At 42.1% G+C, this 72,089-nt stretch overlaps 1 protein-coding gene, 1 long non-coding RNA gene and 2 pseudogenes across 2 annotated transcripts in view; 1 reads left to right on the top strand and 3 right to left on the bottom strand.

Annotated features, from left to right (window-relative positions):
- SERPINE2 (serpin family E member 2) overlaps window positions 1-8,289 on the bottom strand; it is a 55,840-nt gene extending 47,551 nt beyond the window's left edge. The window contains exon 1 of the mRNA XM_039855702.1: window positions 8,166-8,289. The gene's annotated coding sequence lies outside the window, so the exon portion shown is untranslated. The remainder of the gene's footprint in view (window positions 1-8,165) is intronic.
- A 15,345-nt stretch (window positions 8,290-23,634) lies between these two features.
- LOC120597385 (uncharacterized) lies at window positions 23,635-23,750 on the bottom strand (annotated as a pseudogene).
- Window positions 23,751-32,027: 8,277 nt separating this feature from the next.
- On the bottom strand, window positions 32,028-33,610 carry LOC120597110 (AP-3 complex subunit sigma-1-like; annotated as a pseudogene).
- A 2,688-nt stretch (window positions 33,611-36,298) lies between these two features.
- On the top strand, window positions 36,299-42,438 carry LOC120597028 (uncharacterized). Its single transcript, XR_005651311.1, has 3 exons — window positions 36,299-36,458; window positions 39,836-39,987; window positions 42,170-42,438. It is a non-coding gene; the product is annotated as an uncharacterized LOC120597028 (long non-coding RNA).
- Window positions 42,439-72,089: the final 29,651 nt, after the last annotated feature.

Here is a 72,089-nt window from a genome sequence, read left to right as displayed (position 1 = left end):
CGCAAAGACTGAAATGTTGTTTCCTATCCATAGACATTTATTCATTCTTCATAACTAACATAAGAAAGAAAAAGAACCCAGCCTGACATGTGCCCCTAGAAAGACCTCCTGGTAACCCTGCTGTTTACATTTCCTCATACAGCTGGAGAAAGAGGGAGTTTGTTTCACGCATGGGCCATCTTTTGCTCCACAGCCAGTCCTGGAAGAGCTGGAAGCCTGCAGGAAGGACAGATGACCGGCTGATCAACAGGAGGACTGCCAACACAGAATTATAGGAAAGGGGTCTGGAAACAAAGCATGTGAACACACAGAGAAAGTCACTCATTCACCAGGTCAAAGACACAGTGAAAATGAGTCCTGGAGGAGTTAAAAGCTCGCCTGGACTACTGTGACGAATAGAACACCGTCACCACCTCGTGCCCTGGAAGTCAGCTCCATTCTAGCTAGCCCTGTGCTCAGCACCTACAGTAGACTCTCCGCTTCATCCTCACAAGACTTAAGACATGGTTACCTTCATATCCAACTCACAGGTGAAATAATTCAGGCTTGGAAAAGTTTAGCATATTGTCTATGGTCTCCTGGCCCCCAGATAGTAAGTGATAGAATCTAGATTCAGACCGAAGCACGCTGGCCTCCAAACCTTCTGTCTCCCTAATACTACACTATACTAAGGAAGGGGATGTGAAGGAGGGAGAGGAGAACATATACTATTTAGATGTGACATTTTGAAATAAAGGTAACTATTTAAAAAAAAAAAAGAACTATAAAAACTATAAAAAGAAAAGTTAAATCTTAATATTCTAAGCTAAGTCTCCATACATTTGTGTTCAATTAAGCATCTTTTCTTGTCACACCTTTGGTCATGTTGAGTTTTATCCAGCTCACTCTAAGTTATTCCTACCTTTTCAATCAAAAGGTCAGTACTTATTTTAGAGTTTGAGTCTCAGGAAAAAAAAGTATCTAAGGGACAGACTGGGGGAGAAGGGGTCAAAGGTATAAAAACATTCAAATATAACAAAAGTATTATCCTCTTTCCATCTCATGCGATTTGGCTGTGTTATTGAAGGATATCAATGCAGCAAAATGAGATGATGGTCTTTTGAAAGGAGGCATATTATTCGACAGGAATTTCTTTTTGAGAAGTTATGAATTTATATCGATGGGACGTAAATCCTTGAAAATTCGTGGTATCAGCTCACAGTTCACACGTTTACAGACCTGGGTTCAGGCTCTAGCATTGACACACATGTATGAATGTGGCTGTATGTATGACTGTGGACACTTCGGCTGCTTTACACTCTTCTTCCCCAACTGTACAAGTGAGAATGACATTAGTATCTGTCCCACAGGAAGGCCTAAGGCTGGAGGAGATAAGACAGAGCCTCTGTCTACTGAAAAGAAATATTAATGGCAGTTGGGGTAACTTGCCTGTCCAGCCAGCAATGCTCCCTCCCTTCCTGACTACAGGCTTGAACATGTGACTCAGGCTCTGACCAATCATAATATCCTGTTCTGCTGGCCACAGCCATTGGTCCAGGGAAAGGCACATGACCCAAACTGAGCCAATCGGAGTACCTCCCTAGGATTTTTTCCAGGTGGAACTGGCAGGAAGCCCCTTTTTCCCCTTTGATCATGAAGCTACAGGAAGGTAAGCTTGAATCTCCCTAGAGTCATGGTCCTTGAATAACAACAACCTTCAGAGACAAGCAACATCAAGAAAGAAGAGAACCCCAAGGCCTCGAGTCTCTGGTTCCAGTCACCTCCAGGGCCAGAGGCATCTCCACAGGGCCGCGATGTAAACAAACAGCTCCCCCCTTGCATGCCATGTTTTTGTGTCAGTTATTTTGATTTGGGTTTTTGTACTTGTAACCAAAAGAAAATGCAGTAGTTAATAGCTCGTATAATCCAAACAGCAATCAAATCCTCAAAAATAATTTCTTCCTAAGTGGATTCCTTGTTTTAAAAGTGAAAAAAATATATATTAGTAAAGAAAATACTGCCATTATTTACATAACATTTTCTTAAAAGAAAAAAAGAAAAATCTATTTTCATTTACGATCAGCTTACTCATTTTGAGTGGGCTTAGTATTTGCTGTTAAACCAACCTCTCACATACCCACACCCACTTTCAAGATTTGGTTCATAAAAACTTAGGCTAAAAACAAGTGGTTATTTTTTCTATAGCTATATTAGTTGGCAATCAATGGAGAGGAAAGTGCTGATGCTATTTTTGGTATGTTCTTAAGAGAAATTCCCCAGGTTACTAGAGTTCTCACTGTAGGGGGATGGGGGAAAAATACAAAAATAAAGTATATTTACCAAGACCTGCAGTCACTACAAGAAATACTTTCTGCCTTTTCAAAGGATTTTCTTTTTTCCCTTTACACTAAAATCCTTTCCACATTATCTTTCTCCCAAGAATTAACTGATAGAAATAGAAAGGCACAGTAGATTTCAATTCTGGACTCACCTTCTGAAACAAAGGGCAAAGTCTGAGGTCAAACTGAAACAAGAACATGGGGTGTTCCTGCTCTGACCTTGAACGAGGGCGCATCCACCTCAACCTCTGAAGGAATTCAAGGATGAAATAGGGGACATGTTTGTCAAAATGCATGAATGGAATTACAAACAGAGCATCACTTAGGCTCAGTGGCCATCCACATGCACAAAAAGCCCCAGAAGGAACGCCAACTTCTCTGGACTGGGCTTACGTCCAGACCTAGAAATCTAACATCGAAATAACGGAAGAATCATTGACTGTGTAAATAGACTTGGCCTGTTGGGGGAAAGGTGGCATTTCTCAAAAGAGAAAGAAAATCATACTAACCTTTCAGTGTTCTTAGACAAATTGTGAACTTACGGATAACAAATAACTTAAAAATGTGGTTCATTGCATTTGACTCCAGTCCACACGTGAGGGTACCTTTTTTTTAAACCCAACAATGATTTTTCAGATCAGACAGGTAATCTATTCACGAGGAAAGGTAGTTTTAGAAAGAAGAGATGGCACATTTATGGAGATAATGACTTACAAAGAACAACCAAGTATATGGGACACAATTTATTTAATATTTTTTAAGTCTCTCCAAATGGGAATATAAACTTAATCTTTATGTTGGCCTTCAATGCTATTTCTGAGCACTGAAGAGCCAAGCTGAATGGTTTCATAGGTTTCAAAGAAAAGGAGAGAGAGAGAATTCACCTACATAAATGTAAAACAATACATTTTTAAAAATTTTCCTCTAGATCTGATTTGAGAAAGCTGGATCAGAAAGGTAAATAAGTCAAGAAGTTACAGATTTGTTTTCAATAAGGCACCTTTGGGAATCGTGATTTCAACAAACTCACTGTGTAGACAAGAAAATCAAGTTCTAGATAGTCAACTACACAAATCAGTGCAAGCACAGCCCAGACCTTCTCCCAACACAGGCCTCTTTCCACCAAACTTGGCTGAAGACATCAGCCAAAACCTACCACGGTGAAAAAAAAGTCAGCAAGAGAGCATGCATCGCCATCACTCAGATGGTTAATGGAAATAACCCAGAAAGCATTCTCCCACCTTGTACAAACCAAGAAATACAGAGCCCAGCTCAGCCCGTGGACCTCAAAGAAGACAGAACCAAGCCAGAAAGGTTCAGATGAGGATAACCAAAGTGAGCACAGGCACAGAGCACTTCTGTATTAGACTTCTGCCTTTTCCTAAGTAATGTTCTACCTCCGAAGACATGGTTGATCAAATATAGATACATTTTTTAATATGAAGATATATATTAAATGCATAAGTACTAGAACCAGGGGTGGCAGTCTGGGGAGAGAGGTCCCCTGAAAACAAGCATTTTTTTTAGAAAGTGTGCAGTAAACATAAAAAAAAAATAGGAATATGGTTTAGTTCAAACAGGCATTAACTGCCCTGGGTCATGCACCACTGCTGGTGCAAATGACACTAAAACCCAGGCACGTCTGCACGACACTTAAGAATCTGGTGGGTAAAGCATGTTGCTGTGACACAGTAACTGCCATCAGAGGCACCCACAGGGTAGGGCGGATGTATGTGGGCACACGCCACACATGTGCCACAGAGGGTTGGGGGCAGTGATTTTCAAGGAGGAGCAGGCAGCACCACGGTGTGCGAAGTCTGCAGGAAGTTCAGTTTTGCAAGAAAATAAAGTGTGGGGCAGCGCACAAGGCAGGGAGGTGGGAAGAGGCGGAAGAAAGCTAAGATGCCGTCAGGTCACGGCAGATGGCCAGCAGCCTGGGGAGTCGCTGAGGAAGACAGCGGAGCACCGTGGAATGTGGAATGTTCCCTGGCTGAGTGATGATGAGTTCTGGGCAAGGACTGTCTAAAGGCAGCCCAGTGCCTTTGGGAACACACTGTCTGGCTTTGAGCACCATGTGTTAAATGGGGCCTGCCACGTTTCAAGGGCCAAGGGCTGGTGGGGCAGCCTACTGTACCTCCATACGTACAGCCTCCTCTCTGCTGCTTGGGACGTTTCTTCTCAGGGAGGGTGTGAGGATGTGGGAAAGTGGTGAGGTCTATGGACGTGGTTTGAAAACGGCAGAGACTGCATCTCGACACAGGTGAGGCAACATCAGATTCACCTATTAACCACCCTCCTTACAGAAGTTCAAAAGCCTTTTGAGAAACTTGGGTACAACACTAGATAAAGACAAGAGAGAGCTCCCCTTTCGGTCCGAGATCCCTAACCTGTGACACAACACAACCACTCCTTCAGAGTCAGGGTTTGTCCCAAAGGCAAGAGGGAGGCACTGGGTTTTTATCAGGAGAGATACAAGCAGATTTGGATTTGAGGGGCAGGAGGAGGGTCACCCAGCAATAACGTGGACGATGGTTGAAAGGGGTACAAACCGAGGTGCAAGAAATGGGGACAAACCGCGGCCTCCTGCCTGGTGGTGAGCCACTAGGGAATCACAGGCATCACGGAATCCTAGCCAACGGTCTCCCAGCCTACGGTCGCTCGCTCAGAGCCCACGGGAGCCAGAAAGCTACTGTACATGAGGAACACAGATCCAGGGGGAGCCAGAAAGCGAGCAACCTCCAGCGTAGCTGGGTATTGGAAAGTCTGTGCCAGCGAAATGTTGCCACATGGGAATGCAGGCTTCATGTTCCAGAGAAGCTATAAATCCAAGTGACATCTTAATGTTTCTAAATATAACTCGATTTTTGTGTACTTTGTCCAGGCCAACAACACATCTGCCAGCTGGAAATGACACACTGGCCATCATTTTGCCAGCTCTGGACTCTAAAGCATGGCAGGGCCAGTGTGACTCCAGCAGAGGTTTCCAGGATTTCACAGCACGGAGCAACAATAGGACTTGGCAACTGTCTAGATGTGGGCAGTGCTGGAAGAGCCTAGCATTACTGTGGGGTTCCAGCTTTAGCACTTGGTGAATGGTAGAGTCACCAAAAAAAAAGGGGGACAAATTTTGGCTAAGTGTGAAACGAGTATGGGGTGGATGATGAGAACTAAAACCAGTTTTGGACTTATTGTGGGGGTTCTGCCTAAAGGGCATAGATAAGCCCGCCAGACTGTAGGTAATCAGCTGGAGACATCAATCTGGGACTCACGTGGTACTTGGTGATAGTTGGAGTGGTGGGCACATGGGCACCCAGAGACTATATAAAGCAGAAGAGGTATAAGGACAGAGCCCTAGGCCACGCCAGGAGGTTGTGGAGATGCCAGGGAGGCAGAAGGAAAAGCAGGAGGGAAGGAAATAAGTACCAGAAAGGAGGGAAGGGTCCACATCCGGTGCTGAAGAGGCCTAGAGCACATCCACAGGGTCACTCGTTCAGGAATTGTGGGGTCTTCTACTTTGGGGAGACTCTGGCCAGCTCGCAGAGAGCTCAGAAGGAAGAGGAGACAGGGGAAGCGTTAACTCATTTAAGAAGCCCAGAGAGACACAGTGGACACAGTGGTTGCTGGAGACGAGGTGGGGATGCCGAGATAAGGGTGGGTGATAGTGCTTTAAAAATGCTCTTGAGAAAGAAAAGAGTTCACAGAGAGATGTTAGGCGCCGCCACAGGGAGGCCTCTCTGACCTTCTCTGAGTTCCTCGCCCCCAACTTGATTTTTCTCCTCCTATTCTACCCGACCCATGTTTTATCATCATACATTTTATCATAGCATAATTAGGTTTGCTTTTGGTCTGTTTCCTCCCACAAAAGCAACTGTTCCGAGAGAGCAGGGACCTGCTGTATTGACCATACGTTAGGGTCTGGACACAGTAGATGCGGATGGATGACTGGATACATTCGCAATAGTCTGTAGGAGGGGGGTGGTGCAGGACATAGAGAATTTCAATCCAGCGGCCTCTCCTTACTGCGCAGAGTGGGCCATGAAGTCACCTGCCAAACTGGAGGGAGAAAGAGATCTCTTGTGTTGAAGAAGAGCTGCAGTGGGAATACCAGGCTGCGTCCTGGAAGGAAGGAGCTTATGGTTCAGAGACACTGAAATGCTAAAGCTTCTTATTTCAAAAGTTGAGCATTTCTGGCCGAAGGCAAGACTTAGATGTCAAGACTCAGTAGCCAGAGTGGGTAGAGGTCACTGGATTTGAGATGGGCAAGGATGAAAAGCATCCCCCACGTGGACGCTGGGACTAGAGAGAAAGCCCAGGAGCCGAAGTCTGCCATGCCCTGGACAACGACTGGCTGGCAGAGGAAGGCCACATGGAGGTACAGCTGGGACCTAGCTAAGTCATCATCTCCTTTCCAAACTCTGCCACCTCAAACGATGTGACTAGTATTTAATCCCCTATGTCTGGAACTGAAAATTAGTGTCCTTTTCAGACTGAATCAGTTTTGTCCTTTTAAAATTGCACTAATGTGTGAAGTTCATGGAAGGCAGAAATTTTCCGTATTCATTTTTTTAAAGAATAAAGGACAGATGACACCTCCACGACCTTCAATAATAGCCCTGCACTGTATGATATTTTCAAACATTGTTTTAATGAAGAATCAAACTTATGGGTTAAAAGAAACCTTAGATCATTTAGGCTAACACCTTCATTTGCATAGCTGAAGAATTTCTGCCAAAATACTGCAAGCAGCACATAATTACTGATTTAGACATGCAAGTAGTGTTGAAAGTATCTTTGATTTCAGAAGTGCACTTTAGATAGACAGATTAGTAATGCTTACATTTCTTCCACTTATCTGTGTTCAGCTTTTGATATAAAATCTCCAAAGTACGAAATTATCACGTAAATTGTTCCTGAACAGTACAGAGAAGCAAACTGCTTCCTGGCTTGAAAGAGGAAGTCAAACCTTCAGACACCTTTTTATGTCCATGCCAAATATGAAAACGTTCTCGGCAGAGTAGTCAAAGCAAGACACAGCAGCATTTGAGATTTCTCAAAAGAGACACACATGAAGATTATTTTTCGTTCACTAAAACACAAAAACCGTCAATAGCATCTTCCTTAATACCTGAAGGTAGAGTGCTGTCTTATGTAATAGGAGCCTTCCGTCCTCACTCAGTTTGTAGGCAAAATACCCAATTATGCCCAGAATTTGAGTACTTTCACTTTACCTGTAGCCACTCATCGGCACTGCAATTTCCATTCCTACAGAAGGTGAAAATAGCAAAGACCTGCTCCATACAGTTACATCGGTTGCCAGAGGCCAATTTAAAGGCTCTCACCCAAACCACCGGTCACTCCCACCCCGCTCAGGCAGTGGGAACAACAAGTAAGAGTCCGTCTTTCTCTGTAGGGCGGCGCACACGCAAAATACCGCGTAGGGGACGACCGCGAGTACCTGGGTACCTCAGGTTCAGGGCCAAGGGCGCCAGCTAGGTTGGACCGGCTGCCACGCCGGCCCCGGGATCGCAGCTGCCGGCACACCTGGACGCTCCAGCCGGCCCGGCCCCTCCTCGCCCTGCCCGGGTCCCGCCCGCGTTCCCGGGCACAGCAGCCGGGCGCGCACGCAGCCTCGGCCGCCGCAGCCCGAGGGCGGCTGAGAAAGTTCCTGCGCCCCGACGTCGGCGCCCCCGGGCCCCGCTCGCCCCGCAGCCTCCGGCCCAGGCGAGAGGTCGCGGCGGGGAGCGGGCGGCGCGCGGAGGGACGGTCCCCGGCGCGGGGGCAGCGCCAGCCGCGCCCCTCCCACTCCCGGGCGCCCGGGATCGGCCGGGGCGCGCAGCCGGTACTCACCGCCCCTCGCTTCGGATCCCCTGTTGGCGGCCGCGGAGGGCAGCGCGGCCCGAGCCGAAGCCGGGTGGCGGCGGGGCGCGGAGTCGCGGGGGGAGGGAGCGCGGCGGCGGCGGCGGCTGGAGGGTCGGAGAGGCGCGAGACGGCGGCGTCCGCAGACTCAGCACAGCCCGAGCAGCCCGTCCGCCCACGAGCGCTCGCCGGCGGCGGTGGCGGCGGCAGGGGCTTTATCGGCGCCCGCGCGGCCCCCGCCCCTTCCCGCCGCCCCCGCCCCCGGCCCGCCCCGCCCCGCCTTCCCGCCGCCTCCTTTGTGTGCCAGCGGCCGCCGCGTCCCCGCGCCCGCTCGCCGGGACGCCCCCACTCCGGCCGCCTCCTCGCCGACGCTGCCCCTGAGCGGGCCCCGTCGTGGGGCTGCGCCCAGAAAGCCACGGGAGACGCGCCGACCCCGAGGTGCGGCGCCGGCCCGGGCGGAGCTGCACGTGGGTCGCCGGGATCGAGGGCGGTGGGGGGAGGAGGGACCCTCGGGCTCGTGGCGCGTGTCTAGAGCGCCGGACGCGTCGTCTTGGCTGTCCCCTGGGAGAAACAGAGGCGCGCCCTGGGACACTGCCCGCCGGTCTGGGTGATGGGGATGACGGTGCTGGGTCGCGGCCGGGGAGGGGCAGCTCACCCCTTGAGGTGCTTCGCAGGGTGCCCCAGAGCCTACTTCTCCGGCCACCGCGCCAGAGGAACGGCAGCTGGTCGCCGTAGGCAGAAGGCAGACAAGGGAATCCAGTAAACTGGATTCCTGGCTGCGGTGACAGCATGAGGTACCCGCAGAGGGCTCGGAATGCAGCCCTTCCCCGCCGCTAACTACCGCGGATGGGACCGGAGCTTGTGCGCAGCCGAGAGGCGCAGACCCGGTGGGGCCAGGACAAAGTGCCGTCCGGCTCTCAGCCCTACTACCCAGATCGCGCGTATTCAGCCCTCCTTTGCATCGGCTTAGGTTCGTGGAAATCCAACTTAATGACATAATTTATGTTGCCTTTAGACAGTGCAGAGCCCTCACCAGCAGGCTCAGGGCCCCAGCTGTGAGACAGAACTGTGGGAAATTTAAGGCGCAGCCTTGAATTAAGGTAGCATCCACTGATTAGTGCGACTTGCAATCTCCAACAGGCGTGTAGGCGGCCATGCTACACCGTGTGTGAGTGCGTCGGGGGGAGAAAGTCGCTGTTAAGTGTAAAATCTGGGCTAGCCTAAGGGTATTTACAGCCTCTCTCAGAGGGAAGCAAGCTATGAGAGGTTTGGCCCTAAAATAAAAAGGAAACAGTACACACACACACACACACACACACACACACACACACACACACACACCCCGTTTCATTATTTACAGTCATGCCTAATGTTCATATCCAATTACAGAACAGGATGTCAATCATTTTTCCTTGTTGTTCCCCATGCTTGAAATGCCCCCCTAATCCCTGCCATGGTCGTCTCATGCTGCCTCTTTATACTTCCCATCAGAACTCAAATGTCACCTACTCTAGGAAGCCTTCCCTGACTACTTGAACTAAAGTCACTTTTTCCCTTCAATCTACTACTTTCTTCATAGCCCTAATCATGGTTTGATTTTTTTTTTTTCAGTTGTTCCTTGGGAAGTTTTCTTCCACCCTTCCTCATGAGAATATATGCTCCCAGAAGGCAGGGAAGAGAAACCAGTTCAACATGGTTTACAACTTACCCTGTTCCTAGTGCCTAGAGCCAATACCACAGATGTAATAGTTGCTCAATAAATTGTTGCTGACTGGTTGGCGAACAAGTGCCTAGTGGCCACTGATACGATAAGTACTGCTCTGGGGACAGTGTTATGGCATGGTCTAGTCAAGAGAGCGAGCTGGGTTCGGGAAGAATGAAGTGGGCTGGGGGGGAGGCTAGAGGAGAAAAAGCCCAGAGGTAGTATGAGTCGGCATGTTTGAGAAGCTGGGAGTAGCCTCTTCCAGAAGAAGGAAGTCATTCAGGGGACTAGTGGAGAAACAAACTATACTCAAGAAGTATGGGTGAAGCCAGGGTATGAAAGCCTGCCTGATTCCCCTGTTTTAATTGAAAAAAATTTTGAGATAACTGTAGGTTCACATGCAGTTGTAAGAAATAACACAGAGAGGTCTCTTGAAAACTTTGCCCAGCTTTCCCCAATGGTAATACTTTGAAAAACTATTATATAATATCGCAGTGAGGGTATTAACACTGATACATTGGTTTATATCACAAACACTTTGGCTAATTTGCTTATTTGCAATTTTAAGTCGGTAGTAAAGTTAGTCTGAAGTTAAAGTTACTCTAAGTTTATGAAAGAAATGCACAAATATTATTTTAAAGGGTTTTAGTCTCGTTTTAATGGAACCAATGTTTTTCAGGTGGAAAATGTTTTATTTTTCCAATTAGAGCATAATTAGCGTCTGGGTTCTTCATCTATAAAAGATGGTCAGACATCTTTGGGACTCACCTCTTTTGTTTATACTTCAGTGATTGCCAGTCACTTCCCTGTTCCACCCAGTACCTTCGAAGGAACATTTTGAGCAATACTGTACATGACTTGTCAATTCTGAAATCAGACAGGATGCAGTGTTAACTAATATGCCAAACTAAGCCCAACCACTAATGTGCCTTTCGCTCTCCTTGGACATCGGATGGGACTGCCAATGAGCGTCTCCCAAAGGGAAGTGACTCAAGACAAAGACCCATTCTACCAGCGGTATATGCCGGGAATACCAACTATGCTTGTTACAGAATGTGCGTGGCTAGTGTTGGCCGGTCTTTCTGATGCCAGCAAGAGGATACAGAAGCAATCTCCCAAGCTTTCCATGACATTCAAGTGACCAGGCACTCCGACCTCCATCATTAGGGGCCCTCCCCACAGAAGCTGTGTTCCTGCCTCAGCTGGTGCACAAGAGCAACAGTTCCTCTGGTGTTTGACCCTCTTTGAAATCTGTTCCTCATAGATGACCGTTTCAATCACTGTTTCCCTTGTATCTCTACCTTGGTCTTGTTCGAGAAATCCAAATCATTAAATGTTCCTACCTGCCTCTTTCTTTGCAGCTTCGTATTCATAGCAGAATTTCATTTTGTCCTTCAGTTGTGTGGCTTGCCTTAATCCTCTGATAGAGCTTCAAATTGTTTATTCCTTAAAAAAGTGACCTGGAGTTTAGCCAGCTCCGGCCAGTCTCTGAGGTTGGCTTTGTGTCCATAAGCCGCAGTTGGGAGAAACGCAAGAAATGCCCAAACAGAATAAAACAAATGATCTATTTAGTTTCGTTTCCTCTCTTGGAAGAGGTCCAGTCTTGAGTGCTTTGGAAGAAGATGAAAATCCCCCTGCCCCACCCCCACTGCTACCCCATACACCCCAATAGTATGACCTCGTATTTAAGTAAAAACGATCCTTAGCTTCCAGTGGCTGATGGTGTTTTGTCTGGAAGAGTGACTGATGCTATGATAATAATAACCTATCTAACCTTCACTGAAAACACATTACCCCACAAGACTACTTGTGACACAACATTATAGATGCAAATACTGTTATGTAAGATCGTTTCAGCGGGGGGAAAAAAGACTTGTAAAAACACTTCACTTATACAATTCGTTTCTGGGACTTTTGCATTCTTATGATTTTTTTAGCTTATAAGAGGCATTTGTCTTTTTATTTCCCTTTTGAGTTGGCTTTCAAATAAATCCAATATCTTCTTTCTGTAAATTCTGAAACATTATACCAGAGCATTGATTCACACTTCTTTATTTTCGTCACTGCTTTTCACCAAGATCTTCAGGGAAAAGCGATTACTTAGTGCTGGTCTGAGTATTCTTTTCTGCTTATATTTGGCCAAATAGGATGGAAAACAACTAGACGCTGAAGATCTTTGTAATGCTGACCCCTTCAAACAGCAACCTAGCTCTTCTTCCGTTTCCTCCCAAATAGTAGACGCTGCCTCCCTACGTCCATATGTGTCTCTGACCTATCTTCTTACCTGCATCGCTTCATCTCCTCCATCTCTCCCTCCCTCCATCCCTCCCCCATCCCTCTCAAAGTGTCATTTCCAATAACTTCCAACACCAGCCCCAGGAGTTTTGTCGTTCTTCGGCAGCCTTGATCTCTGGACAGCGTTTAACCCGGGTGTTTTGCCCGCTCTTTGAAACTCCTTTGCCTATTCTCTCTCCTCCAGTTCCTTAGCTGGCCTTTATCTTCCCCTCTTCAAATCCTCTGCCTCCTACACATGGGTGCTGTGCAATTGCCCTCATGCAGCTTTCACATCTCTGCACACTCCTCCATGGAGTGAACATTGATGGGTTTGTGCCTACCCAGGATCTGTTCCCCTGTCTTTTGATAGCAGAATCTGCTTTTTTTGATCTTTTATTATTATTTCTTTCCTTTTCCCTTTCCTTTTCCCTTCCCTTCCCTTCCCTTCCCTTCCCTTCCCTTCCTTCCTTCCTTCCCTTCCCTTCCTTCCCTTCCCTCCTCCCCTCCTCTCCTCCTCCCCCTCCCTTCCCTTCGAATCACCTCTCCTGCTCTATGTGCCTCCTTGTCAAAAATGGAAGTCAAGGTGTCCTTACTTTCTCTATCCAAGGGTGGGCCTATGACCAAGCTAACTGGATCCCCTCCCAGAATTTCGAATCGAAAGGCAGTGGGGAAATTCACGGGAGCTGACTCAACCCAGCTCGACGAGATCGTGTGTGAATTCTTCCTGTCTGGGCCCCCAGAACCACCATGGTCTCTGCCCCTTCTGAGTAAAAGTCCACAGTGGACTCTGTTTCTTTGAGCCTTTTCTACTTCTAGTGAGATTCGGTTTCTGTTGCTTGCAACCAAGGACTCTTCACTGACACACCCGAGATGTGTGTAATTTGGATTAGTTCTAGGTGAATTCCAAGCTTATATCTATAGATGCCTTGACCATTGTCCCAAGCTCCCACTCACATGTCTCCAAATGCCTGGCAGACACTTCCACTTAATACCCCACCATCACCTCCCACCTAATAAATCTAAAAGCCGATTTATTCTCTTCCTTCCCAAAGCAGTTCTTCCTCCTGCACCACCACAATGTCTTACAGGAATGACTGCCATCTCGGTCACCGAAGCCAGAAAGATGGGGTTAAGTTTTGGCTTATTCTCCTCCCTTGATCCATTCCATTTCCAGCTATTTCCATTTTCAGCCATCTATGCCATAAGTTCTGGCTCCTCCCTTCCCTCGATTTATCCCATTTCCAAAGAAAGAATTAATAGTTTCCTAAATCCCTCTTATTCACCCCTTTCCCATTATTTTTCAAACTAGTTCAAATCCTTATCATTTCATACCTGGGCCACTCCACTAACATCCTAAATATTCTCTCAGCTTCCAGATTTTATCCACCATGGCCAGCATAACCTTTCTGAAGTACCACTTCGAGCATGCCACCACCTGCTTAAAACGAGTCAAAGTTTATCGCTAAGATCAAAATTCCTTGAATTAGGCAATCTTCTGTAGAGGTTATGGCCACAGGCTCTGCACTTAGACTGCCTGTTTCAAATTCAAGTCTCACCACTACGTATTTTTTTCCAAGTAACAACCTCTGAGCCTTAGTTTCCTTACCTGTAAAATGGCAGGTAATAATAGAACCCACTCATAGGGGTAAATGAAAATTAAGTAGTTAACCCATGAAAAGAGTTTAATTAAGAGTCACAGAGTACTCAATAAAAATGTATCACAATGAAAGCGCTCCATGGTATTCCTCTAACTTACCTTGCTAGCCTTATCCTCTTATTTTAACAATCAGAATCACTCGTATTACACTTTTCTACCTCTGTGCCATTGTTTGAACCATTCTCTCTGTCCCAAATACCCATCTCTCACTCCACCTGCAGCAGTAGTATAATTTTGTGTTATAAACTATCCCAACCGTAATGGCGTCAGGTAACCATTGTATTTGTTGATGTTCTTTGGGTTGGCTGGGCAGGGCTCAGCTGAGATTGTTCTCTGCTTCGCCCAGTGTTGTCTGACCTTATTTGTGCAGCTGCAAGGTTCAGAATGACCTCGCTCATGTGTGGACCCTCAGTGGGATGGCTGCAGCTGTCAGTCTTCTGTCTCCTCCAGTTTTTCCGTCTTCATGGGATCCTCCCCTTTGTTATATTTCGAATGGAGAGGCTCTTCTCTACATGAGTTTTCCATCAGTACTCAGTCTTCTTTACATGATGGCTCAAGACTTTAAAAAGGTGAAAACATGTTAAATTGCAAGACTTCTTACGGATTAGTCATGGATTTGATACAATGTCACTTCTGCTGCATTCAAAGTGAGTCATAGGGCTGTCTCAGATTCCAGGAGGAGAAGCAGACTCTACCTTTTGATGGGAGATATTGTAGTCACCTTGGGCTGCCATAACAAGATACCAAAGACTACGTGGCTTAAACAAGACATTTATTCTCTCATTGTTTTGGAGGCTAGAAATCCAAGATCAAGGGACCATCATGATTGGTTTCTGGCGGGGCCTTTCTTCCTGGCTTGTAGATGCCACCTTCTCACTGTATCCTCACATGGTCTTTTCAAGAGCACAGTATGTTTGCGTGTGTATGGGGAGTGGGGGTGAGAGAGAGAGACAGAGACAGAGACAGAGAAACAGGGAGACAGAGAGATATCTCAGATGTCCCCTCTTGCAAGGACACCAGTCCTATCAGATTATAGCCCCATCCTTATGACCTCATTTAACCTCCTTAAAAGCCTTATCTTCAAATATAGTCGCATTGGGAGTTACCTTGGGGGTTGGTGCTTCAACATAGTAATTTTGGAGGGACGTGAGTTAGTCAAGTCTATAACAAGAGGAGTGGGAAAAAAAATCACATCGCAAAAAGGCATGCCCATTTTTGGACATAATCCTCCACCCTTCTCTAGTACTGAAATAATTTTCATCCTTCACAATTTTCCCCTCAGCCAGGCCAACACTGACGTCTCCTCACTCAGCACTCCTGTAGCTCTGAGCGTGGACTGCTTATTTTACATGACCACATCCTGTCTTGGATGCAAGCATTTGGTTTAAGCTCTAACCTCAAGAGAATGGGCACGGTTTTTAATATCTTTAAGTTTTCACACAGTGCCTGACACAGAGAAGGCCGTAATAAATGTTTGTCGAGTGAATAAAAAATGCAGTTAATTATATTGTTCTAAAAAGTGACAGCCACTCGCAGGCCAAGCTAGACTTGGTGCCTGGGCAGTTTTCAGGCTTTTGCTGCTCCTTCTATGTCCTCTGCCTTCTGCCTTTCTAGGTTTCTAGACTTCAGCGTGTGTAAAGAACTCGTAAGATTGGACACTGGGGTCCAGAAGGCTTGAGTTTTTGTCCCATTTCTGCCACCTCTTGTGATCGTGAGCAAGTCATTTGACGTCTCTGAGCCCCAGTTTCCTCACATCTAAAAGAAGACTAACAATACCGTCTGTAGGATTGTCGTGAGAAAGGAATACGCTAACTTAGGTGAAAGCATTTTGTGAAATCCAAAGGGCTTCACAGATCTTATTACTTGCATCAGTCCGGGTGGGCTGCCATAACAAATTATCCTAGACTGGGTAACTTAAACAATAGAAATTTATTTTATCACAATTAGGATGCTGAAGTTCGAGGTTGGCTTGCCACCATGGTCAGTTTCTGGCGAGGTTCTCCCCTTGGGTTGCAGATGGCTGTCTGTCACTGTGTGTGCTCTGAATGTTCCTCTGTGAGCTTTCAGAGAGATGGAGAGAAAAGAGAGAGAAAGAGAGGGCAAGGGGTGCTTTAATGTCTTTTCTGATAAGGGCACTAATCCTATAGGGTCAAGATCCCACCCTCATGACTTTGTTTAACCTGAATTACTTCCATCAATGCCCTATCTCTAAATTCTGTCACATTGAGGATTAGGGCTACAACAGGTGAATTGGGGTAAGAGGGATACAAACATTCCGCCCATGACATTGCTATTGTTAATTCTGAAGCACACAGTCAACTTTCATTGGTCTAGCTTGTTCCTTGATGATTCTGCTCTATACCAACCTTTCTGGCGTGTCTTTTATGGTGGCTGGCGCATTGTAGAAATTAACAAATGACATCTATTATTCCTAATCCCTATCGATAGATGTTGGGGGAGCTAAAAGTGAAGACAAGTGTTCTGAGGTTTTTCAGTTCTCGGTAGAAGGAAAAGATTTGTTCTCTTGAGTCTCAAACTACATAGCAGTTTAGTTTATGAGAACAATGTTGGGTTGTCTCCAAATTCTCGGGAAGACCCCTGAATCATCAACGCTCACTTGGATTGCAGAGTAAGAAAAGCAGTCTGTAAACTTTCAAGACATGGCTTCTGACTAAAAAGAGAAATAATTAATTTTTTAAAAATTGCACGCTGTTTAACACGCTATAGCTTGTCACAGGACAGGAGCTGATACACGCTGCTTCTTGCATTAGCTGTTCTCACTGTTCCAGGCCACCAAAGTCTCCATTGTGGGCAAGGATCCTGTGTCCTACCTCCCTCATCTGCTTCCACTTATCACCTCTTCTTGCACACCATTTTATATTTAATGACATTCCCATCTTTGTGAACCCCTGAGAAAAGCCTGGTTTTTATTAAAGTATAAAAATCAGCTATTAAGTTCTACCAGATATGGAGATCCACCGTCACTTTTTAAGCTGCCATGCCATGAAGTACCACTAGGGGACCCTTTCTACTCTCTCCAGTCTACACTTTGTAGAATTCTGCCCTAAAGGATCTAGAGACAAGCAACTCGACAGTGAGGAGGGGGTTGTAAATGCGAGCTTTGACTAACTTTATCTATTAACACACGCTGTTAATGCCAGCGTCATCTAAGCATTGAACATCTCTTCAAAGATTTCTAGAGTGATCAATAGCCCAGCATTTCTTAAAGTGTAGTCCAAAGATATCCTTTAGACTACATCATCTATGAGATTCTTATTAAAAATGTATCTGGGAATCCATTCAAAAACCAAATTTTTGGCATCCATCTGAATCTGAATTTTCTAACAAGCTTGCCAGGTGTCACTTACATACACACACCTAAGCACTGATGCAGTCCAAGCCCTTCTGAAGATACCCTGAGACAGGTGGTATCAACCTCCCCCAGGATCTTGTTAGAGATGCACAGTCTCAGGCCCTGCCCCAGACATCTTGAATCAAACTCTACATTTTAACAAGATGCCCACCTGAGTCAAATGAATATTAACGCTTATGAAGACTGGTCCAACCTACCATATAAGGGCAGCTGGGGTCCAAGAACCCAAATGACGTGGCCAAGGCCACAGGGGTAAACCAAGAGGCCATGTGAATAAGTAGGTAAAAGCCTGTGCCTGGAACCAGAGAGACTAGTGCTCAAATCCAGGCTCTCCTTTTTGCTATCCTAAAATCTTAGGTAAGTCCCTGAATATATCCATAAGCCTCCAGATATTTGTCATTAAAGCAATACTACCCAGAGGCTGGTTGAGAAGATAAAATGAAAAGCATGTTAAAAGCACCTAGAAACAGATCTTATGATCATTATTCTTAGATTTCCAGATTCTGTGCTGCCTCGTAGGCATCCCATGTTGCGTGCAAGAAATGGGAAATAGTGCTTTATATTAAATTCGGTCTTTCTGAGACTACTCTGTCTAATTTAGAATCCAGGCTTTGAAAGAATGAGAACGAGAGTGGGGCCTCTCCAGAGGAAAGTACACAGTGTGATAGAGCAGCGAGATTTCTCAGACTCCTGCTAGCCCTGCTCCTGGCTTGGCTTGTGCGTGACACCTGGCAGGCCCAGCAGCCCCTGGAGAAACTTCTAGGTGGGCCGGGCTTCTGCTTTCCTCGGCTTTTGGGTCTTTCCCTTCCACGTCCTCCTGGCTGTGGGCGTCCCCTTCTCTGCTCCCAGCATTCACACACAGGCTCCTTATAGCCTTCCTAAGTGGGATTCCTTCTCTTCCTGCCTTCTGGAAAGCCCCATCAATTTGGGGCTTCCCGTTCACACCTCACAAGTCATCTGCTCTGTACCTAATTCTAAAGAACTGGCCAGTTAAGGTGATACATGAAATTCACCCCTCGCTTCACTTCTTTTCAAATAACATTTGCATTTTAATAAGATTTTGTCTTGTCTTAAACCCTAAAATCCTGAACAATGTATCACTCAGTGGCACAGATATTTTTGAGGGGAGTGACTCTGGGATTCTTTCAGCAGCCCTCGAACCCTGTGACCGCGAGCAACAGCCAGCACCACCCTCGATTCGAACGGTCCTTACAGATCCACACGCTCTCGATCCCTCCCTCCCTCTCTTTTTTCTTTTCTCCCTCTCTCTTTTACATTGTACAAACCATTTGGCATTATATGATTAAGAACAGACTAGCAGACTGACTTCTCAGTTAGACTTCCTGGGTTCAAGTCCGAGCTCTGCCATTTATCCTACGTGCAACTTGAACTGGTAGCTTTACTTCCCTGTTCCTTGGTTTCTTACCTTTGTAATGGGTTGATTACAGTAGCTACTTTATCAAGTCATTAGGAAGTTTACATGAGTTCATGTTTGCAAAAAATTTGAAGTGTGCCTGGCACTGCGTGAGTTGCTGCTTCTATGAGCCGGGCACTGAGCTGGGTGCCTGTGGGTCTGGAGATGAAGGGCTCAGTTCCTACATATGGAGATTTGAGCGAAGGGCACATAAAGGTAAGATAGTGGCATGAAGCTAGGAATGAGGATAGTCCACAGGTACCCATGTCCCAAGTCCTAACACTCCTGGAGGTGAGAGGCAGATTTGGCTCAAAGTTTCCCAGCCCCTGAGGTCTTTATGATAAGTTGTTTAGAAGAACATCTTGCCATTAAGTTTAAAAAATATCTCTTGTGGATCTTCATAGAGATAACACTATGTCATGTACCAGCAATAAGTTGATCAATTTTATGTTATAATGTTATAATACCTGTCTTAGTCGATTTGAGTAGCTACAATAAAATACTACAGACTGGGGACTTATTAACAACAGAAATCGATTTATCAAACTTCTGGAAGCTGAAAATTTGAGACCAGGGTGCCAGCATGGTCGGGTGAGGGCCCTCTTACCGGTCATAAGCTTCTCTCTGTGTCCTCATAAGGTGCTAGGGAGTTCTGTAGGGTCTCTTTTATAAGGGTACAAATCTCATTCACCTCCCAAAGACCCTACTTCCAAATACCATTGCCTTGGTCATTAGGTTTTCAACGTATGAATTTTCGGGGGGTACACACACATTCAGACCATAGCAATATCTTTTAATATGAGTCGATGGCATTATCCCAAATCACAATCAGACAACTCTGTAATGGAGGGAAAGGCAGAGTAGCAATTTCATTTGTTCCAGGGACCCAGGCCTTCTAGCTCTTTGGCATTATTGCCTAATCCAAGGATCAATTTTACAGCACTGGTTCTCAACCTATTTTTTTTTTTAACTGCACGGAAAAAATTTTTATACTTTGGAGTAATTTTAGGTTTACTGGAAAGTTGCAAAAATAATACAGAGAGTATCTTATATTTATCAAAACTTCAAAATTCACACTGGCACATTATCACTAATTAAACTGCAGACTTCGCCTGGATTTCCCCAGGTTTCCCCACGCCCCTGTAACATCCTCTCTCTGTTCCAGGATCCCACGCAGGAAACCCATTGGATTTAGCCATGACGTTGCCCCGGTCCCCTCTGATCTGAGACAGATTCTCAGTCTTTCCTAGTTTTCCATGACCTTGACAGTTTTAAGGAGTACTGGTCAGGCATTGTGTAGAACGTCTCTCAGTTTGAGTTTGTTTGATGCTTTCCTCATTAATCATGACTGGAGTTATGGGTTGGAGGAAAGAAGACCACAAAGGTGAGGTGCTCTTCTCGTCACGTCGTATCTGGGCTGCATTTTGTCAATGTCGTCGCTGATGAAGGCAACCTTGATCATGTGGTTAAGGTGGTGTGGGCCATTTCTCCATTGTAAAGTTACTATTTCCCTCTCTCTATATACTCTAGTCTTTGGTTGCAAATCGCTAAGTCCAGATCACACTCAGAAAAGTCAACTCCACCTGCTGGTGGGACTTACATTAAATAAGATTCTTCTCTAGGCAAGATCTGCCCCTTCTCTCTGTGTATTTATTCAATTCAATTATTTATTTATACCGCCATGGATGTATGGGAGCTTTTTCTATGTCCCTTTGACGTGCCCCCATCCTTGTCTTCATTGGATCACTTCCTTGCTTTCTGGAACTATAAGATACTCCAAGGTCATCTTGTGTTTTCTCTACCCAGCCCCAGAATCAATCATTTCTTCAAGGTGCCCTGGTTCCTTTTATTGGAGAACAGCATTTAGAAACCAAGATCTAGGCACGCTGTGTGTTTGCTACTGAGGTACATAACACTTCTAGAAGACCCCTATGCTACAGTTCTGGTGCATAAATTATATCTACAGGCATAAAGTGATCTACTTGGTCCCTCTTTAGACCTATGTCACCATTGTCCTAAACAATTACTTTGATTTACTTATGAAAAACGGTTTTCATGTGTTCTGATACACTCTTTTTGGTAATATTTGATGCTTCTTGCCTCTTATTCATGGGAAAATACACACTGTACTACACCACAGCAATACGGTCAACTCAATATAGCATTTCTATCTATTCCTATTAACAGATCAAGATGGTATTCATATAATATTGTAGTCGGATCAAAATCCAGCAATATACCTGTGGAGGGCTTATGATATTCTGTAGCACACTGATTGTCAATCAGTGTGTAGCAGACATGGTTGTTTATCTGTAAAAGCCATCCGCTTTTCTTGCTAGAAGAATATCTATCTATCCACCTCTCCGACACCTGTCTTAGGAGTAGTTCTCGCTAATCTTGGCCAATCATGGTAATTCCACTCTCTTTGCCCGCGTTGGATTTGGAGGTAGAAATAATTTGCTGGGGAGTCAAATGGCAGGAGAGCTTCTGAGAGAGATTGCCTTGATGATAAAAGAAATTTCTACAGAACAAAGAGACCACTTTTTCCATCGTTGTCCAGGACTGTAGCAGCCATCCTGTGACCATGTGAGGAACTAAGGCAACATGCCGAGGATGGAAGAGGCAAAAGCAGGAAAGAACATGAGTCTTTCATGATGTCATTGAGCTGCCGAATTAACCAACCTGAGAAGCCCACTCACTACCTAGGAACCCTTGTTATATATGATAAATATTTCTTACTGTCCTGGCAATTTTAAGTTATTCTTTCTTTTACTTGCAGCTAAAAACATCATAATGTATATGTCCTACTTTAGAATATTTTAAATCAATTATTAACTCTTTTTGTGACCCAAGGCCCTTTTCAGAATTCACCATCTGTTAATTTATTCATTTATTTTTAATAAATATTTAGTGAGGAATGGCAGCAAAAGAGAGAAGTTGATCAAATAATTACATGCACATATAATGACAAACTGTGATAAATAATAAGGAACTATGTGAGAATAACTGAAGGATACAATTTAGACTGGGAAGACGTGTATTGTGGACGAAAAAGGGGTCACATACTAAACCTGACAAGCTCAGGGGAGGCCAGTACGGCGGGCCCTAGACACTCAGAGACTGAAAGTAGCCACACAGGAGGGTCTGAAGGAAAAATTCTTAACTAAAAGCCAGTCATGCTAGGTAGTCACTTCGTAGGCGTGTAGCTTCCTTGACAAAGGTCAACCTGTACCTTAGGTGAGCCAGTCTGTTGTTTTTGTCTGTTTGTTTATTTGTTGCATCTAAAATAACACACCTTTGAAATGTCAGAGTAATTTTTTTTTCTAGATCTCTTAAGGCACAACTGCTGCCACCTGACCACAGAACCCCTCACTGTTACCTTGTCCCCACATGCCATCTCTCTGTGCTGTAAATGTTAATCATTAACTATCCTGAACCCACTTTTTAAATACAGTCCCACAGAGTTCCCCACTTTACTTTCTTTCTTCCACCCCTTTAATCGACTACCAATGGACTTCCTATAACCTTTTTTACATCTCCTCCTTTTATTCTAATGTACAAAATAAGCTGCAAAATTGTCATTCTCCGAAGCGTTTTCTTGATCTGTTGAGACTTTGTTTCCTGGCAATTGTCATCGTTTTGGCTCAAATAAACTCATAAAAATTCTCTAAATGTTTGGACGTGTCCTAGGCTGACAGTATTACTCGACAGCATTATGGTAAAATGTTATTCGGCGAGAGAAGTGTGAACTGATCGATGTCTGACTACAGTGGAGGAGGAGGAAGGTATTCTGGGGAGGGGTTCGGCATGTGCAAAGCAGCAGGAGGCCCTGGGGGAACCTTTCGAAGACCTGTGGGGACACGTGGAGAGAGACAGGGGAGAGGGCGGCACACCTAAGTCTAGATCGGTCGCCAGGGTCCATTTTCCAGCCCTCCTTGCCGTTGCGTTGGGACCACGAGCCAGGGGTTGGCAGTAATGATGTGAGTTGTTTCCAGGTCTGGTGCTCAAAAAAACATTCTGTGTGATCCTTCAGTTCTTGCTTCACCTGACAGACACCGTGATCTTGGAAGTCGTCTCTTTAGATAGCAAGATGTCAGAGGGCCGGTGACCTGCGTCAGACTTTGGCTGAGTGAGAGAGAAAACCCCGCTTTTAAGGCCCTGAGGTTTCAGGGCCTGTCGCTGCAGTGTAACAACAACGGCGTCAGCGTCCCAGGGCTGCTGTGACGAATCGCTACAAACTGGGTGGCGGCAGAAAGTGAATCTCTCGTGGTTCTAGGAGTCTAAAAGTCTGAAACCAAGGCATCAGCAGGGCTGTGCTCCCTTTAAAAGGCCTAGAGAAGAATCCGTCTGGGCCTCTTCCTGGCTTCAGAAGGTCAGCAGACCTTGGTGTGACTTTCTCTCCAATCTCTGCCTCCATCCTCGCTCGGCCTTCTCTGTGTGTCGATCTCTGTCACGTATTCAGACGGCCTTCTAAGGACACTGGTGCTGGATTCAGGGCCCCCGCCTACTTCGGTATGACTTCGGCTCAACTAATCACACTTGCAAAGACCTTATTTCTAAATGAAGTCAGATTCCGAGGTTCCGCGTGGACATGCATTTTGGGCACACTATTCAACCCACTACAAACACTAACGCAGGATATAATTTATAACGGAGAGAAGCACTTCTTAAAACCGCCATTTCTATCCAGCCCAATTCTAGAGCAGCTCTGGGACCCCTCGCGTCTTCACCCCCCCTTCCCTCTTCCCCTTCACTCCCCCACCCCCGGCTTCAGCCTACAGGCCCACTGTTTCATCACGACCTCACCTTTGTCCTGTCTCTCTGTACCATATCTCCACACATTCATTTTGATTCAGGACCATGACGATTGTGGGAATGGGGCTGGCAAAGGCAGAACATCCAGAGAGGGCAGAAAATAAAGCAGCAAAAGAATAGTATTTTAGTGGATGAGCAGAAGTGGAAGGGCGGAACACTCTCAAGCTATGAGGCTGTCCCAATCGAACCTGCATTTTATTTATTAATATTATTTATTACTATTTATGCCTATAGCATCTGGTCTTCCTAGGTGGTCTCCCATCCAAGTACTAACCAGGCCCGACCCTGCTTAGCTTCCGAGATCAGACATCGGGCTTGTTCAGGGTGGCATGGCCACAGATCATGGACCATGGCTCCACTGGGGTGCGAACCCAGGACCTTCTGCGTGTAAAGCAGACGTGCTAACCGCTACACTATGGAACCATGTCCTCGAACCTGCATTTCAAAAGATTATGCTCATTGCAGTGAGTCTGATTATTGGGGGCTGGCAGGAGCATAGGTTAGAAGGCCACTGGAAGGCTGTAGTTCTGAGAGCTGAGACCTGGGTGATTGAGGAGGAACACAGGTGCAGATATATTCCAGGTGCAATACTGATAGGCTGTAGACAGGTGAGTGAGGGAGAGAATCTGATCAAAGCTACAGACCCTGTTTTCAGGAAAATATACATTCAAAAATTTTTATACAAATGTAACGACTCCTGAAACCCACTCATTCTCATTCTCAAGGGAACAGTCCTGGCTGCAGGCGAAGAGTCTCAGACTTCTGGAAACGCTGCTCCTCTCATCCGAGCTCTTGACAGCGATCGAGTAGCAGCCAAGCTGAGGTTATTCTTTGTGAGGCTTCCCTGGAGTGGTTTGATGTTGCCCCAAATGAGTGAAGCCATCAGCGTGAAAAGCAGGCCTCCACCTGCATGGAGATAGGCCAAGGGGACAGCAGCGGGAAGGATTTCTATAGCTTTTTTTTTTTCCCCAGAAACAATGAGCAGAGAGAAGAGATGCAATTCAAAATGGAAAGCCAAAGTGGACGTTCAGAGAAAACGTGGGACGGTAAAAGGAGGCAGGTCCTCCGTAACAGAACATTAGTATGGATGCCGAGAAGTGCGACGACATGCAGGAGGGGGCGGGGCCGTGCCGGCCCCTGTGATCCCTCGCTCTGGTGTGAAGACAGACAGCTCACAGCGGCCCTCATCCTGTTGACTTGTACTGCAGGTGCGTGCTGCGAATCTGTGTGAACACTCGCTACAGCCTGCCCCACACCATGTAGGGTTGGTCAATAAAAACGGGCTACTGCTTTGCAACCTGTGTTACCATGGTATGTTCAAGTTTGGTCCCCAAGTATGTAGGGATCCGCCACCCATAAGCCGGTAGGGAGGAGGAGTAAGCTGACTCAGACTGGGCTGGGGGCACAAGGGCTGATACAATTGGGAGTGGCCATTTGGAAGATCTTGTCCAAAGAAGGTAGCAAGCCATCTGAATTACCAGGTAAGATTGGGTTTAATCTGGTCTGGCATGGGAAGCCAAGTGGTCCAGTTTGGGGACAGAGGGTATAGTAATAATATCTCTGCATAGTCATGGTAGCCAGCCAGTGTCAATGGATAGTAAGTAGCATTGTGAATCCAGGGAGGATGTACTTGGAATGAAACAGTATTACTGACAAATGGCTGCTGGGTTGAGGAACAAGGGATCAGATCATTGGAGAGCGGGGGTGGGCAGGAAGGGGCTGGGCAGGTTTTTCAAGGGTTCTGGTCCTGCAGGAAATGGATCAGGAGCCTGGATGGATACAGAGCCTGGATGGATAAGCAGGGTTGTAGTGGGGTAGGAAGCACACAGGTTCCGGTCCAGTTTTTGTCTCTGGGACTCTTGGGTGGTTGTTTATCTAGGCTCAGGGCCAGACACTGAGCACAGCCCTAATGGTTTGTGACTGCTGATATGTTGTCAGGTTTGTCTCTCGTTGGCTCGTGAGCTCTGCCTGAATGACCTATCAGGTAACACTCCAGTCTTCATACTGGGCATGCCTGAAGCTGTTAGCCTCCGACATTGTTTGGTATATGGGTTCCTGCTAAGACTTGAGACCAGGCCCAACCCCTGGCAGGGCCTAGCTGGTTTAACTGCATTTCCCATATCCTGCCGAGTCCTTGTCAAATACCTTCTCCTGGGGCACTGTCCTGTCACCCTGGGGCACTGTCCTGTCACCTTTCCCCAGGACCCTCAGGCAGCTGCCCGCCAGACTGGGCACTCCAGCTCCACCTCCAGCATTGGGCTTCGCCTTCGTGAGGACAGCAATCGCCAGCCTGGGCTATGGAGCCAGATCACTTGGTCTGAATTTTGGCTCTGATACTTCTTACAAGTGTAATCTTGAATAAATTTCTTCACCCTCTGGTCCCTATTTTTATTTATTTATTTATTTTATCCGCAGGTAAGAGAGATAATCCTAAATCAAGGATGGATGAGAGAATTAAATGAGATCATGCATGCAAAGCACTTGACCTAAGGTCCAGCACGTATAACTATCACCTGATGTTAGTATCATATTTCATGACTGGCTGATTTGGTTGGAGGCTATTCGCTGACCTGCCCTGCCTGGCTCTTCCTTATTATGGCTGCTGCCCCTGTAATGCTGTGATGCTAACACATCTCCAGGTTGAGATGCCTTAATGTACTCTAGGGGAACTCCACACTGCATTTGTGTGGGAAGACATTCAGGTGCATGTATTTCAAAGGAAGGATAAGAATCAAGCTCAAGTCAGATCAGTATGATTCTTCCTGTTTTTAAAAACCATTTCCACTCCAAGTGGAGAACAAACGGACCTTTGGGAACACAGTAGAGGTGACATCTCTTCTTTCAGAAAAGCTCGTTAAAGGCTGAGTACAGAGGACTGATGGGAGGAGGTCATTTGATTATTCGGCTTGATTCACAGCAGGACTGGAGATAAGTTTAAGAATGGTAAGCATTCGAGAAGATATTTATAGGAAGGTTAATGGCATGTTATTCTCCACCATCACTAATAGCAGCACAAGATGAAATTAAATTAATTATAAAAGGAAAAAGTCAGTTTAGGTACAAAGAAAAGAGGACAGAGGCAGTTCTAGTAGATAATAATACAAAAAATAGAATTGTCCTAGATATCCTTGAAGTCACATTTAAGATGTAACATAGGCAAGCACACAGTCTGAGTCTCTTTAGTCTATGTAGTTTCATAGAGAAGTCATCGTTATCACGGCATTTTTTTTCCCCTGATGATGGATTTATTTCCTTCCCTTTACTTTTCATTGTCTGTGTTCGTTTTTTACTTCTCCAAATCCTCTATTCCCTTTTTACCTTGCTTTAGTGAGTATAACAAGATTTTCTTTATGCCCAATTAAGCTGAAAGTTAATACTCTCTCTTCTTTCAAATCACTCTGACTTTATCTCCCACCTTCAGCCCAGACCTTGTGCTTAGAGATGTTTTTAAAAACATTTACAAGTCATTCCATAGAGCGGAAGCTGATAGAGGAAGGGGAAGGGGTCTTTCAGTTTTATTCAGCCTCCTAGAGTCTTTTAAGCGTGGACTTCTGTGTAGACATCTGTTGTTTGATTTCCCAGCACCGGTTTTTCATTCTTCAGGTTCTAGAACCCTGACATCGCTCTGGGGAACGAGTTCTCTTCCCTCCACCCACACTCTATCTACGTCATTGGAAGCAGTGCCCGGGGGGACCACCAATTCAGATGGCTCAGACTTCCTTGGGCAAGACTGAGTAAGTGATACGAGTTAGGCCAAGTACATACTCTCTTCCCGGAATTGGAATCATAAGCAAAATTACAGAAAAAGACTGAAAATAACTGGAGATTGTTCATCACGACGATGGCGATTTGAAGAGGTGACACCTCATACCTGGAGCTACTTTGTTCCTCGTCCTTTCTGAAGTGTATTTTTTTTTTTTTTAAGCTTTAAAAACAGTTATTATTAGAGCCATCCCATATCATTCCCAATAAGTTTCTTTTTGCTTAATTTAGTTACGGTTGATTTCCGTGTTGTAAGCAAAGGACTCCCAAAGACATTCCAATACACTGTTCTTTACGAGATTATCAAACACTACAAAACAATTCCCATATGTTCTTTTAAAAATTATCTTTTCTTGCTTTAAGACATTAATAAATGTTGATTATCGGCATGGAGATGGTTGTAAGATTTTGAGGGAGTCACCAGATGGTGACATTACATATTATTTCCTAATTCGATTTATCTTAAAATGTGTATGTTTGTTAAATCTTGAGGAAATGCTTTATCATCATTATTATTTTTACAAAGCTCTGCTTTGTAAAAACCAAGCTATAGAATATCTTGTAGGGATAGAATCTGGATGTGATAAAAAGAGTTATTTGGCAACATCTCACAGGTACATCCTTTAACTTCAAAACAATTTATGTCCAAAATGTCAAAGCTAACAGATATCTTCAGAAGAGGAATATTTTCAAAGTGGATGAAGATGCTATATAAATTTCATTACAGCTCTGTCAGGAACCAATGACTTACACACTGCTGTTGCTCACACACAAACCTTTCACAGATTTTGATAAATACTTCCTTGATATGTAGGCATTGCTCTCAGCAAAACCCTTAAGCAATGGACTTTGACCAGAAGCCACATGGATGGTGAAAAAAGACCTTTGCTTTAGATTATAAGGAAGATTGCAGATTATATTGTTATGATAAAGTAGGGGCTAGAAAAGATTTCTACATTTGTACTAGGAAGTCCATGAATAGTTTTTTTTTTTTTTTTGGATCATACCAAAAGAAGAAGAAAATAACACTGAACTTAAGCATTGCTGACTATTAGAAACTCTCACTGATGAATATCAGCTTCTATTGAAAGGAAACAAATTTATTTATGAGTGAGTATTTGCTGTTTCACCTCTGCTTCCAGTTCTGATTTTCCTTCTTTCAATAATGGATCTGTTAGCTAGTGCTGTGTAACAAACCACTCCAAAAGGCAGTGGCTTAAAACAGCAAACATTAATTAGCTCATGACTTTATGACTTGGTTGGGTGGTTCTTCTGGTCTCGGCTGGGCTTGCTCATGTGTCTATGATGAGTTGGTGTGCTAGCTGCTGGCTGGCTTTGCTGATCTTGGCTGTACTTTCACACATATGGTGGTTGGTTGACTGTATGCTGGTCTAGGATGTTTTCAGCTAGAACAACTAGGCTCTCCTCTACTCATCTTACAGTAGGCTATCTTACTTACTTACTATCTTAGTTTGTCCACATAGCTATGTAAAGGTTGAAAAAAAAAAAATAAGATTGAGAGAGGGAGGGAGAGAGAGAGTCAGGCAAGGCATTTTTTTTTTTTTTTTTTTGAAGTTTAAGCTTGAACTGGCTCCACAGTAACTTCTTACTCAACAGGAGAAGCTACAAAATCACACGGCAAAAGGTAGGATTTAGAGAGGCCTGAAAAGTTGTGGCTTTTAATTTCTCACACTTAATACTCTATGTCACAACTCTGCTATTCAGGTGTGCGTGTGTGTGTGTGTGTGTGTGTGTGTGTGGTCAAACGAGGCCAGGTGGAAAGAAACTGGATCAAAGTAGAAAAATGTGGAAGTGGGAAGACAGAAAGAGTTCATGTGGATTAAATCTCAGAAAGAATTTTGGGGGTTTGGCAAACAAGAGGCTTTAAAACAACTTCAATCTAGAAGAGAAATGGGTGTGAGAGGAAATAGGGTTTGGTATGTATTTTCATGGTTTAGGAATTTGATCCCTTTTGCTATTCTGTAAGAGATGTTGTTAGTAAATTACCTTTTGGGCGATGGAGCCATGGGTTTTTCAATTCGACTGTGTGAGATGGAGCTACGTGGGGTCCCAGAACTTATTTGAATTAAGCGTTTAGATTTCTAAAGGAAGACCTTTGGAAAAAATAAAGCTCTACCAAACTACAGAAAAAGTAAAACTGATTTTCTCCCTCAGGAGGATAATCAATTATATGTAGATGTTTAAAATTTTCTGAGCACTATCAAGTTCAACATGTCAACATTTTGAGCAAATGTGGTGTTCTCTGAAGACTTTGTGATTTTTAGTTTTTATCCATTGAAATGTAAAGAAATAATATATCGACTAATTCCCAGCTGTATGACGCTGCTGGTTTATTTGAACATTTGATGGATTGCTCCTCTGAACCCACACTCCTTTGTTCATCTATTTTTATCCTAATAGTGTGAAATCTATAACACCTACAGAATGATTGGGAGATGCCCTGGAAGCCACAACTCAAGGGCTTGAAAGTCAGCCCAGCCTGCATTCAAATCCTGATTTCACTCTTACTACGTGGCATGTTTCTTACCTGACTAAGCTATTTAAAAATCTTCGCATGAAGATAACAATCCATTTGCATACGTTTGTTATAAGGGTTAAAGGTAATGTACAATCAGTGTTGAGCACCTCGATGTTTATTTTGACTCCTTGAAAAGAAGCTATAGGCTAAACTTAATTGAGAAAGCGTCAGGACACTGCAGATTCCCCAAATTTGGTCAAATAAGCTTGTCTAAAGTCCATTGTTAGGAAGCCATTGAACCAGCAAAGACCTCTCTTTTTATTGGTTATAGAAGAGAGTCAAGGGTATAGCTACCAACTTAGGTGTTAGGTGCTATGCCACTGGGGCCGTTTAAAAATAAATCGATCATCAGATTTGATTTTTATTTTTCATATGGTTATTCCAGACGTCCAGGCACTTACAACTTAATTGGGGAGAAAAGGCAACAAAAAAACTTTAAAACACAGCGAGTACATAATCAAATGCTAAATTTGGAATTTTAGGGCCTTCAAAGAAAGGTGCCTGGAGGTGGACGTAGACTAGAAAAGAAGTAGAAATTAGAGAGATTGTTGCGGGGAGGTATAGGTGGAGGTCGGTTAGTTAAAGCGAAAGAGGGAGGATTTTGAAAGCCGGGAAGAAGACTCTTCATGGGGCAGAAGTTAGAGTATTAGTAACAATTTCTGAAAAAAATGAAAGAAATCATGGAGATCGGTGCCTGGCAGAAACCTCCAGATCGCTGAGGGGGAGACCAGCTGGGATCAAGGGCTGGTTAGTAGGGAATCAGGCGCATGGGGATGGAACTTGGCCCAATGTGGTGGTAGTGGCAGGGGCAGGAGAAAGTCACGGAAAGTCTTGGAAGAAGCCCAAGAGTCAACTTTATTATAGAGTTCAGGTAGAAAGGAATATTAATATTTCATCTGTCTCTGTCTCTCTCTCTCTCTCTGTTTGTCTCTCTTCGCTGTTGGAGTGGTGGAGACCTGTATGTTTTCCCAAGCCTGCATTTAGTCTAGACTGACGAGTGCTCTCCTGGCTCAAACAGCTGCCTTGAGCAAGGATCCAGGAGGCATAAGCTGTCTTGCGGGGTATTGGATAGGTAAGCTCAGAGTCCCTTTGTTGTCCACTTTGCAGAAACAAGGGTGTTGCCTCTTAGATGCTTACAAACCATGCTTCCTCCTCCAAGTGCTTGAGAAATAGCGATGAGAGCAGTATTCCTCATGGCAATTTGTATAACAGCTACAGTTTCCTTTCTACCTGCACTCTGTACTAAAATGGAGGGCAACTTCTCTCCTTACCCCTGGGCAAGCGACAGAGAGAAAAGTGGATCATGGGACGAGATAACCTGGGTTATCCTCTCAATTACTAATGCCCGTTTTTACCTTCCCAGATTTTAAGTTATAGAAAAATTGGCCCATATGACATCTCAGGGAAAATTCAAGGTCAAACAAGTCCTCTGACTCAAGTATCAGTAGGATTTCTGATGCTATACATTTTTGCTGATTAAAGGATAAGAACTTAAATGTTTTCCTGTGACTTTTATATAAACGACATCTATGTCTCCAAGCTGACATTCAGCATGGAACAGAGGGAAAAGACTGAATGGAAGAAGCCCGAGTCAAGGTAAATTTCTTTGTCATTTGAAATGTTCTCTCTCTCTCTCTCTCTCTCTCTCTCCCTCCCTACCTCCTTCTCCCTCTCTCTGTCTCTCTCTCTGTCTCCGTCTCTGTGTCTCTGTCTCTGCGTCTCCATCTGTCTCTGTCTCTGTCTCTGTCTGTCTCTCTCTCTCTGTTTGTCTCTCTTACTTTAGAAGTCCAGTTACCTTGGAGTTTATTTAAACTAAAAGAAGAAAGTCATGATGGTTTCACGCAATACATACTTGGTTCTTTAAATAACGATCGTGACAAATGACAGGAAAAATTAAAGGATGCTGCACTTGTGATCCATACTAAACACCAACATTCTAGGCTGTACATAATTTAAAGAAATGTCTCAAATACTTCAAAATACTGTCATCGCCAATGCATAGAGGTATGCCTTAGGTGGGCATAGGAATATAGTTAAGAAAGAAAAAAAATCACACCGAAACTACTCAACTGCTTCAAAATCACTGAGCAAGAAAAGCAACATTGAATCATCATACTGATTTAACAGCACTTTACACAGTACCTTGGCTTAAATCCAAGAGCAAAAGTTAAGACTTTCCTTCTCCATTTTTGGTAAACAACCGCATGGTAAACAGGTGGATTTTACCTGGGAGTGACCTTAAAATTGTTATTATTTAAAAGAGGGCATGTTTGGCACTTTTATACTGATGTCACCAACGTTAATATTTCTTGGGATGTCAGGAAGATTCATATAAGCCAGCCTCAGACTTCTCCAGTTCATTTTGTGTAAGGGTCTCATTTGCGTTGGTCTGTAACAGCAACGCCCCCATCACCATCAACACCGTGAACTCTGCATGGAAAATTAAATCCAGTTCACAGACATTTTCAAAACACCGGACTAACGTTTCCACAGACACCTGAATTAGATCTAAAATGCCAAGTTCACTTTCTGAAGAATCCACACAGAAGACAACATAACATTGCATAATGTCTGTAAATCGGTTTGGCGTCAGAGCCTCCAATTAATAATCCTCCTTCTAGGAAATTACATTTTCACCTCTCTTGGTTACCAAATGGAACGTCTCCCTGATGATCTGCGGTTGTCTATGTTCACTGCAAGGCTGGTAGAACTTGGAGCGCCGCGGCTTCCCGAGGTTGCGGACGGTGATGATCGCTCGAGGCCGGCGGGCTGGGTGGGTGCAGGACTTCAGGGCGCGGCGGGTGCGCGGGCCTCCCTTGGGATCCCGCTGGGGTCCTTCCCCACACGCCCCTCTTGCCTGTGCGCCTCCCCCCGTATCTGGGCGGGGCCTGGGCGAGGCGGGGCCTTGAGTTTTTTTTTTTTAGAGAGAGGAGCTGTCATGATGGGTGAAGGGGAGGATGAGGAGAAGTATTACTCCTGAAGGAGAGTGATATTAAAATTTTAAACTTGGATCAACAATTTAAAGCAAGTTATAAACCATTCAAATTTATTGATTCAACAAGTCGTTCCTGGGACAGAGCAGTGGCAGACCGTGTCCCAGGAACGAGGAATGTACCTGTAAATGAAAGAAGTCCCTGCTCACATGCGGGTGACATGGCAGTAGGGGAAGATGGCCCACAGCCTATAAGAATATACTGATAGGCTGTCACGAGCACTAAGAATCAGTCTGGGAATGAGCATAGAGAGGGGCAGAGCAGATGGTGATGTGCTCTTTTAGACAGACTGCTAAGCGCAGCGTCTCTAATGTGGTGATACCTGAGGGCAGGGAGGGGCTGAGCCACTACACACCTAGGGAAAAAGTGGTCCTCACAGAGGAAGAAGCACAAAGGGTTTCCAGATATGACATGCGATGCCCAGTTCAAGCTGAATTTCCGATAAAGAACACAAATATTGTTTAAGTATGTCCCGTGCAATGTGTGGAACATACATATACTTAAAAAATTATTTATCTAGAATTCAGCTTCAGGTGGGCATGATGTAGTTTACCTGTTGAATCTGGCAACCCTTCCCAGGCGAGAAAAGAGTGTGTTTGGTTCAAGGAGAAGGCCAGAGACATGAGCAGGGGGAAGAGTGGTAGGAGACGAGGTCCCAGAGGTGACAGGTAGCTGGGTCACAGAGGTCCTTGTCGGCCACTTTAACAGCATCGGCTTTTCTTTTGAGTGTGATGGGAAGCCAGTGGGAGGTTTTGAGGAGAGAAGTGTTAAGACTCATTCACTTTTGACCCCCAACTGTGGATGAATCTTACTTAATAGTCGTTTAAACAAATCATGGAATACCTCTTAGATTTACTGAGCTGGGCAATGTTAGGACCCTGTTCCCGCTTTCCAGGCGCTCATCCATTATCTGGGTCAACAATTTAAAGCAACAATAATGATCTTGGATCGACGATTTAAAGCAACAACAAAGAAGTTAAGTAACACTGTAAATGCCTGGATCGGCGTGCATGGTTCAGCCCAGATGGATGAATGACTCGGGCCAGAAAAGTCTGGGAAACATTTTAGAGGAGTTGAACTAACTGGACCTGGAAGGATGGTGGAAAGGACCAGATTTCCTCCCATTTCAAGCCTGCGGATATGTCATCCTCTAAACTGTGAATGGAGCAGGGGTGGGGGTGGAGCTGTCACAGCCTCTGCATTATGGTCCCCTGGGGATTGTGCTCCCCTTGTACCTCATAGCTAGACAGTGCATCCCAAACCAGGTGGATTGCAGCATGAGCTGCAATACTGCAAGGGTAGAACTCTGAACAGAGGCAAAGTGCATCTTCTTCACCCTGACACGCCACATGCACAACCTTCGTCTGGAGCAGGAATGTGGACCTTGGTCAACGTGCATTTTATAAAACAACTATTACTTTTCCTTAGAGATTACTACCTTCGAGAAGTTAGCACCCAGAAAAATGTCTGGCACACCAGAGAAGATAACAAATGTTTGTGGAATAAATATTCAACTTGTGCATCAATTTGCAGAAAGCATTTTGAAGTATTTCCAATAGAGTAATTAGCTTCACCAATTAGCTTTAATTTAACTCATTTCTTTTCAGACTGTCTAAGTGAATACAGAAAAGATCTCATGTCCTGTGCCTTCTCTGGAATGGCCAAAGTACCGCAGAGAAGGCTCATGCTTGTAGTCTGGAGCCAGGGAACTGGAGGGGACCAGAGCCTTGGATTTCCTGGTTCCCAAGGCCTGGAGGGCATCTGCAAGATTCAGAAATAGTCGCTGACACAGTCAAGCCCTTCTGAGTTGTCCTGCCTTGAGGCAAAGGGGCTGATTCTCTATGCCTTCCTGGATTGTCCAGTCATTGGATCCGGGCAGCCAGTAAGAGGCATGTCTTTGTGTACAGTAGCTCTCCTTAACATAGGAAAATTTCTGGAGGAATACTCATCTGAAAATCTTCTGCTGTTTGCACTCTCAGAAACTGAAGGAATGGGTGCCTTAACCTGGAGAAGGAGGGACAGGTGGGGCACTAAATAAAACGTGCACTACTGTCTACACTTCATGCTGCTTGGATCCACTTTTTTCATATGATGCCTCTGGGACCAGCTCCCCAGGATTCTGGCTGATCTCTTTCCCTGGGTAAACTTATAAGAAAAAGGTTAGTAGGATAAACTACAGGCCCCACCACTGTAGCTGGTCTGAAAGCTGCAACTGATCTACTCATTCTAGATTTATCTCACTTTCTACTGTCATTTCTGCTGGTGTATGTGTTTTACTTGGTGGGATAGCTCAGAACCTCAATGCCGAGGGTTCTGAACACTGGTCAATATGCCCTTCTCAGGCTATGGCTGCTGCATTTTATCCATTCATTACCAGAATTGGACAGCGGACTACCAAGGGAAGCTCGAGCGGGTTACCTGGGTACCAGACATAGTATTTCCTCTCCCCACTGTGTAGCCTTATCTCCTCCTGATGATCAGAATTGATCACTCCTGCCAGAGTGGAGACAGCTTGCTTCGCCTTCCTGCCTCTTGCGTGAGAAGATAGAATGACTGGGTGTATTCAGTAGCCTAAAGTTTAATGGGACTCTTTCTTTGCCACCTGGTGCAAGAGTTTACACTCTGGGAACCTTTAAATCCATAGAGATTAGAGTTATTGGGACCAAAAGCACATCACTGGACATGATGGTGGATGTGACCACTCCTGTTTCCACCCCTAAGTTCTGGATACATGTATTCTACCTTCTGTGGACCTAACACCAATATAATGGTGACTAATTTATGCTGAATTTTTCCTTAGTGGCAGGGAAGCAGCATGCTTGCAGGATATCATCTTCAAGCTGGCACCTTAATTAACCCTTCAAAAATTCATTCCATTGTTCTATTAGGCCAGCAGCTTCTGAGTGTTGCAGTAAATAATGGGCCCAGTAGATTTTATGGTCATGTGATCATTACCACACCTCTTTGCTGTAAAGTGGGTTCTTTGGTTTAATATGATGTTACATAGGACTCATGTCAGTGGGCCAAATGCTCTGTAAGCCTTCAGATAGTGTGGCTGGCTGAGGCCCTGTGGGGGGTAGGGGGGGCGGGAGGCAAACCCAGGTCTTTCAAAATGTGTTTATATGACTGTCAGAATCAAATGCTGTCCCTTCCATGGTGGGGAGAGTCCAACGTCATCCTCATTAACTGTGGTGTCATATCATGGTGGTTGCAACATAGGTTTCAATTCCATAAGGAGCCTAAGAATAAGGATGGCCCCTCAGGGTTGTCTTGATTTAAGGAAAGAGGGCTTGACCTGTATACTCACTCCCCCACTCACCAGTTATTGGATGCTGGCGATTCCCAGGAAAGCACGAGACTTTGGGAGAGATAGCTTCCTTCAGTTGACATGGATTCCCAAAGGGCAACGCAGCTGAGAACGTTCAGCCCCCAACCTCCCAAGCAGCCTGGGGAAGGATCTGGTAGCACAGCATCCACTAAGGCTCATTTATCTTCCATGAGTGGGACTGTTTGCCATTGTTGTTTCTCCCTGAAGAAATGGATTGGCCCCGAATGGTACTTACTCAGGGCATTTAGCAGATTGTTGGTGGTTTTAGTAGAAACTATTTTAATAAAGTGTCGAGATGAGGGAGGAATGCAGACATTTGAGAAATAACTCTTAAGTAAGAAGGCTGAGCTAATGAGTCTAAATCTCCCTTGCAAGAAATTTAGTTGAGAAGAAGAGGGAGTCTACCGTAGAGATCCTTCCTTCCTCAGTAAGTGCACTTCCAAAATAGATGGCTTGAGTTATGAGGAAAATTTGGAAGAATGTTTTTCTTTGTGTGAAGCTAATTAGTCCCCAGGAGAACTGAGTCTGTAGCTTCAGCTTCATTAGTACTATTTCAACTGAATTCACTGGCTGGAGTGCAACCAGGCTTTGGGCAAGCTGTAGCAATCAAATCCGAGATTACTTGAGAGGTCAACTTATTTACTAAGTCAGATGGACAAGGTGGTCTTGCATTCATGTTACCTCCAAAATGTTTCTATCATACTTCGTGAGGTCGAACACTAAGGAGTCTAGAGGAGGTTGGCTGAAACTTTGAGAAAGTATTCCTATTTATATCCAAAGGGGAATTTAGAAAAAAAAAAAAAACAGATGAACATTAGTGGCTCTGGGATATTGTGATGGGACAAATTTGAAGAAGAATGGACTCAGATGCAACTGTACTTTCTGAGCACTGTTTTCAGTTACACTTCCGTTTAGTGTGTAAAATATGGAGAACCGAGCCCATTATGTTCTAAATATAACTGATGAGAGCGGGTGGTATTCTTATCTACTCATGAACTATTTGAATAACATCTTAAGTCCTATGTTTTATTTTATTTTATTTTTTCTTGCTAAGAAGATTTATCCTCAATTTAATTAGGAAGGAGTCAAGCTTCTTTGAGTAGGATTAGGAGTGGAAACTGGAACAACATCAGCTTCTTATGTTGTTTGTGGCAAATGGATGGGGTGGGAGAGAAGATGGATAAGAGCGTGGTTCTCATCCTAAATAACAGGATGATCTTCATTCTTATGAATATAGGAAGCGTTTTGAGTTGAATAAAGAGTTAAACCATGTATGTGTGGGGGACAGATTTGGTTCATCCTTGGACATCATATGTCTTTTAACAGAGAACAGTTTAGACTGGCATTATGCTCAACAACATGGAAAGCACCTCTCTATGTCTGGAATCTTCTTCTCATGTCGTTCCAAAGTCTTCTCATGGCTGTCTCTATCCTTCAGATCTCTGAGCTTTAATGCCCTTCTTTCAAAAGGTGGAAGCTATCATTCCATAAGTGACTACTATATCTAAAGTGTATTCTTCCCAGTTATTCTCTCTCTCAGCTCCTTGATTTTTTCCTTTATAGAACATATTCCAATTTGTAATTATTTTACTTATTTTGTCATCTGTGCCGCCCACTCGAAGGTAAGCTCCATGAGTGCAGGAACCAATTCTGCATTATTTCACAGTCAAATCCCAGTGCCTGGCACCTCATAATCATTCAACAAATTTGTGTTGATTGAAGTTATTGAAGTTGATTGAATAAACGATAATCAACAGATTGGACTTGAAAAGGATCATAAGGCGAGGGCAATGCTTTATTTTAAAGTTAAGGTATAGAGCTCAGTCTTAACTCTGCCATTAACTCTGCCACACACTCCATGACTTTGGACAAGACTTTCAAACTCTCTCGGTCTCATCTGTGAAATGGAAAGTTGGAAGTGGTTCATTGAACTCCAGAATTATGTGACTAGAATGAAAACTGATTGTGTGCATTCTGGAGTTTCATGAGTGTGTTAGTTCACACCTCAGGAATTTCTGTTTCTAACTGGTTTCTATGCCTTATTTTCCATAGAGCTGCTTATTTGGACCCAAACTGAACAAGCCTTTATTGGAAAAATATGGCATGTAATTAAATCCCAGTATTCACAATTTCCAAAACTACTTTACAGAGAGACTATGGTCAATCAATGTGGAAATCCTTAACGCAAATTAAATTAAGCGTTAGTGTTCATTCAGAATGGTTATGAATGATACCGAAAACTCTCAGTTTTGTGGCCTGCTCAAAATATTTCAAATGCTTGAAGAAATGGCAGTCTTTACTGAGGTATCAACTTGTCATTTCATGCTAAGAGCGGGGGTATTGAAAAGTTGAGAAATCCCCTTGACAGGCTCAGTGGTGAGGACAAAGACATGAAGTTACTGTTATATTTGTTCTTTGACCATAAAAAAGTTTTCATCAGGGTGCATGGAAACATATGACCCAGACATGAGTTCAGGTCCCTTTGTACAGGTTGATGCCATTCTCATCAGTACTACAAGTAGAAGGAAGGCAGGTCTGATTCTCTCTGTGTCTGTGGCATCAGCAATTCTTTTCTGGCACTGAGATGTTTTCTGACACCTAGCTATTGATTTCATCATCCTCAAATCTCTAGAGGTGGCCTTGAGAAGGAAAAAAGCAAAAAGCAAGTCCCAGCACCTATAATTGTTAGTAGCATTATTTACATTTTCCTAAGTAAGTTGGAGTCAAGTATTCAGTTGAAGTCAAGTATTCAAGACTTCGTGGCATAAATACTTTGAGCACCGAACTGGTGAGTTGAAGAGGTAGGTAACAGGAAGCGCGTTCAGCTGCAAGGACTCAAAAGAACACATTGGCTGAGAATGGCTAGTCCAGAAATGAGAGTCCCTATAGAAAGGAGCCAGACTACTATGTAAAGACTTTATTCACATGACCATGGATGACCTAGTGCTTTATTAATAGTGCACTATGACAAGGCCCTCACCACCGGTTTGGACCCATACCTAGGGAGAGATTAAATGCATTTCTGTGTTTTAAGAGAGATTAGAAACCTATGAACCAATAGGGTGTGTCTCAGAAGGAGCAGACTTCTTTAGAAACGTGGATTCCTTCGACACTGGCTAGGCAACAATTTGAGCCAGGGGTTAAGGATGGATTTATTCAGACCTCAGCTTCAAGTCTCAATAAGAATGACAACAAATGTTCCCACATGTGAGTAAAAATACTTTAAAACACACTTTAATCTGCCCCAGACAAAAATATTTCTTTCCATCCTCTTTTTAGAACTCAGCAAGGTTACGAAGTCCTTTGTCCTCCTTATATTCTTCCCCCTTTGTCTTGTGTCTTCCTACTTCTTTTCTCTTCTCTTACCCCACGGCCATTTATGAAAAGTTCTCCAGGGTACTGACTATTAGCCTTGCCCTTTCTTTACTTCTAATCAGAAGAATTCATTTTCTCTCACCCCAGATCCATCTCAAAGTGTAAGTTTTAAAGAGCCCCTCCCCTTCATATACACACTATACAAAGGAAATATGTATATAAATAAGAAATAGAGGATGTCCATTAAGTATAGAAACATAGATAATATTACGTTATTTCTTTATAAATTGAGGGTATCATAGACAACATTTTATATATTTACCTTTTCCCCCCCAGACTCTAAGATACTCCATATACCTTCTGTCTTCCCTAGCTCCCATGGCTGAAAGCTATGCATAAGAGTTTGAGGCTTTGTATTAACAGGTTACAGTGTTATGCTGTTCCTAGTCACATACAACACAGTGAAGGAGTTTATTTTCTCCTTCATAGGATCAAGTTTTGATAGGGAAGAGAGCAGAGAATACTTACTGAAATGGAAACTGGAAGATGGGAGGAATCATGGATGACCGGGAAGGTAGAGGCTCTGGTCCCCTCCCCAAATCCATTTCATCACCTTCCCAAAAAGAAATGATCTGTGCCTGGTAAGTATGCCTGCCTTTGCTTTTCTCAGCCTGGCCAATCACCAAGAAGTCTTAAGTTCGCTCTTTCTTCTGATATTTACTTTATTCAGTTGTTTTTAATTATTCATAATGTGTCAGGCACTATGCTAATTGCCAGATGGGCACTGGCAAATAAAACACACCTCTGCCTTCACGGGGCTTATAATCTAGGACCAACAGGAAGCAGGCAAATAAAGAAATAAACCTGCAATAAACTGTGATTAGCTCCATGAGGGAAGCAGACAGGGCTCTGTGATAGAGGATAACTGATGAGTGACCTGTCATTATAGACGGGGCAGGAGAGCTCTGTGGGATGGAAATGGAGGAGAGAGGGGACCAGCCCACGTGTGGAAACTGAGATGGGTGCTCTCGTCAGGGGAACTCTAGTTATGGTTTTCGCAGATGATGGGGAAGGTAGAGGCTCTGATCCCCTCCTCAGAGGGCAAGTCAGAATTATAAGAAGAATGCTTAGCTGTGAATGCTACCTGATGCCACTTAGAGAAAACGCGAGTCTCTGGGAAAATAATTACTGTTTGGTCTTGGAATTTTAAATGTATTTCTGCAAAGTCAGGTAGGCCTGGGAATAAGTCTTCAGCAAATGTTTTCGGGCATTGAGTATGCACTCTTAAGGTGATTTATAGTTCTCGTATCAGTTGACTAGTTTCTGGGCTTGGGGACATTTGAGTCAAAGAGTATTTTAAAAATGTTTTCTTAACCTTATCTTAAGCAGCTGCAAACTGGAGGAGGGACAAAAGGAAATTCTTGATGTCTAAATGAAACATAATTTCCAATGAGTAAATTAAAAAAAAATTTTTTTTCAATTCTAGCCACTTTGTCTCACTATTGTTTTTGTTATTATATTTTTGAGTGTCTGGCTTTTAAGTCTTCTATCAGCAGGCACCTCAGAGAGAGGTAGTAGTTGGGGAGAATAGGTCTTGCAATTGTGCTCAGGGTTACCACAGCTGTGAGGAGTCCTCAGCAGCATCTCGTATAGGAAAGAGGAGACTAGCTGAGCTCTGAATTTACCTTCAGCTCTCCAGGGCTGTGATGGTCAGGAAGTTCATATCTTCTGTACTAGCCATTCCTTGTTTGCACCGGACAGCCTCTCTTCCTTTTTTTAAAAAAAAAAAATTATTTTTCAATTGGAGTTGACATCCGACATTATTTTATATTAGTTTCAGGTGTGCAGCATAGTGGTTAGACATTTATGTAATTTATGAAGAGATCCATCCCCCGATTAGTCCACTACCCACCTGTCACTCTACATAGTTATTACCAGCCTCTCTTCCTTTGGAAAACTTCCGCCATGCTGGTACATTGGCCTTGTTTGTCTTGACTGTAGGGTAGGCACACGACCCCAGAGTAGCCTATTACTTTGGCCATGGTAATTGGGTCAGCCATGAGCACGTGACTCAAGCAAGGCCCACCAGAGCCTTTCCATGAGATTTGGTATGTAAAAGATGGAAGAGAGCCCCTCTCTTTTTCTAGGATCAGGAGCTATAAGGACAAAATAGGCTTGGGACTATGAGCAGGCCTCCTGCTGCCAGATGGAGAAAGAGCCTGAGATTAGAGAGAAGTGAGTAGAGACAGAGGGAGAGTTCAGACATCACAAACTGGGCCCTAGATCTCACCGTACCTGAAGCAAATGCACACCTCAGACTTCCCAGCCAACACTTCACCTTTTTTGCTTAAATGTTAGTTTGATTTGAGTTTTCATCTTCTGCAATCAATAAACATGAACAATGACAACTATATGGTTTTTTTTTTTTAATTTCCACCAATCCTTGCTAGAAAAATATAAATTCATACAAATTTTTTACCATCATCAAATATTGGCAATTTCTCAGGTAGGACAGCTAAGTAGTTTTCCCAGACTCACTCAAATTTATAACAAAAGACTTTTAATTCTTCAAGTACAGATTATCACCTGGAAGAGAAGTCAAAGCATATGTTTGCATCTATGATAAGAATGAACAGTGTTAAGAATGACTTGCTTAATGGGAACTAATTTTCCTTTGGAATGGACTTTATTATAACTTTATTACCTAGTTGGAGGTGTTGTTATTTTCAAACAAAATTCTGTTTTCATCCATAACCAGACAACTATCTTTTCCTAGTTTGAGAAACTTGCACTTTTTTTTTTCTATTTCCTGCATTTATAAAGAAGAGTCATAAATCGGAGTGGTTGGTGGCCTGTATTTGTGACTTGTCCTGCTTCCACTTATTCCTGAACCATCAAAAGACAAATTATCGTTGAAAATAGTGGGCTGTCGCCAGACCACTTATGCCAGTCCTGAAGATGAGTCATTAGATTTTCAACCCCAGGAAGTGAAGGCTCAGGAGAGGAGATGGGCCTGTGACCTCCTTTTTTTGTCCTCGTTCACTACAGTAAAGAAAGAAAACGCAGCGCATGGAGATACTGGCAGCACTGAAGGAGCCCTAACTTCAGACCGACTCCTGTCAAGATTAAGAGACTAAATAATAAAGTTAGTTAGCCTCTCTTGGTTTTCTTTCTTGAGTGAGACTGTCTCAGTGTTCTGAGGATAACTCCATAAAAATGTCTTGGATATATGAAGCCGTCAACGGCAGACATTTTTAATGATCTCAACACTCCAAGGCTTGAAATGCCACTTAAGGAAAATGCAGTGAGTCTCTGGGAAAACAATTACCATTTGGCCTTGAAATTCTAACTGTGTATTTATGCAAAACCAGGTGGGCCTGGGAAGACCGGAAACTGTTTTGTAGGGTAGTACCCCTTTAGTCATTAAATCATGACTACATGAAAACGACCACATATGATTTTATAAAACTTTGGAGAAAATCAGAAGCTATTCAAATGGGAAAAGAACATAAATCATTCACTTTCTAGATGAAGAAAGAGGGACTCAGCAGTTCTGAGACCTCTGAAGGTCTCACAGGGGTCTGACAGTTTTTAGGGTTGGCTCAGTCACCAGGATGGCACTGAAGTACTAAGTATTTGTCACAAATTCTGCTCATCAGTCTGCATCAGCCATTTTTAAAGTATGTGCTTGTGAACAGATGTTCTGTGCACAAAGAGTTTGCTGGACAAATGAATTTGGGAAATAACATACACTATAGCTCTTCTTAGAGCATACTAACAAGCCAGATAGATGTCCTACCATAAAAGAGAGAGAGAGAGAGAGAGAGAGAGAGAGAGAAAGAGACAGACAGAGAGACAATAGGTAGGTAGGTAGGTAGGTAGGTAGGTAGGTAGATAGATAGATAGATAGATAGATAGATAGACCTGTATTTATCAGAGAGTTTGCCCAATATATTTGATGAAAGAAAATGTATTCTGTGGAGCACCCACTAACTGGAGTAGATTGAGTTTTCCATGTGGAGAAGACCGAACTCAAATTTCTGTGTACAATTTTAACTGTTTTCTGAGCTTTATTAGGACAGCTTAAATTTTATTTAAAATGTTAAATTAAAAGCTTTAATATTTTACTGAGGGAAAATTTCAAGCATATTGTTCCTGATATTTTTATAGCAAAACTTAGGAAATACCAAAGTGCTGTAACTCAGTGAAATTTATTTTAACATGTGGTTCTTGGAATCAAACAATCTGACAATTAACTGTCTGAGCAAGTTTGAAATATAAATCCATGAGTCAGGATGACCAAGCCAGCTCTGCATGGGTGTGCCTAGCAGACTACGGGTTATTAGTAACTCTAAGTGGACCTATTAGCCAATAGTACTGAACATCTTCCAGTGATATTGCTACATTTCTTCAGGGCTCACCAATTCAAATGCCCTCAGGCAGTAACATAAATAGATAGAAATGCAATAGAGAACGGTTGGGGCCATGTTGAATTTGGAAGCACTTGACCCTTAAAAGTAAGAACAAAAACAAACAAATAAAAACAAGAGGTTTTTGTTCTGTGTTTTCCAAACAAAATTCATTTGGGGGCTGAATTAGTTACGTGGGATGTCAGTGTGTAAACCCTGTCTGGACCTTAAAAGAGAAGGCAAGATTTAAGTAATAGTGACTAGAATGATCCTAGAAAATAGTGGTATTCTGTTATCTAGTAGGATTGGAGAATGGAATAATTATCTTATCAATATCATGACTTATGATTCATGGCTGTAGTCCATGAGCTTTATCTTATATTTATGTGGATTTGTCATTCCCATGAAATTGGCAAAGAGGGAAATATATTTGGTATCCGGACTTGACTGGATTCTTTGAATGATTCGGAAGACACTAGAGGAGACTGGCAATGCATCTGGGGCATCATTTTGGCCAACTCAAAGGTTTTGTTTTTTTTTTTTATTTGATAGTATAAGAGCTCATAGGGAGTTTGCTGTGGTGAGATTAGACCTGTAGAATTCTCTGTGCAAATCAAAACATCACAACTTAAAACAAGAGAAGATTGCTAGAAAGTGACTGAATGGTTGAAAATCAATAATTGCATGAAAAATTAGAAGATGACGGGCTTATTTAGTTGGTAAGAAATTACCAGGAAGCTGCTACAGGTTTTCAGGAGAGAAAAGGTTGTTATTGAAAGGTAATTGTTTTCAAAGAGGTTTAAATTAGGTTAAATACCTATCATCAGTAATGGTAAAAGTGCATGTCTTCCTAGACACAGAAAGAGCATGATCCATGCAGGTCACATTCTGATTCAAGGGCATTACTGAACCTTCTTCCTCTAAGGATTTCAGAACATAAAACAATCCACTTGTGCATTCTGTAAGGGTGATGATGTTTCTTTGGTCTCAGAAAAACTTCCGCAATGCTTGTTACTGTGCCATACCTAGAGTAGGCACTCAATAAAGCACAGATTAAATGTGTTCGTTGGAAGACCAATAGTACTCACTAGCATTGACTGAGCCCTTGCAACATATGAGCAAGGCAGTGAACTGAGTATTCTACATACGATGTCTTTAATTCTACTGGAAAATCCTGTTTTATAGATAGGGAGACTGAACCTCAGAGAGGGTGGGGACCTCATCTAAGGTGACATGACAAAGAAGCTTTAAGTCACAGGGTCAAGATCTAAAGACCATATGCATTTCAACACATCCTGTAACTAGATGTGAATTTGTAAAAGTGGGGATGTCTGCGGAACCACTGGGTTTGGGGGAGGGGGTGGCTGGAATCTATAGAAACTGTTGAATTGTGTTTGGGGAGATATAAATGGAGAGAGATTTGAAGAAAGTGAAATAGGACATTAGAGAGGGGAGGGGACATTACAGATCAAACAATGCCATTCATCTTATCTGTGCTTTAAAACCAAGTAATGCAAATATTCGTGGCTACGAGACTGGGAGCCTACTGAGAGCTCGGGTTAAGAGTATACAGTGGGTCGAATAGTGTCCATCAAAAGATATGCCCAAGTTCCCAAGTCCCTGGACCCTTAAAAGATGATCTTACTTGGAATAACGGTCTTTGAAAACATAATTGAGATAAGACTTCAGGTGATACCATCAAACTCAACGATGAATATCCTGTAAGAGACAGAAGACGACACAGAGAGGCACAGAGGGGAAAGCCATGTGACAATGGAGACAGACGTTGGAGGGATTCGTTCCTAAGCCAAAGAATATCGATTGCCACTTGAAGTTAGGAGAGAAAAACAGAAAGGATTCTCCCTCAGAGCCTCCAGAAGGAACCTACCTTCTCGATGCCTTAATTTCAGACTTCTGGCCTTCAGAACTGTGAGAGAATAAATTTCTGTGTTTTCTGGCACAGACTCATAAATTTGCAGTAATTTGTTATAGCCACCCTAGGAAACTAATACAGAGTACCTGTCAAATTTGTTTCTGTAGATCTTTGTTTTTCATAGCTCTCAGGTTTCTTTGGGGGGCATAGGGAGGCATCTTCAGAGAAGTGGTTTGATAACAGAGACACTAAGCTGGATATTCTGATTTGGTAGCTAGAAAAGTACCCCTTAAATGTGACCTCTTAGGTGGTAGCTTTTATGTTCTCACTGTGGAATTGGCACTAAAATCCAGACCATTAGTTTAAATTCCTCAGCTCTTCTTCTTGATTCTTCTTTAATTCCTTCTGCGACCCAACCTTAAACAATTTATTCACTTTCAGTTTCCTGGTCAGTAAACCAAGGCTGCACCATCAGCTGCTTTATTCAGCCATTGGCCAGAAAGACTGAGAAATCTGCATTTAAGAACTATCATAGACAAAAGAAGTACTCACAAAGCCCAAGAAACAGTTGTCAAGCTGCTTCACAGTTCTGTCCCATAGCTTCTTGCAGACTTATCTTTTTTTGTTAACGAGGTACTGATAATCTCCCATAAAGGGTCAATGTTCTGGCATTAGAATATTCTGGCACAGACTCATAACGCAATGTCTCAGTGGACACCATCAGCAAGCCTGCTATGGAAACAAACCCCCAGAGCGCTTAGAATATGCCCTGAGATACACCTTCAGTGTTGCCACAAATTTAAAACACACCATAGGTCTGTAATGAATTGAATCACTTTTTCCCAGTGGACAGATCTACTAACCTACACTATATTAACAGGTTCCTGTGGGTGAGAGACACTCACATGCAATGCATTTAAGAAAAGTTATAAAAATATAATATGGTCATTATAGAGATTACGGGCTGTATTCTATCCAAAATCACCTACATCATCACACCATTTTATCTCTTGTCCCACTCTGTCCTCATGGGGTTTAAATAAAGTGTTGTCCCTGCACCATTTCATCTGCACTATCTTTTGAAAACATCTGCCTTCTTTGCTAGGAAAGAGGAGAAGTGTTATGCTTTTGGCCGATGAAGAGACAATACTGTTTCTATCTTCGTTACTACAAAAAAAAATCCTTATTTACTCATTCATTCAAATTTTTCAGTAAATATTTATCAATAGGCTCTTTGTGCGCCCCTCATTTAGGTATTAGAGACAGGGCAACAAAGTTCATAACAGACACAGTTTCTCCTCTTGGAGATTGTGGTGTGGTGGAGAGAGACCGATAACACACAAATAGCAAATAAATGTACAACCATCCAGGTGGTGATAAAGGGCTATGAAGAAAAACCAGGCATGGTAGGCAGGCAGAGGGTGTTGGTGGGTATCTTAGTTAGCTTCAGCTGCCATGCAAATACCGTAGACTGAGTGGCTTAAAGAACAGAAATTTATTTCACACAGTCTGGAGTCCATGAGGTCCAAAATCAGGGGACTGGCTGATTCAGCTTCTGATGAGGGCTCTTTGACTTGTAGACAGCTGCCTTCTTGGTGTGTCCTCACATGGCAGAGAAATAGACAGTGATTATAAAGATTCTAATCAGATTATAGCTCCATCCTAATGACCTCATTTAACATTAGTTATTTCCTTTTCCAAATGCAGTCATATTGAGGGGTTAGGGATTCAACATATAAATACAGGGGGGACACAATTTAGTCCACAGCAATGGGACAATGGAGGTTATTATTCTATGTAAGATGGTCAGGACAAGCTTCCCTGACATTTGATTTGAGAGCTAAAAGAAGTGAGGGAAGGAATCTTTTGGATAACTGGAGAATGTTTTCTATTCCAAATGAAAGAGCAAAGGCAAAGTCCTTGAGATAATTATGGAAGTACTTGGGGAGTTTGAGAAACAGCTAGGAGACCAGTGGGTTCTAGAATGCAATGAGCCATGGAGAGAATGCAAGAAGTTGGACTCAGGAGAGTCTCAACGATTGGAACAGGTTTTATACCACTTCGTAGATCATCGTAAGGCCCTAAGTGGAGACCTAATTTTTGAAGGATTCCTGTGGTGGTGGTAGGTGTACTTCTCCCTTGTTTCCCATGGTAACAAGGTGAGTCTCCCAAGATGGCACACAGCAATTCTTCCCCAGTCTGTACATATACATGTCTTCTCTTATGAAGAAGTAGAGCTTATTTCCTCTCTTCTTGAATCTGAGCTGTTCTTTTGGTTGGCTCTGATGACAAGAATGTAGAAGTGATGTTCTTGGACTTCTGAGCCCAGACCTAAAGAATATGTACAATTTCTTCTTTCCGCCTCTTGAAACCCAACTGCCATGCTGTAAGGAGCCAAGGCACACGAAGATGCCACTTGGAGAGGACAATGAGGCTGTGGTTGACAGCCCTAGCTGAACTCCCAAACAGCAGTTGCTATCATGTGTCAGCTGCCTTCTTGGATTTTGAAGCCCAGCCAAGTCCCTAGATGCCTTTATCCCCAGCCAATATCACATGGAGCTGAAAAGACACCCACCTGAGCCAGTCAACCCACATGAGATAATAAAATGGCTGTTATTTAAGGCCATGAGTTTTAGAATGTTGTGTTATACAGCTATAGACAATTGAAACATTCCCTCTCTCCTTCCCCTTTTCTTCCTTCTTTTTTTCCTTCCTTTATTCCTCCCTCCCTCCCTCCCTCCTTTCCTTTCATTCTTTTCTTCTTTATATCTTTTTTCTGTATCTTTTCTCTTATCTTTATTTCCTCTTCTCTCATATACTATATTAAGCCTACAAGCAAAGAATACAGGCTAAATTTTTATGCCTAAAAGAATATCTAATAAGTGAGGGAAATATCTAATTAGATCAAGAGATATCAGAGAACGAAAGGAGAAAGATTTGGAAAAACTATAAACATTTAAATAATGAATTTCTAGTAATTCTTGGTCTGAGACCAAGTGGGCTGTCCCAGAACTCACTTTGGATCCACCTTGGGATCACACATTTGTGTGTCTCTCTTAGGGCTTGGTAGAGCACTAGAGTGTCCTATCCTTCCCGGAGCAGGGAGTAGGACTCTGAGGCTGAGGATATCACTATTATTTTAAAAAATCTTGACTTTTACCCAAAGACGATTACTTCTGTATTAGTTTTCTACTGATGCATAACAAATTACCACCAATGTAATGGCTTAAGACAAGACCCATTTATTAGCTTTTAGTGCTGTAAATCAGAAGGCACATGCTGGATTTTCTGCTTAGAGTCTCAAAGGCTGACATTATTATGTCAGTCAAGCTGAGTTTTCGTCTGTAGGCTCTGGGGAAGACTCCACTTCCAAGTTCATTCATATTATTGGCAGAATTCAGTTCTTGCGGTTGTAGGACTGAGTAAGGTACCTATTTCCCAGTAAGTTTTCAGCTAAAGACTGCTCTCCGTTCTTACAAGACATCCACATTTTTTTGTCACATGGCCTCCTCCATATTCCAGTCAACAGGGTGCATGGAATCCTTCCCTAGCTGCCAATCTCTGACTTTCTCTTCTGTGGTAAGCTGGACAAACCCTGTTTTCAAATGGCTCATGTGATTAGATCAGGCTCACCCAAATAATCTCCCTACCTCAAGGTCAACTATGCCATGAGACATAACCTAATCATGGGAGTAAAATCCATCATATTACAGTCCTGGGAATTATACAAGGGGTGTATGCTGGGCTTGGGGGATAGGATCTTGGGGATCATCTTAGACTTGAGTAACCAGTACCATGATTTGATAATTATTAGTGTTTTAAAAGACTTGGCTCTTTGTAGAGCAGAACGGCCAGAGAATGAAGCAAACATCTACTTGGACTATGCTTGAATACTACTTGACTGCTTGAGTTGATATACATAGAGACTTGGTTTTTGACTGAAGGAGAAAAGAGGACTTTTGTTTTTTGTTAGTGGATGTCCAAGAGTGAGGGAAGAGTGTAAGAGAACAACTCAGCCTGTGTATTCCCCCCCACCACCATGAATTAACTGTGAATCTTGGCCATGCTTCTGCATTGGGGAGATAAATTTGGGTGCATTTTTAAAATATTGTTTTTGAAAATGAAAATTTCCATTTTAAAAAACCATTAATGACATTTTATAATCTCAGCTAAGAATGGGAATCCTGAAATTAATTTCTATTTCACAACCTCTTCTTACTCCTAGAAACATTTTTATCATTTCCCTTCCTGGAAGTTGCAGTGAAATGTCCACAAGTTTATTTTGCTTTACTGCTGATGTCACGCATATCATAAAACATTTTTCTTTGTCTGATTCATTCAATCGTTTAAAGCTTTCTTTCCTTCCTTACATTACTCAGAGTTGTAGACTTCTGCTTCTCGGATTCCAGGGAACTTTGTGAAGATGTCCATTAGTTTCTTCATTTTAAAGATGCCCAGATATTAATAAAGGATAATTACTCTAATGTGGTCTTTCCAGTAGGATATATATCACAAGAAAACAGACAAGAATGATTTTTCCATTAGTGATAGTCAGTGGTCCAAGGTTCAATTATGTATTTATATCAGACTTACTTCTAAACCATTCATGCTAGAAATGGTTTCACTGAGCATCACCTATCTTTTCTCTTCATTATGAGGAGAGTGTCAGCAATGTACTCTTATTTACAAATGAGTGGTGCCATTTGGGTGAGATACTGAGGATGAGGATGTAGCGTTGCCTAACCCAGGCAAAAATGCATATTGTAAGGAATGCTGGCTTTCTCTCTATTTCTCAAAATCATCAAGCTTGCTTCCAACTCAGAGTCTTTGCACATGCTGCTCCCTTTGCTCTTCTCCTAGAGCTCCAGAGGGCTTGGTGGTTTCCATCTTTCGGGGAGCTCTGGTACCACCTCCTCAAAGACGTTGTCCTTGACCTTTATGTCTAAAGTGATTCCTGTTGCTGTTTGTCATGTTGTCCTATTTCATTTTCTTCATAGCATTTATAACTACCCCAAATCATTGTGTTATATGTTTCCTTTGCAATCTGTTATTGACTGAGTCCTTTTATATCATTTTAAAAGAGCTGACTTAGGTTCAAAGCTGAGGACAAATAAATTGTTATACACCCTTGAATTCTAAAAATTGCCATGAAAATATCAAGGCTAGGCTCCTTCTCTGGGTCTAACTAAATAACTGCAGATATGGTCCTGTTACCCTCAAAAGATGGATGGCGGGGAATTCTGGGAAAACAAAGGTAGAGGGAGACAGATAGGGAGTCAGGGACCACTGACCTCATATAATGGCAGGAAATTACTTCTCCCACCATCATCCTCCCCAGAAAAATGACCTCTGAATCTCCAAGAGATCTGTTCCTAGAGTTGAAACTTACAGAATGGAGTGGAGTGTGGTGAGGGAGTTACTGTAAAAGTTTAATTCTGGAGGTCTGGGATCATCAACAAGCATGGGGAGTGTTAACTGCTTCTCACCTGGAACTGTCTGAAAGTGAGAAGCTTAATGGAGTAGATGGGGCCTAAAGGTGAGTACCAACTATGGTCTAATGTATCTGGGAAAACTAGCAGTTTCCTTTTAGAGGGCCTGAAAGAGGACCACAGAGCTTCCTGTTGCTCCAGGTCAAGAGGGCCTGAAAGAGGACCACAGAGCTTCCTGTTGCTCCAGGTCAAGGAGCTCAGGGGTTAGAGGAGAGAACAGAGTTGCAGTCCTGACCAGGTGACAAGGGAGGTGATGTCTACCTGGGGAATGTTGGAAGGAGCTCAGCATCCCAAAACACATGGCCACGGTCTATACCAGGACACCATAATTTGCAGACTATTCAGTCTAGCATATGTTTTTCTAATGAAGATATATAAAACCAGCTCATCTTCAAAGTAAGATATAATAGTGACAGGAGGCTTCAGCACTACACAAGCAGCTGGAAACTGTTTGCCTGAATCAGAATATTTCATCAATTCCTGCCTTGATGACCATTTCATTGCCTGGAAGGAATTCTAGACATAGTAAGACATGTGTCCAAGATTTTACTGAAGCAGATATTTTTTTAAATGGGAAGAAAGGATTCTAAACAGGAGTATGACTCAAGAGGGAAGGGCATTTTTAAAAGCCTGTGAGGCAGAAAAGGAAGTCTCTAAAACAACCCAAATAGTCCCCCAGGGAGTTCTCCAGTGAGTGTACATTTTAAAAGGTCATGTAAAAAAAAAAATTGAATGAGCAAGAGATAATCAAGAATGAAAGCAAAGAAGTATGTAGTGAAAACTAGTGACTGGAGTCAATTAACACTTGTGAAAAGTGAAGGAAACAAAAAGCATCATATCTATTCTCGGAAGAGAATATAACTATAATAGCCCAAAATAGTTTTTCGGCAAGATGTTCCAACATTAGCGGGTAAAAGAGAGGTCAGAATTTCCTTGTTCCTGTCTTCTTTCCATCTCTTTGACTAGGGCCAATGGACACCAATCTGGGAGCTTAGGGAAAAGGTATTACTGAAAGAGACTTGAATTTTTCGTAAACAGATCTATTACGTTCCTGGATCAAAGAGGGTACGTATTTGATTCTTGCCAAAGTTAATGAAAATACCAGTAAAAATGAGTATATGTTCTTCAATACATATATTCAAAAATGATCGCAGCAGCACAACTCAGAAACTGGAAGTAATCCAGCGGAATGTATAAGTAACATTTTCGGAGGGAGGTTGACTGTGGGTAACTGAAATCTCGGAAAGCAAAACCGTGGATATGGGTTCATGGGGACCACTGCACTCTCTCTGTATTAGATTGTCTAGTTAAGTGACCCCAGGTCCTACTGTAAGTTCTGGCCTACAGAGAAGGGCAATCACAAAGGATGCCGGAGCTTCCTTTATGAATTTATTCACTCTAGTGGTAAAAGATATGTCTTCTGGACCCTCTCAGTGCTGTAGAGTAGATCTTAAATAATAAATCCACTCTAACAGTGATTTTCAACAATCTCAGCTCTACACATCTTTTAGACTTTTCTCATTGTATATATACATATTTACATATAACTTTTAAATAAAAAAGTAATAGTTCTTATATGTTTTATAACTTATTTTTTATTCAATAATATATGGTAGATGTATTTTTGTGAAAACAAATCATATTTTAAAAATTTAACTAGCCTTATAGTCTTTAATTTTATGCAAGTGATCTATTTAATCATTTCTAGATTGTCTTCTTTATCACTTTTTTCATTTGTTATAATATTTGATGTTGTGAAGATAGTCCTGGTAACTGATTCACATCCTTAAAAAATTACATTAGGGCATGGGGATTTTTAAAAGCTGGAATAAATTATAAATGTTATGATTTATAATTAATATGAAATGATAAACATAAATGAGAAATGAGTTCTGATGTGATAGAAAATTTAATTAAAAACTTACTTCAGTTTTTAATTTCCAAAAAATAAATATGTGTAATTAAAAAGTCAGATATGCCAGAGAGTTTCTAAGAAGAGCAGCTCCATGGAGGAGGGTGAACCTTGTTTATTGTCTAATTTTGTGGCGTTCAGTTCTTTTGCTTTGGAAATCCTGTTAGAATGTACAGAACATTTCTTTGAGGTACATCTCCCACAACAAAGGCCTTCCTTCTCTTGAATCTTCTATTCAACTTTTAAGACATAACTCTCCTTGTTGGAAGGTTCAATGCCCATCCACTGGGGCATCCACTCCCGGCTGAAGGTTGACTTGACCTGTATTCCGTAGACTTCAACTGTCCCCTGTCCCATGTTTAGCCTAACTCTCTGTTGTACCCAGAATTCCCAAATGCAAGCTTTCTTCTGGTTCTTTGAATCAGAACAGATCACCTTCCTTCTCAGACACTCACCCATCTCTACCTATCCTTGACCACAGGCTCCTTCACTTGGATCATCCACATGCCTGCATCTGCTTTCCATTTTTCTAGAAATTTATTGAAATCTCAAATCTACTGATGCCCCCTCTTTCTCTTTTATCTTGTGAGTTTATATCTTTTTAAATTAGTAATATTATTCCCTTGCAATAAATTAGTGGAGGTGCAAGAAAGAGAGGAGATAGATGTGTATGTCTAATACACCGTTTTGAACAGCAGTTGCCTACTTGTTTTAAATGTATTTGATTATTGATTCTCGCATATACAACCTGTGTACTCAGCAAGTTGATAGCACTGAACTTCAATTTCTTCATCCATACAATGCTGTGATAAAACCTTTCCTGTCTACTTCTCAAATTGGATCAAAGGAAATATTACATGCATGCAAAAGACCTTTATGAAGCCCAAAATCTACACACGGCCAGGGTTTCTTTTATTCCCTCAGTCTTCTCCCACTTGAGATAAGGTTATTTCATCTCCTAACCTAGCTGATGAAAAGGTTTCTCAAAAAACATAGACACTTTCTCTTCTAAATCTACTTTATGCCAAGAAAAAAAGATATGATTTTTTTAACTATCAAGCGTATTAGTTCAAAAAGAGTTACATTTTTGATCACTGCTATTTTCTTTTTATTATTTCAAAATGTCAGGGGCCTAAGAAAAATATTATAATAGGCAAGACCAAGCCAGGCTGCTATTTTATTTCGATAAGAAAACTAATTATCTGGTAAAAGGAGAATAAAAGCACTTGTGAAATCTTTAATCAATGTGTTAATTGAAAAAGTAGTTCATTTTCCTTGTCAGATTGTTAGTATCATGTTATACTCATTCATCAGCCTCTGAAGAAGAAGGAAATGTGAGATCATTCAATAACTTGACTCCTTACTAGACATAACTTTCTATAATGCCTTGCCTTATACATTCTAGTTGTCCTAAAGGCAAATTACAAGTGATCGATATAACTAATATGTGCCTATGGACATGCACACGATTTCCTGTCCAGTCACCAAGCCATTAATCTCAGGCATGTATCAGGCAGGTATCAATCATCATTATTAAAATACAGTGTTATTATTAGGCAAGGGAGTAAAAAGAGTACAGAATATGTCCATTGCTAGAAAACAAAGAGTTCAGTATCTATTTCCAGGCCCCCAGGTTACACACTTGAAAATCATTGTGATATCATAGCTTGTTACTCTAGAATTAACACATTTAAGAACCATTGCTTGCTTTTTATATCAATTCTACCCTTTATTTCTGGGGATGGAGAAGCTAAAATATCTGTTTTAGAGAGTTTGTGATGATCACGGATTGTACACCTGAGACTAGTGGTTATTTCCATAAATTAACCCCAAGCCTCCTAGGAAGTCATAATTCTTGATGATTTTTTATAGTTTTCAGTGGCTTTCTTAAGCTACTAAAAGTCAATATAAGCTTTTCCCAATTATTTTTTCCTTTGTGTTCAATTAACAGGCAGAAGAGCCAAAAAACAAGGGAATTATAGAGACTGGCATTCAGGCTGGTCTCTTTATTCCAAGAAAGTTGCAGATTATCTTCTAGGCTAACGTTTCCTAGGCTTGTTTGACTATAGAAATATCACTTAGGATGTGCATTGGTTAGCTACCCCAATACTCAGTTTCTTAAAATAGCCATCTGTCATTGCCCATAAATCTGTGGACTACTGGTTTTGCCTATCAGCTCAGCTTGGCTGATCTTGGCCAGGCTCACTGTGTGTCTGCAGTCAGCTCTTGGGTATGTCTGCATGGTCTCACTCATGTGTCTGGTGATTGACTGGCTGTCAACTGGGTGAAGGGGAGATGGAACCACACATCTCTAATAATCCAGCAAACTAGAGTGGGCTTGCTCACTTGGTACAGCAAGCAAAAGAATGAGTGGGAACAAGCAAGGCCTTTTAGGCTCAGAACTGGCCCAGTGTTACTCTTGCCACACTTCATTGGTCAAAGGAAGTCTAAAGATCAGCCCAGATTCAAGGTGGGGAAGTAGACTTCACATCTTCATGGGAGGAGATGCAATGCCACATTGCAGATGGCCTGGGTACAAGGAAGGATGGAGGATTTTGGCTATCTTTGCAAAAAAAACCCACTTCAGAGTCCATTTTAAAAACACAGAGTCCTTAAGCCCTGCACTAGATATCAGTGTCTGTCTTAAGACCAAAATTTATCAATTCTATTCAATTTCACCCCCATTGAGTACTCTCATTAAACCTAGAGAACTTTCTAGTCCACTTAATCTTGCCCACAACCTCTACCCTTTCTGAGATCGATGCTGTAAACTAAGACCTCTTGCAACCCCATTTTCAGCAAAATAATAAACTAGGCTGAACTTTTTAGTTCTTCTTTCGAAATATAGGACAATGGTCATGTTCTAAGGATAGATCGTAGCTCCAGGGGGTTTGTAGGCCAATGTTACTGGCCATTTGGTCAAACTTAACCTTTGAAATAGGATACTATTAACCCTATGGCAAAGTATCACTAAATTCATTCCTCAACAAACATTCATTGAGTATCTACTATGTCCCAGGTTCTGTAAAATAAAGAGATTAAACAATCTTTTTGCTTAAATATTGGGTTTACTAGAAAAAAAAGAGAAGGGTTTTATGGCCAGAAAACTTTCCAGGAATGACTTGGAGTTAATGATATTAAGCAAATAACATATTTTATTGTATATACCTTTGAGCTGAATACCAACAAAAGCCTTTGTCTTGAAAATTCAAGTAATGTTTGCACTAGAAGATTATAAAAAAAGAATTTAATGTTCAGATTGAAAATTAGCATTCTTAAAATTTGCATTCTTGTAGGTTTTTTCTCTGTACCTTGGTTATTTGAAATTCAGTAAAGTAAAGAGTGGGATAGATCTTAAAATAACCTAAATTCACGATGTGACTGCGGGTTGAAAAGACATTGATATAGATTAGACTATTTCAATGTTTACATTTAACAAGCTCCATCAATAGGCCTCTCATATAATTACTAGTTTATAGTAATGATTCATAAATAATAAGGCCTTTCCTCCCTTTGGTAAACTTTTTCCTGAATGCCTGTTAAAAGCTAAGCCCTTGGAATATACCAGTATGCAGAACAAAGGGCCCTGCTTTTGTGGTGCTCAATTATAGCATATTGAAAGCCAAAGGATTTTCTAATCTTTCAGGGTTTGCAGTGTTGATAACAGTGCCTTATACTTAAAAATACGAAATAAAAATTAGGGGCATAGTGAGGCAAGTATCGTATTATAGGAGTGCTCATTTAGTAGGCTTCTCCAGAAGGTTTTGATTTTGAAAGATATCAATTGCACTTTCCCTAAAAAGTAATCTATTTAAATTATGAAGTGCTGGAAAATAAAGATAGGAATTTCTATCCAAGGAGACCGGGGATCCGAGAGTGTCTAGGGTGAGCCTGGGAATTTGGGCAGTCAAGGTTCCCAGAGAGGCCAGCGGAGCAGGAGCCGGACGAGGCTGTGAAGAGGCTGTCACGAGAGGCAGCATCTCTCCAGCTGCTGGGCTCTGAGACAGGCCCACAGGAAGCCAAGGGCGTGGTGGCTAGGGCTGAAGGAAAATTCCAGACTCCAGAGGCAGTGCCTTGGGGACACCACAGTGTCTTCAGCCCTGGCTTCATTAAACAAATAATACCTTCCTCCCCCCACCCCCGTAAAAAAAACCCCAAACCCCAGAAAACTACAACAGCACAACAAAAATCACTGCTAAAGTGAGAATATTCAGAAACAAAATAAGATAAATGACATGGAAGTAATTTATTTTGTTAAAAAAAAAAAGAGAACGAAAAAATAATTTCAGCCCTCAGGCCTTATTAATAAAGGAGCCATCAGAAAAGAGAAAAGATACTACAGAGGAAGCAGGAAGGATGTGATTGAGCCCAAGGGAGCCACCGTTTGGGGGAGAATCCAGGTTTGGCTGAAGCAGAGGCTATGGAGGATGATCTGGGAGTGACTGGCCGGAAATAGTCGCCAGGAATCTGAGCAGAGAGAAGGCGCCAGAGATGAATCCGAGAATCTTGACTTAGTGTGTGGTTAGGGTCAGAGCACATGTTGCATCCAGAAAACTAGGAGGCTTAGAAGCTCGTGGTCTCCCTGACAGCCACATCCGTCTCTTCCCCACGCCCTTCGTGGTCACCTCCTGGATGGAACAAGTCATGGCTGTTTGCCACCAAACGGCTGCCGATGTCTGTAGCTTAGTTTTCCCTGCTCCTTGAGGACCCTCAGAGTCTGAACAGATAAATAAATATTTTTTACATATATGTGTATCTACATCATTGCTACGGGACATATAAAATGTGGTTTATACATTATAAATATAAAATTTATTTTTCATGGTATAGTATGGACCTGAAGGTGCAATGTGCATATACATATGGTAAGAAAAACTTATGAAGCTAGAAGTGAACCAGGTAATTACCCAGAAGAAGGATCACCAAACTGGAAAGATTCTAAAGAGATAGTGTATTTGGCCAACTTTAAATTCAGGGTAGATTAGAACTGAGGCATTGGGATTCCAGAGTCAACCCTCTTTGGATTTCTTTGGATTTCTACTACCTACAGTTGTGTGACCTTTGGCAAATTACCAAACTGCTCTTGCCTCAGCTTTCCCTTTTGTAATCTGTGGATATCGATAGGATACACTTCATGGAGTTGTTTGAAGTTTAAATGAGTTAATATCTGCAAAGACCTCAGAAAGTTTTCTGGTGAGCGCTCAATAAATGATGGCTGTTATTCTCAGCTTTGAACTAGTTATCAAAATGATCAAAGAAGTTTTTCACCAATTTAATCGCCTGATCTTCTGATTTGTCATGGCAAGTTGGGATATCAATATTTTTATATGAACCCTCCCAGTTTTCAAATACTGGAAGCTCTTAAAATTTTTTAAAAAAATTCTGTGCAGGCCGAACAAAACGTACCCTGCCAATGGGCCAGAAGTTTGAGCAACACATATGTCTGGAAAGATCTCTGCAGGGGAGCACCAAGTAAGCCTCACCGGCAGGGCAGGGCAGTGCTGCTTGATGTTAAGTCCAGGCCCACCGAAGTGATGTGTCCCTCTTGTTCTCTCTAGTGAAGGAGCAGGGCAATTGTCAGATACGTGGTCCTACACTGCCGCCACACCTTAAAAACGAAACCTGAATGACAGCAGTTGGTGTTTATCTCCTCTTTAAACCGGGTTGATGTTCCCCAGGCCACCCCACTAACCATCCCCTTTGCAGTGAGAGCGCACCTCAGCACATCTATCAGGCTGCTTGTTCTCTGCTCAAGGATTTGTCTGGGGCCCTAAGTTAGCTACAAAGAGGAAACAGATGCCTGTTTGGCCCATGAAGGACCTTCACACAAAGGCATTGAAAGGTAGATATAGTTCAAATGTTTGAGAACTGATTCAGGATCAACCCCATGGGTCAACAAACACGTCCACAAAATTCAGTTACTCGGGTTTTGATTTTTGTTTGGACAAATTTCCTTAAGCATGGATGGCCTTTGTCCCAGTACTTGTTAATGATACTATCTCTTAACTTGAGATTTTGCAGACTGTTGATATGGTATAGGAAAATGATGTCCAAATACTAGAAACACTGCTCTATGTTAAATACATATAATATAAAGCATTCTACAGTTGAGAATTTAGTATTTTAGTTGTTTCCTGGCTAGGGGCCAGCTCTTGTGTAGATGTGTAAACCTATTCAACTTATTACTATAGCTTGCGGTGAAATGAATCAATATTAAAACCACAGAGATTCACACAGCAAGTCGGGGGCTTATCTAATAACCTCAGCCTCACTCTAATTTGTCCTTGAAACTACTTATACCCGCTGGTTCACAAAATCGTGTGTGCCTGCTCGTCTTGCAGCCTCCTCCTGAAAACTGTGTCTTGAGAGTTTCAATCTGCAGTTCAATTCTTCTCGCCTACTGCTGGCGACTCTGTTCCCTCGACCACAATAGACTGGTCCTCTGGTCTTCATCATAACAAAAAGGAACCATGAGGAAATTCAGTGATGAGGAAACTTGGTATGTTGCTGCCCAAGCATAGTGTTCCATAGCAAAAAGTGCCGTATTGGCTCAAATAGACCTTCTGTCTTGAAGACAGTGAATGGGAAATTCACCTGGGAGAGAAACAGAGTGAATGAATGACATATGCTTGTTCTGCAGGGACAGAATGACGAAACCACTTGGAAAATGGTAAACACTCAATTTGTCAGAGGGAGTTCAGCCATGATTTCTCAGAAGAGAGTGTTTCATTTATTCATTATTTATTTATTTATTCATTCATTCATCAAAATAGAATGAGCATGTAAATGTTACTCGATATCCTAGGCATGGTGTGGGACACATCTGACCTCATTCTCAAAGAACTTAATTCTACTTGGGTAGTGAGATAAAAAGTTAAATTTCAATTTAGGAATTCAATAAGGGTAAAAGAGTTGTGATTTCTTAGTTCCCAGAACTCACCTCCTTTGGGTTTTGCACACATCAGAGGGTTTTTCCTTTTAGTATGGAACTTTTTTGGAGTCTTCCCTGACTACTCTACTTAAAATCATAACCTGCCCTTCTCCCTCCCTGCTTTTCCTGACTTTCATCAGCCCTGTCCTATGTTTCTGTCAACACACTTAAAAACCTTGTAACATAGTATACTGTGCCCTTCTTTGTTGTATTCATTGTTTACTGCCTGTTCTCTCTGAAAATTTAAGGTCTCCAAGGACAGAGATTTCTGTCTGTTTTGCTTATTGATGTATTTCAAGCATAGAACAGTGCCTGGAACATGACAGGTGCTCAATACAAATTTGGTGGATGTTGAATGAATGGAACTTGAAAAATCAGGGATGAAAATGTTTCCAAAATCTTTCTTTCTACCTGCCTTCTTAACTACAATACTCTAGATAGAATGCAAACTTTTGGGGGCAGGAATTGTCGCATCGAATGATTCTTATTTTGCTGAATTTTTGCATTGCCCTCAGAGCTACAGTAGTCCTATAGTTGATCTACTCCAGACAGATGTAGCATTTGAGTTGTAGAGTCTGCTTTTTTCTTGATGTCAGCTGAGCAGGGGTCGTTTCTCACTACCACCTGGGGGAACTTCTTCCTGCCATGAATTCTTGGCCTACTCACTTTTGGACTTGGGGGAATTCAGAGAAGGAAACCTGCCATGTTGTTGTTGGAAATAAGACTAAATAAGTAAGAATTAACTTTGAGATCTTATTTTCTAATTTTTAATCATATCGACAAGTTTTTAGCTGCAGAAGTTTCGTAGTGCCCATTTGCGGATGGAGGAAGTAAGGACTAAGGAGCTGCTTCTTATCAAAATTCACTCAAGTTTACATAGTTGATCATTGGAAAGGATAGGACTTGACCGAGATCTGCCTAGCTTCAGAGTTAGTACTTCCTTTACCATCCTTTTGCTTCTGTGAAGATCTGGAAATGTGTTTCTTCAAACGATGTGTATAAAATTCATTCATGAAACTTATACTACAGATCCTGGCTGCACATAGGACTTTTATGTTTTACTTTTTCTTTGTTTTTTAAAGCTTCCTTATAAAGTTGAGGTTTTGGGTAGCTGAGTTCTAGTCAGAGACACTTTATAGCACATGCCAGTGAGTGTTTCTGGAACACATTGGGGGCGGGAGCCCTCTTGAAAGCCAAATATGGATTTATAGGTTAGTACTTGAGGCCAGAGTAGCATGAAAGAGCAGATATTTGAATAAGTGCCTTCCTTCAACATGGGGCAGCTGCCTGTGATTACGTGAGTGACAATGGCTTTGACTAACAATAGACAGAGACCAACTCCTCATGCTTTTCCAGATTGAAAGGTAATACTCCCTTTTGAGAGGAGTGGTTGTGTATCTGTTCCTGGCATCACTTTAGAAGTTTAAGAGATAAAAAAAAAACTAATTACTAAGCTTCCTGCATCGTTTGTTAGAAAAATGAAAGAGAAAATGACTTAATTTTATCAGGGTAACAATAATGCCATTTTTACTATCAAACATACAAACAAACATTTCCTAAGTTTGCCTTGGAGAAGACTGCTCATATAAAACTGGTCCCAGCTTGACTCCTAGTTCTGAGACCCATTCTCCATGGGAACTCCTCCCTTAGTCCCAAGAAGCCTAACAGGGACAAACAGCCCTAAGGCTTGGGAGCAAACACACACTTTGGGCTGGAAAAACAAACAAACTTTACTTATGCGGAACCCAAGGGTTCCGATTTCCTCTTACCATTTCTAGAATAAGTTGTGACTCTGAATAATTATGCCTGGCTTCTGACCAAACTAAAGAATTCAACAGCAGCTATTTCTAGGGCCAACATTATCTTCGCATGATTCCTATTCTCTCCTTTTATCTTCACTTCCTCTTCCATCTCCCAACGTTGCCCTCAATTTTCAGATAATTTGGCCCCAGACTTTTGGTCTCCACTTCCAAGAGGCTGTTTTCTTGCTGACTTCCTCCTGACTGTCCCTTAGTGGCACGTGGTCCTCTGGGACTGATCATCGAAACAGCTTTCTTTGGCCCAGAGCAGTGGAAGAGCGGGTGCCCCATCAGACTCATTAGGCAGATCCAATGACTTTCAGAATAAGTCCTTCGGCTGATAACGTAGAGGCATGAGGCAGTCTCAGAACTCAGGTGTGTCCGAGAACATTGATTTATTAAATCTCTCCTCCAATCATCATGCCTTCGGTTTCCAAACACATTGTTTTTATGCCTCTATTTGTCATTGTTTAGATATAAATAAAGGCAGGACTCCCTCATCTACTTGGAATGTGTCCTTCTCTCTTCACTTAGTTAACTCTTATTTCTACTTTAGATTTCAGCCCAGTTATCACTTTCTCAAAGAATCCTTCACCTGCTTATCATATTAGGCACCCATAGAATTCTTTTCTTTTCCTTAATAGCACTTACCATAGTGAATATTTTTATTTTTATATGTGGTCTCTTGATCATTGGTTTTCTCCACTAGACTTTAAGCTAAATGTTTGTTTTGCTCACCATTGAGTATTCAATATCTAACAAGTGCTCCAAAAATAACTGTGTAATGTATGTAGAATGGGGAGACAATCAGAAGACCATTACAATAGTTAGTGTGATGGCGGTGTACACAATGGTGTTTATCTAATGCAGACTGAGTTACGGGGTGGATAGAATAAAGGAAAAACTCCTGGAAATGACACCTGACCTAAGTCCTAGATCGTAAGAATGTGAGCCAACAAAAAACCCAGGAGTGGGAGCTTTGGTGACAGCATTTCCAGTTGGGGCAATGTCTTAAGCCAAACCTTGGAAGTGGGAGAGAATATGGCTAACCTGTGTGAGTAAAAGCAAAAATCTCAGTGAGTCCGCAGCTCGGGGTGAGAGCTGGGGAGTAGGGATTTGTCAGTTGAGACAAGACTTGTAGATTCGGGGCACATCACGAAGGTCTTTTATGCTGTGCTAAAAAGTTCTGACCTTATCCCGCAGGTGACGAAGACACAATTGAAGTATTTTACTTGGGGTGAAGGCATGAGCAGACATGCTCCATGCTCAGACGAATATGTACATCCTAACTTGCATCACTGGCTCCTAGAGGAAGATCAGAGAATTTCTAGTCCTGCTAGTCCTAGAAGTAAGTTGCCAGGAAAAGTGGGAGTCCCTAAAAATATGGGGGAGCTGTTGCCTTAGCCCTCTGCGGAGGTGAAGGAAGAAATCTGGATAAGATTAACAAAGGGAAAGATTTACTTCTACTTCAAAAGGCAGGATTTTAGAAACTCATCTTTCATTTTCTGGGAAAACAATTATTTGGGGGTAGTTGGATGGCACATAGGCACAGGAGTCCAGAAAGGCAGCCATTGCTACTCTTTTCTTTTTCAGAGTGAGGTCAGTGATTATGCTTCATTTCACATAATGGTCAATGGGACCAGCCAGTTTTTAATCTTTCTGCAATGCTTGATGTTTCAGGAAAATGCACACGAAAGAAATTCTAAGAAAATGATGCACGAGAGAAGGAAGTACATTCTATTTCACTGTGGACATAATTTATGACTCAGTCATCATGGTTTAATTAGGACTCCTTTAAAGTTTCTCCTTTTGGGATGTCTGAACACTTGCTTTTCACTTTTTTGAAGAATTTTTCCCCTTTTATATACAGACTTAATTTTACCACTTGCCAAGATACCTTTCTTCTCTTAGCTCAGGATTACCTCTCAAATCCTCCCTCTTCCAAGCCCTGGAACACTAATCCTGTCTTGACTCACCAGCCTCTCCGATTTCTTATACACTCCTGTGCCTGCTCTCTGAGGAGGGACCCCAACCCATGAAAATCTTTACTCCAAACTCGTTTAATTCTTAACATTCCCAAATGTCTCACCGGCCTCAGCTAAAGGTGGGGTAACATCTCTCAGGGGCAAAGCCAAGGAGTGAGTGTGCTTCCTGTGTCTGAATAGGACACCAGCTCTGTGCAAGACCCCGTAAGTGGGCTGGCAATTTGCGGCCAGCTCCAGGGGAAGTCGTGAAATGAATGACCTTCAGCTTTTTCTCACATCTTAATTTGTCCCCAGATTTTATTCCTTGTCCATTTTAGCTTCATTCCTCATTGACCACACAGCCTTGCCTTGGAAGGACCCCCGACTTAAAATAATGAGATTTGGGTCCGACTCCCAACTGTAGTACAAACTATATGGACATGTGGGTAACTTCTTTCCTCATTCATAAAAGCAGAATCTTTTGCTTTTATGAATGTTGGCTATGAGAATCCAGTTTTATGGTACATTTACAGGTGCTTTGCAAACTGTAGAGTGCCATGTAATGTGAAGGACATTGTCAGTGGTAAGACCCAAAGCCTGAACTCTGCTGGGCTGCTTTCTCAATCTTCCCCACTTATTCTAAGTCACTACTGAGGGATTTGGCCTGGACATAATCCTTTTCTGTCCCTTGTACTTGTCTCTATTTCCCCTTTTCCCCAAAATGGTCCTGTCTATTTTCCCCTTACATTTATATTTTCTCCTTTCAATATTCTACCTAAATACTCAGATAAATTTATATGTGTGTGTGTGTGTGTGTGTGTATATCAAGAATGAAGGCAGCTGTGGTATGCTGTGTGGTATATTATGTACATTATGATAGACTTGTGTATATTATGATAAACATATATATTAATGAACTAGTCAAAGAAGGTATACTGTGTAGCAGGCTGTCTGAAAGTCAAAAGGCCATAGATTTACCTCCCTTTCCTATTCCTACTTGTTCTTACTTGTTCTTCTATGATTTAAGCCAGCATTTCCAAAAGAGTTACGTAGGAACAGAGAGATCAAAGTGTGAGAAACCCTGGGTTAAACGAAGTTAAATAAATGTCTTTACTTCAGGATTACTGTGCACTGGGAATATTCAAGAAGGGGATTTAAGCATTATTTTCCAAACACGTTTAATCGTAAAATATTTTTTTTCAAAGTGAAGCATCTGGGTGACTAATGTTTTATGGGTTGCACCTAGGGAAAGTCCGCTTTTAGCAAATTCTGAAAAATGGGATAATGATTGTTGGCCCCGGAGCAGTTATAGGAATTACAGGAAGTAAGATGTGGAGGTGTCTGCAAGGGCTCTAGGCATGGAAGGCTGAAACGGCAATGCCTCAGCCACTCTCATCTCAGACGTGTTTAACGACGATGCCCAGGAGATGTGGTGTCCACGAGGGGGGAATGCAAGCTCTGATGGACTCTGAGCAGAAGAGGTCCCCTCTGCTCTCCTGCAAAGAGGCTGACGAACCCCTCTTATCATCCAGCACCCTCAGCAGGCGTCCCCTCGGTCATACCCGGGGTGGCACAGGACGTGCAAACAGGATTCAGAGCAGAGCGCACATTAACGGAGACTGGAGACTCTGTTATCACACTGTGGACTCGAGCAAGAAGGGGAGTTGAAGGACAAAAACGACACAAAACTCTCAATAAAATGTACTAAGGGGACACATGCAGAGACCTTAGCCGCAGTAGGTAAGTTGTATATCGGATTTTTAGTAAAAAGGAACCACAAACCAATACAAAACCCACTGTCTCTCCTTCACAGTCTCTCTTGTATGACTATGTTTACGATTCTGGAACTTGTTCTCATTAGAAGCATGGGATCGGTCATCCTTGATCCTTATCGATGGCTTTTAACTTTATCATAAATCTCAAATTAAGAACCCCTCAGGTGTGCTCACAAGTGGATATCTGGTGTGGGTGGACCTGACCTAGTAGAATCGGATTCTGGCATCTACTCGGGCCAAAAGCAGGTTAGCAGTGCCCTTTGCAGAATGCTGTCTTAAAATTAATAACCTCGGTCACAGAAAGTATACACTAGATGGTGCACGTGAAATGTTCAATGCATTATCTCATTCATTCATTCATTCGTTTAATTGACATTCACTGATTCCACAGTATTCTTTGTGCACCTTTCTCTGGCACGTGTCATGATAAGAGCTGGGAGCTCACGGTAAACACGGCAGCCAAGGTCCTGATTCTCGTGGGCCTATGTTCAAATGATAGAAAATACTTGTTCATTTAATCTGGAAGGAAGGATGGAAACAGAATCTTCCATCTCACCCATGCAGTTTAGGTCTCTAGTTAGGTGCTTATGGCACCTTTTAAAGGCACTGCATTCATTGTCTGGTCCAAAGAAGTGACTCTTACTTAAGATTTCCAGGCAGCTCCATGTGGGCAGATAGCAGCCCTGTGTCAGACATCTGAGCAAGGTGTCTGGAGGGGCAGGTCCTTCTGGAGCATTTGGCTCTTTGCAAGTAAGTGCCCATTTTGCCAGTAAACAGCCTGAGTGCTATGAAAGATCACATTTATTTTTCATTTGCTAATCAGAGCCTTTACTCTAGAAGACAAGGCCCCTCTGCCTGGATATGAAGCAGAAGCTTGGCCAGGTCTACCCATGATGATTGGTCCCAGGCAAGTGGGCACGTTGACTGTGAGTCAGATTTCTACTGAGGAATGTTCCTGGCACACAGTCTTCATTGGTTTGCTTCCCACCTCCTGGTGTTAAGCGCAGGAGGATATTTGAGTTGAGATGTCTCTGAAGAACCTACAGGTTACTGTTGTATGAATAATAAGCCTAACTTCTCATTCTGAACTATAGTCTTTTTTTGTCTCCAGTTATTTTGATCTTTCTAAAAATTGATCCAAGTTTTTAATCAACTATAATTCTTATTAGAAAGAAAACTATAATAAATGGATGAAGGATGATGCCAGCAGTCATCTAAAAATTCATATATTACAGTAAAAAAATATTTAACTTTCCTGGCTAGGAGGGCAAAGCAAATATAATAGGGGAAAAAAGGAGAGATAAAAAAGGTTGCAATAAAAGGCATCTTGACAAATGGTGGACATTTCCTATAAACTTGATTGTAGCATTCAATGACAAACAGAGAGATTAAAAAAAATTTTTTTGAGAGATTTAATATAATTGTGAAAAGTTAAGGAAAATGTTAAGAGATGGCTCAGAGTCCACAGGGATGCATCTCAGTCTGATTTTTTTCTCCCTTTAATTATTCTGATTTGCTACTTTATGGTCAATTTTCTTTTTATGAATATGTAAAATATTATATCTGCATGAGTGGCTTCAAAATTTTTCTGGCTAGCCTTGATGACTTTTTCTAGTTTTGTATTCATTCATTCATTCATTCATTCATTCACTACTAGGAAAGCACCTCCTGAGTCCAAGACGCTGAGAGAATTCAGGAGTTTCAGAGTCTGCTTTCAGAGAGTTTATAACCCAGAAGGGGGAATAAAACATCACTCTAATATAAGATGAGATGGTAAACATACAGAAAAAAGGTGATTGGAATACCGAGGAGAGAGAAATCCATTTTGGCTTCACTCTCATATCTACTCAAGCTCCTCATCTGGGATCTCTGCCAACATGATGCTTAAGAGCATGGCTTTGAATCAAATGGGCGGGTTCGGCTCTCAACTCTATCACTGACTGGCTAGGTCACCTTGGGAAGATTATTTTCCTTCCTTAAATCGCAACTTTCCCACATGTAAAATGGGGTGATAATAATAATAGTATTCAATTCTAATATTGAGTACTGAATAAGGCAGTGGCTATGAAGCGGCTAGCCGAGTGGCACATAACAAATGCTAAACAAAATGACTGTGTGTTCTATTGTAGCTTACCCTTCCTCCTGATGTCCCTGTCTGTGCTGATGGCAGCCCTTTCTCCTGATCACGAGGCATGAACCTCAGGAATTTCCCCTCTTCTTTCTCGTTTGCCCTGTACATCTAGCTACCAAGTTTTGTTTGAACTGACTCTGCAGGAGATCTGTGCATTTCTCTCATTCATTTCCATGCTGCCACCTGAAATTGGGCTCTCACGTAACATTAACTACTAGCTAAGATTTTGGAGGGTTTACCCTGGACCTGTATTCTTTTATTTTATTATGAGGTGGATATTATTTTTATGCCCTTTTACAAAAAGGAAACTAAGGCTTAAAGAGGTTGAATATCCAGCTCAAGATCACTATTTTCTGCTTTTTGCTTCAATATTGACCTAGCACGGCGACTTGAGCATAATAGGTATTCAAAACACAGGCTGATTAATACGATAGCCTAGACATAGATGTAATTTATTCGTATGAATAAATTAAGGAGATTATACAGTTAATAGTGAGGGAGTCTTAGATTATCAATTGGAAAACTATTAACTGTCTAGTAAGTAAAGCCATTTAAGTTAATAGTGTTGTCTTTCTCCAGGTTGATCTTTTAGATACTGATTTTTTAAAAGTAGTAAATAAGTGTTGTGTTAACTAGTCAGGGATTATGAGATTTAATCTACTGCAGGACTGGTTTAGGGGAATTGAAATTGGCCCCTCGGCTATGTGTTAGAACTGCTAAACTAGCAACTTCACTTGGAATGGGGAAAAGATGATGTCAAGCAGACATTTTCATGGATACCCCTAAGTGATTTGACTGTATCTCATGCCTTACTGGAATAACTGGGTGTTTGTCCATCCCTGAACAGGTGTAGAATTGCCCAGTGGATGTTATTGTCAGCCTTGCTATTCTGAGTGGTCACAGAACAGCAGCAGTAGCCACAGTTCCTGGAACTTTGTTATAAATGCAGCATCTAGCCCCCATCCCAAACTAAAAATAATCTGCATTTTAACAAGGTGCTTAAGGCGCATATCAAAGTTTGAAAAGCTATGGTCTAGAGGAATGGTTTGGAAGTGTTTTTTATATTGCACATTGTTGGCGTCCCTGCTGTCCAGGAGGAAATAGAGTCCAATTTGTAAAATGAGAAAGATGAGATTCTATAACTAGTTCCTCTCTTGAAAATGAACTAACTTCTGACATTCGAAAGCAACTGGACTGCAAAAAGGTACTTCATTGCTCAAAACATATGCTCTACTACGAACTGTAATCATTGGCCAGATTGGAAAGGAGACCTCTAAGCCTCCTTGTTAAATTTCAGAAGCTCAATAACTAGGAAACACACCAGCCTGTCCAAGTTGTCCAGAGACCACAGCTAATACACTCAGCCATAACTAAGGACTGCAGAGTGAGTGAGGTTGCTGAGCGGGTGTAGCTCAAAGAAGTCTCTTGTCCAAAAAGAGAGCCCATTCAAGGATTTAAGTAACTATAGGAACAACTTGTTCTGGACTCTGAAAACTATTAGAGACTATAGGGCTTATCTGAAATTTGTGTATCGTGGAACAAATAATGTTTGGCTAATAGAGGAAGTTATGGTACAACTTCCTTCAAATGCAACTGTGCTAGCCTGCCTGGTGACTGAAGAATTCGTGGTTAGAGTTTGGGCTAAATGGCAAATAAAAATATAGGACACTCAGTTGAATTTGAATTTCAGATAAACAGGTGATAATTTTTTTAGTTTAAGTCTGTCCCATGCGGTACTTGGGTTCTGTATTTTATCTGGCAACCCTAGTTCCAGTTTATGGGGCTGGATATTAAAGATTTACCTAGCATTTTATCTGAGAATTGTATCCCCCCCAAAAATATATCAACTCTATTCCTCCCCTAAGGACCTGCATTTCTGGCAAGAGGATTACACAGTTTATGTTTTTGAGCCAGCCTTAGAGATCCTCGATCTTGCTTTTTCTGTTTCACAAAGATTAAGTGACTTGCCCAGGGCAACAAGGCTGCTGCTGGTCTGTGACCACTCAGCCTAACCAGTAACATTCACTGGGGAATTCTTTACCTCATACGAGTCATCTTGAATAATGTAAACTTGAACCTCGAGGTACTAAATTTGACCAAGACACGACTTATACGTATTCCAAAAATAATAGGAAGGGGGAAAATGACAAGCAAAACAAAGTAAGAGAAGTAATAAAACTAATGTATTGACTCTGAAGACAAACATACTAAAATACTTCAACTATGTGTTAAATTGTCATAATGGTTGGAAACACGTACATTTCTTATGTTGAATGAAAGCTATGAAACATCACTAGAGTTTCGTCGACTATTAAAAAAAATCAAATTGCTACAAACGTGTCATTGACTCTGAATCAAAGATGTAAGAAATTTGTAATGTGGATGAAAAAGGGGCCATATACTAAACCCGACAAGCTTAGGGGAGGCCTGTATGATGGGCCTTACAAACCGGGAGACAGAAAATAACCACTTAGGACGACCTGAATGTAAAAATTCCTAACTAAAGGCAGGGTCACAGCAGGTAGTCTCATGTGACCCTCTCTTTATGTCTCCTCCTTTGAATCTAACATAAAATAAGTTGCAAAACTCTCCTTTTCCTGAGAATTTCGCTTTCTGGCAGTTGTTGTCAGTTTGGCTCAAATAAACTTACAAAAATTCTCTACAGGTTTGAATGTTTCTTACATCAACCAATTAGCAAAAATGTGTTGAACCATCAAATCCGAATTTCACAAAAGTAACCAGTTCTCCTGGGAGTGTAAAACAGAGAGAAAAACTTTACCTACAAGTGAGACCTAAGATTCCAGGAAATAATTTACAAAAACAATTCTTATTACATACAAATCAGTTCAAGGGAAAGAAAATAACAGTGTTGCCTATTGAAATTCCAACACTTTTGAGCCCTCTTCTGGCCAGTAAATGGTGAGAGAAAATTCAAGAATAAATAATATCCGGAGAATAACAAAGGTACAAAAACAATCATAAATATATTTGGACTGTAAAAGAAAAAAACAAAATTATTTCACTGGATCAGATGAAAAATTGCTGTAACTTAATGATTTCATGTTCTTCTCTCTCTTGTCTGTTACGTAAGTAAATGAAGGGAAAAACATGTAATAATCTTGACAGATACTTCAAAATGACAAATTTTTTTTTCTTCTGTGTCAGCAGGAGAGGAAGAAATGCATTTCTTTCTAAATATCAAGAAAATTGAACTACATAAATTCCAGAAGCAATATCTTGTCATTCATCTTCATAAGTATTTGTACTTTATTGGGTGTCATCTTGTCATTCTCCCGTTAAGTTCCCCTTTTGTGCTCCTTTTAACACTAATTTTGGGGAATGTGAATGCCAATGAACTTAACCAATAGAACCAAAACCAAAGCCAAAAGCTTGTCAATATTTGCAACGTCCTAAAGCAGACGAATGTATGTTATGTACTCATCTATTATACTATTATATATTATACTCTTACACTATTATATTCATTATCCAATAGTATATTATAATCTTCATACTCTTATTATACAATAAACAAATCTTATATATCAATAAATATAAATCAATAAATAAAAGTTTAATAATTCTGCCAGAAAAATAGGCATACGACATTATGAATAGGTAATTCATAAGGAAAACATATAAATGAATGAAAAATAAGAAGGTGATGAATCTAATAAGTAATCAAGGGGATGTGATTTAAGATGAGAGTGTTTTCTGCTTCTCAAATTGGCAATGATTTTTAAATAATCCTATCCAATACTAGGGAGGCTGCAGGAAACAGGCCCTCCCATCTGTTGTTGGCAGAAGTATAAGTTGGTTCAAACTCTCTGTAGGGCAAATTTTTAATATCTACCTAATATATATAATCTTTGCTTTAGCTTTAATACTTCTAGACATTTAATTTTTAAAAAATATTCTGATATGCGAAAAGACCGTAAATTTAACTCCAAAGATGTTTTTGCTTCATTTTTTATAATAGCAAATGACTGAAGCACCTTAATGTCTGTAACACGTTACTGGTTAAGTAGATGTTAATTCATCTTTGGCGGCCTTGAGAACCAGTCTGTCAGTTCTCTGACTGCAGGGAGCATAGCTGACTGAGGCCCCCAGCGGCTGCACACAGAAGTGCATTGCCTGCCCTGGGGAATGGAGAAACAGCATCTATAATGATATATTACTGAATAGGTAGGCAAAGAGTATGGCAGGAGAATAACATATAATGACATAGAAAAATGTTCCAACTATATGTGTTGTATGTGTGCATGTGTGTATACACATACATAAATAGGCATATATGTACAATATGATCTCATCATAGGAAAAGCGTAAAGATATGCATGATTCAAACATTAATGTTGTTCCTCAGAGGTGAAATTAAGAGTTATTTTATCTTCCCCTTTTTTTAACCTATTCAAATTTAATTTTTCCCTATAAGAGACATGTATTACTTTATAAAAAGA

Source organism: Pteropus medius, unplaced genomic scaffold, assembly GCF_902729225.1.
Source record: "Pteropus medius unplaced genomic scaffold, Ma_sr-lr_union100, whole genome shotgun sequence".
Lineage (NCBI taxonomy): Eukaryota > Metazoa > Chordata > Mammalia > Chiroptera > Pteropodidae > Pteropus > Pteropus medius.
The sequence above is the reverse complement of the archived record's forward strand: the minus strand, read 5'-3'. Positions and strand labels throughout refer to the sequence as shown.